The 70938-nt window shown below is 45.2% G+C and overlaps 1 protein-coding gene across 1 annotated transcript; it reads left to right on the forward strand.

The window, feature by feature from the left end:
- The first annotated feature begins 2952 nt into the window (after nt 1-2952).
- CLIP2 (CAP-Gly domain containing linker protein 2) lies at nt 2953-58767 on the forward strand. Its single transcript, XM_062506941.1, has 16 exons — nt 2953-3081; nt 22869-23407; nt 33359-33483; nt 37855-38068; nt 38962-39159; nt 40292-40395; nt 41932-41992; nt 46285-46389; nt 47924-48868; nt 51406-51463; nt 52789-52872; nt 53269-53425; nt 53908-54067; nt 54976-55161; nt 58127-58189; nt 58679-58767. The coding sequence occupies exons 1-16, from the start codon at nt 2970-2972 to the stop codon at nt 58688-58690; spliced, it is 3123 nt and encodes a 1040-aa protein (XP_062362925.1). The 5' UTR covers nt 2953-2969; the 3' UTR covers nt 58691-58767.
- Nucleotides 58768-70938: the final 12171 nt, after the last annotated feature.

Consider the following 70938-nt stretch of genomic DNA (forward strand, 5'->3'; position numbering starts at 1 on the left):
GGAAGAGCACCATGCTTACTGTTCAGAGCTTCCTAAAAATCTGCTCATACGTATTTGTGTTGAAGTGGGAGAGAAACTGGTGACAGAGAAGGAGTATCTGTCCCTAGCAGCAGTACAGACTTCTTTAAAAGCATCCCAGACATTTATTTTTATCTGTGCAGTACTGACAAACTGCATATATAGTAAAATTGACTCCAGTTCATCCTTCTTTCCCTGTGTGGTGATGAATGTGCAGGGGTGTGCTGAGGCAGCTGTCCCTGGCTGGGGTCAGCCTGCAGCTTATGACTGTGACACTTCAGCTGGGTGAGTTTGCCCCTGTCAGACCCTCCCCATGCAATGGGCACAGCCAGGCAGGGGATCTGCTATGATTCCCAGTGGCACTTGAGAAGTTTTTGAATCTGTTTTATGTGACCCTGGTGAGTGTGGCCATGAACTGGTTGTGGTGGTTAAAAAGCATAAAAGTGTCTATCTGTTCCCCTTAGCAGCCTGTGGAGTTCATTTGGTTTTAGCATTAGTGTGTTGAAGGCAAATGTGTTTGTGTAAAGATTTCTGGCAGAATTATTTACGTGGTGGGAATATGCTTCCTCTTGTTTCTCTCCCCAGTGTAAAAATATCCAGTTGTCCTGAGAAGAAGCAGAAAATCACAATATCCTGTGATGGGAGTGGACAGCTGATCTTTAGGGATAATGAGATGTGGAGAGAGAACAAACTGAAGTTCCTGTCTCCTCAAAGATGGGCAGCAAAATAGAGGAACACACTAAATTCACTGTTCCCTGAAGTTTATGTGGTTCTGGCTGCAAGGTTAGACATTCTCTTTAACAGAAGATTGAAAAACTATAAAATCCTTTTATTCTTCTGGCACCCTTTCTTACTTAAATTCTTTTCTACTACTTTTTTTTATTTCCCTGTATCTTTTTATCTTCTTATCCACATTCCTGGTTAATTCAACCAGCTGTGTGGAAGGACCAGCAGTCCCAGGTTGCTTAATCCTGAGTATAACATCAAACCTTGTAACCAAAATGTAGGACCAAATACTGAGTAAATTCAGAAGTGAGGTGATGTTGTGAAGAAGGCAGACTTTGAGGCTGAAGGTGATGGATTGAGGTCTCTAGGTAGAGCACATCACCTTCTAGCAGAAGAGCTAGAAATCAAGTTGGTCTGTAAAACCAAAGCCAGCCCTGGGCAAAATGTGCCCTATGAGATGGAGTGGGTGGGAAATGCCACATCTGATGGCTTGACAGATAAAACGAACCTGGCTGATCAAAGTTTCTCACCTCCAGATTCAGTTCCTTTTCTCCCTATTTTATGCTAAACAGAGCTGGAAGCTGCAGCCTCCCGTCCAGCTCTGACAGCTGTTCCTTGCAGCTCTGCTGCAGGAACAGTGTTTCTTCTCTTCTTTAACAAGAATTTCTTGCTCTTGTCTGTTATTTCTGCTGTGGGTGATGTGATTGGAGCATCCTGCCTCTCATAGCCAGCCCTGACTTCTATGTGAGGTGAATATCTGCAGGTGTCTGAATCCACTTCAGGTACTGGACACCTTTGTGGGCAAAAGGCCTTGATCCCTCAGTTTTTTGCTCAGGCTTCCTCCCCAGGATGTCTCTGCTGATCCCTCCTTTCTTTGTGTCTTTGAGCTGATGTAGGATGACTGATTCCTATTGCACTTTTAGGTATTTGTGACTCCTCAGGAATACAGTTTTGGAATTCTCCTTGTGGTTTTCCCTCCTCTGTGTCTGCTCGCAGCTTTTCCTGGAGCCCTGCCAGCCCTCTGCTCGCTCTGACCCAGCCTGTGCTGAAGTCCTTACTCATGCCTTAATCATTTCCCATGCCATTATTGCAATTCCCTCCTCGTACCATCTGTGAATCTTTGCTGCACTGATTCTCAGGGGTGCTGCCTCCCTCCTTTGCCTAGGAAGCAGTGTGTCCAGTTTCTGGCTGGTCCTTGGATTGCTCTCCTTGCTGTTAAGTTTGCATTGTGCCTGGTTTTCTCTGCTGCAGCTTTTTTCCCTCCACATGCTAGCCTGCTGACTCCCAGCCTCAGCTTCCTTCTGGCTGTTAGGCTTAGGGGTTTTTTGTTATTTTTCTTTATCCATTAGGAATGTTACTGCCTTTTTTTTAACAACTTAGTAATTTCCTTTATTTTTCCTTTCTTGTCATAAAATTGTGCTTGTTGATGCAACATCCTTGCAAGGATTTTGGAGGTTTTATTCCATTTGCTTACTGGGAAGGGAGTGACATAAGGAAGAGTTGTGACTTCACTAATGATTAGTTGGTAGAGTCATGCTTAAATTTCAGGAAGTTTTGAGGTTACTTTTCAAATTTTCTTGTCATTCCATAGGGTCAAATACCCTTCATTTCTGTGATAAGTTTTTGGATATGTCTGTAAGGAAAGGAGTTGAAAATCCCATCTCAGACGCTGGCTTCATCCTTCCTTCCCCTGCCACTTTGGAGAAGCTGCCCTGAAAGCTGGTGAGACTCAGGGGTGTGCATGAAAGGTGCTGCCTTTTGTCAGGGTTCTGACAGCACAACAGAGGCTTGGCAGGTGCTGAACTGAGGCTTTAGAATTTAAAACCAGTCAAAACCATTTCAGTTACTCATATCCCAAACTGTATTTAAGTTCTTGTTTAATGGCTCTGGGAAGTTTCAGCTCTGGCCCAGGAGTTAGAGATTGATGAAAAAAAAATTAACATGAGGGAGATGAGGGGGAATGATCACCCTTGTTTTATAAAACAGCAGGAGAAGAAATGAAAGGTTCTGACTCTTCTAGGGCTGTGAGGACAGAGCTGGGCACTGCTTTCTGGGAGCCTGGTCCATGCTGTCCCACTCATTCTCGATCTGATTTCTTTGTGCTCTTCTCTCCCAGGTGTGTGACAATGGAAGAAGAGGTACACCATCAAGAAGCCTGAACAGTGACACGAGGACAGCTCTTGAGACACTGGCAGTAGGAGCCTGAGATACAGGAAACAGGAATCATGCTGAAACCAAGTGGACTTAAAATCCCAGGCAGGGCTGGGAAGCACTCCAGCCCAGTGGGACGGGCATCAGGGACCACCACAGCTGCTGTCACCACTGGCTCAAAGGAAGGTAAGGGCTCCATGCAGGGCCATGAGCTGACCCAGGTGGTTGCCTGGCTTGGAGGCAGTGGGGCTAGTGGAGCCAGTGTTCCATGGGATGTGAAATTCCCCATCTGGATGAGTGTAGATGGATCAAAGCAAGTGTAACAGGGTGAATAAATGGGCTCCCTCTCTCAAGTAATGGACAAAATAGACAAGTTGTGGAGTGGCTGGGATACAGATGGATCTGCTGGTGTTTAGGGCTGACAGAGGTACCTGTACAGACATGGGAAGGGCTGTTAGTTAGGCAGATGGGAACCTCCCCCATGACCTTAAATACTGCCCTGTAGCCATTGCTATTGGCCTGTGAGGATACTGGAGTAATAACTGAGCACTTAAGGTGATTTGGCCTGCACTGTTTATGTCAAATTAGTGCCTTTGTTTAAACAGAAACATTTGAAACCCTAGGATTTGAATAATGACTTACCTTCACCTACCTACACATGCCTTGCTGTTGTTGATCTGTATCCAGTGTATACATAAGATATGCAGACTGCCATTATCAGTATAATTAACACTTCAGAGGCAGTTGAGGGTGTGTTTTGCTTAGGATTAATTTTTCTGGCTTATTGGCTGGTGGGTTATTTCTTTTATTATATATAATTTAGTAAATATTCAGGATGGGAGTTTTATCTGTCATGTTTTTCATTTCACTTTGTTAAAAAAAGCTTTCTTCTTGCTTCTTGGGGAGCACATCAGGATGATGTCTATCCTATCAAAACTTGTACTTTCACTGTATTACACTTTCATTTGAGGAGGTCAGTGGTTGCTTCTTTAGATCTGTCAGCCTCTTGTCTTATAATTCAGGCCCCTTCCTACATGCCTGGTTACTTTGCTGTGTGTTTCAGTCTCCAAAATATACAACATTTAGCAGAATCAGGAAAGCCTTTTACCTCTCAGTGTTTTTAATCAAGGGGATAATATTGGTCAAAACTTGCTTTAGAATGCTTGGACGAATTAGTCTGGGATAATGATGCTGAAAAACGAGGGTCACAAGACAATGCTTTCTCTTATCAGAGAAATGCTGAGGTGTTAATTATTTAATCAAAACAAAATAATATCCATAACTGAGGTTCCTGTTTTGCTTGGGCACACGGAGATGGTGATTCAGAACAGCCTCTGCACAGGATGTTCACCCCCAGACCCTACTTATTGCTGAGCCACTGGCTCTGCTCCCTTATTACACATCAGGGACTGTGCTTTGCTCATGGGTTCTTTCAGCTGAGCTCTTTCTTCTTGCAGTGACCAATAGTGTATGTATAACCTCTGCCACTGTAAATTGTTTCCCCAAACAGTATTGCAAAAGCTACAGGTCTAATTTGGCTTTTTGCACATCTGCAAGGCCTTGTTTGAGGGGCCAATCACTTTTTGAGATCATGTGCAGAGTTCCAGACCCTTTGGTGTGATACAGCACTGTAGGGATTGGAAAGGTGCTGCTCCTCCTTTACTGAGCACTTGGCCCTATGTGTGTATATTAACAAGTGTTTGGATTGCAATTTTCTGTGAATGGGTTTTACTATTTATTTTGTACCCAAATCTAAGATGTTGAAGTATCCTTTTATTTGTTTGCTAGAGGGAAGCATAAATTGACAAAGAAAAGTTGGATAGGTTTGGCTGTGTATTTTGAAGTTATTCTTCTGACCCTGTATTTCTGAATTTCCCCCTTGTTTCTCCATGCCCTCAGCTGTGATTGAGAAATGAACCTGAACTCCAGTGATGTGCCAGTACAACTCCCCATTGTGACTCTCTCAGGGTGCTTCAATCTGGATTTATAATTGCTGTGTGTCATGGAGTTGCTTTCAGTTGATTTTAATCACATGAAAAACACCAAAATGAGGGAAATTATCTGAGGCCTGTCTTCCCCCCAGAGACTTTGTAGTGGCATCTCAGCAGGCACAGTTGGTGCATGTCTTGTGGTATGAAAGGGTCAGTCAGTGGCAGGGTCAAGGCAACCTCTGGGCTGAATGCAGTGCCTGTTCACTGGAGTTCCTTTGTGCCTTGTTCAGCTCCAGCCATCTGTCACCAAGGGATGTGCAGCCAAGTACCCTGTGTGGCTCCAAATGGAGTCTGACCTTTGCTTGAGAAGTTCTGTGTTTTACTCCTGGAAAAATAGTGGGCCTGGAGAAGGGGAGAAGTCTTGTGATGGTGGATTGGTGCTGTGTGACAGATGTACTGCTGCTCCTCTGCCTCTCAGGATAGTGCAGGTGGCTTTTGGAAATTGTGGAGCTGCTGGAGCAATCACAGCACTGGGCCATTCCTACCTGGAAGGTGAGAACTGAGCATAGTGGGGTTACTTAAATGGTGTGGGCTGGGTGTATAACAGTAGATGGGCTTGTAGTGTTATCTCTGACACCTTCTCACTCAGTGTCCTGCTCAAGAGCTAGTGCTGTGTCCCTGCATGGTCTGTACCTGCTCTTCTTCCTGCAAATCTCTCCAAAAGTCTGGCCAGCTGCCTCTTGCTCCTCTCCTTTCCAAAGATGAGTAAAATCTGCATCCCAAAATCCTGCTGGCTTGCTTATGTGCCCTTCTCTGAGTGTGGCAGCATCTGTGTTGGCTGTGGGGCCCAGCCACAGCAGAGTCATGGGATTCAGCCTCTGGTAGGGGAAAACTTCAAGAGAAAATTCTCCTCTCTCTCTCTCTTTTTTTTTTTTTTTTTTTTATTTGGTGTTAAAGTGGTTTAATTCTATTCCAGAGCCAAGTGTCCACATCACTGAAGCCCTAACCATAGCAGGCACTGATGTGAATTTTGGGGATGCCTGCAGCCAAAGAATCTGGTGATAGATGGCTGTGGAAATTGGAATTCATTAAATTTCTTGGGATTAATCACATCTGGGTCACTAGACTTTATATGAGGTCTTAAAGCTGTACGAAGGAGTCTCTGTATGAGGTGTTTGAGAAGCCCTGCAGAAACCATGAGCTCTATGACCTGTGTCTGTGCACTGTAAGTGGTTCCTGGGAGGCTGGCAACGTTCTCCTGACTCCACAAAAACTCGTTGCATGCCCTTAAACTCCTGCCTTACTCCTTGCCTCTGCACTTACCTTCCTCTTGCCAGAGAACCCAAAGGAGATGTCTGTATTTTCAGGAGCTTGATGAAGAAAACCAAGGTGGTTCAGGTTACAAAATACAGAGCTGCAACGCTGATCTATATGAATTTGCTACCTTGGTGGAGGATAGAAATCTCAAAATCCTGAAACATAGTAGCAGAAGAGAACCATAAATCTAACAAAGCACAGAATTAATCTGTAGCAGTGCCCAGTCTGTTGCCTCTGAAGTGTTCCTTGGCTCTGGGAGTTTGGGTTTAGACAGACCCCAAATGAGGATTATATCTTTCAGATTGTATGTTAAGAGTTCTTAAGCCTGTTCTCCAGTTGTACCTAAGAGATGTCAGAGCCATTAGATGCAAATGAATTTTTAAAAGCTTCACCCTTTGGTCCTCTTCCCCTCCCATAACTTTATCAATCTTGTCTGCACAAGTGCAAGTGGAGGTACTTCCCCTTATTCTTACCCTAGAATGCACAAAGTTGCTCTGATTTCTCCTTTTTCTTTTCTCCAGTGTTCTGTTCATATTCTTTTGTAGAAAGTCAAATGTCTCTTATCTGTCCCATTTCTCTCTTCCTTTCCCAGGCACTGAGATTCCTGTTCAACATTTCCATTTCCATGTAATTTTGACAATTCACATCTTATGTAGCAGAAAGAGGGCTGATGCAGATGGGAGATGCTGTGTATGCATGTCTACAGAGTTTCACAATTCATGGCTGTAGGTTTCTGTGGAGACCAAATGTGCTGTACTCACTCTGAGCCAGCTTGCCACACATGCTGTATTAGAGTTATTTTTCCTGAAAACATATTCAGAGTCAGTTCTGCTCATGGAATATCCTATGCCCTCTTTGAACTTTCCTTGAGTGGAGAGTTGTGTCTCCTTACCTGAGCTGGTGCTTTCACAGAGCCATTAGAGTTAAGGGCTTTTGTGGTGGTGGTCTGGGTTAGGTACTTTGGTTTGCTGTGGTTGTGGGCTTTAAAAACAAACAAAAAAAAGAAATGGAGATTGCCCTTTCCACTGAAAGTCAGTGGGGAACTAGCAGCTGACATGGACTCCTGGAAGAAATTAGCCTTGAGGGGTGTCCATGCTGGCTGCCCCCCTCCCTTCTCTCCTGTAAAGCTGGAACAATGGAAGAAATAAGTTCTGCTGCTTTGCAGTACTTTATTTTCCTTAAACTGAACAGACTGAAAATTCATCTCTAGCTGCCTTAGAAGAGGATTTCCCACAAATGTGTTGGCTTATTTCCCATGTTTCAAGTAAGAAAGTCTCTGCTCTTTACCCCACATTCAGGAGAGGTTTCTGTGTTAAAGGTGTGGGTCATGGATAAAGGGCTCAATATAATATTTGGATTTCTTGTTACTAAGCTCATATGTCTCAGTTACTTTCCCACCCTCCTCCTGGAAAAGCCTGTTTTTGCAAGATGGAAAGAGAATGGAAGTTGTGATGAATGGGCCCACAGAGCCCTTCCAGCTGGTGGAACAGGTGAAAGCTGCTGGGAAGAGAAGCATTCACATTTCAGGGTGGGTTTTGTCTGCTCAGAGCAGTGTGAGAGTAACATGGTTGGAGGAGAAATTTACCTCTCGTACTTCATTTGGCTGTCAGCTGGCTCTAATGTTTGTTTATAGTTCTTAAATCTCTTGTTCAATTAAAAACTTCTAGCAAAGACAGAGTATAAAAGAAATATTTGTATTTGGAGATGGAGCTGGGCAACACTGAGACTTCAGTGCTGGAGGCAAAAAAGCCCAAATTTATTAAGTTTTCTGTGAGACTTATGTGCATCCAGTAAGAATCCAGCATAGACCTTGGATTTTACAGATGGATCCTGTCTTTCTGAACGGGCAAGTGCAAGTATCTGTCACACGAATTTTATATTTAGGCATGACTAACAATATCAAAACTGTTTTTCAGCAGTTAGCTAGTTTTATTGCCAAAAACTGCTTTGATAGCTAAACTATGCAGCACATTGCTGAGAGCCTGGCAATGCCTTCTTGTTTTCATAGAAGTGTACCTGCATTATTTTTGATGAAGAATAAATGCACAAGGCTAATTAATGTTGGCATAATGTCTGCTTCTGCAAATACTGTGTGTTGCTTTTGTTCACTAAAAAGAAGAGTGAAGCAGACTGGAACATTCCCAGGGCCATTAAAGAGAATGGGATGACCAGCTCCATAGGGTAATTTAACTAAAATATGCTGTAATGAGGCTTTGATAAGGCTGAGCTGGGTATTAGGTCCTACTTAGTTGCATTTGGGTTTTGAGTACTGATGGGCTGATTTTTTTTGGTACTGGGCCCCTTTTTGGGGGACAGTTACTGCTCTGCCCCAGGGCTGGGTTTGCGTGAGGGGGCTAACTTTTTTTAAAAAAGCTTATTTTCTAGAAATGTGATTATATTCTGGGAGCTGCTTCTAGTTTGAGATTCAGCAGTTCTGTGGCCACGTCTCTTACAATCTGTACCTGCCTCAGTTCTGCTGTAGGACCCTAAATCTTACCACCACCTTGGCTCTCTTGTGCATTTACTGCCTTACTCTTGCCTTTCCCAGTGGAAAATCTTCATTCCATTTTATTTATCTGCCACAACGTTAACAGCAACATCTTGGTAAGTTAACTTGGAAATCAGTTGTTTGCCCCTCGAGTTTCTCAGGTTGTTTTTTAAGTTAGGTTAGTTGGATGCATAGCACTAAGAAGCAATTTCTGTTGCTTCTGGAATTTTCTGTGGTAAAAAACAGAGAGGGGGGGATGGTGTCATTCCTGGGGAATTTATGCCTCAGTAATAATAGAGAACTTGGGGAGCTTGCTCTCAGGTAAATATTGACAGTTTGGTGGTGTCTTAACATAGGAGTTTTTTTAATAAAGCTGCAAAAAACTGCTGAGGCTCTCTGATTTTGTATCAATCTATTAATTCTAATTCCCAAATAATTATTAAAGACACTAAACCACTGTTTTGCCTGTAACAAAAGAAATAGGATTTTATGGAGCAGCGGATTGACTGGCACAGACAGAGACACCTAATTCTTGTCTGTTCAAAGGCTTTGTGCCTCTTGATTAATATTAACTTGGGGTGTTGTGTGCTGGTGAATTGAGAGAGAAGACCCCACATCACAGGGCCAGAGGCTGCTATTATTTCTAGCAAACATTGGTTTTTGCTGTTTTGCATAAGGCCTCATGAAGTGGTCAGTATTGTCAGCTCCCATCTGAGTGCTGTCCTCAATTAAATCCATGCTGCAACCCTGGGGTCAGATTAGTGATCCTGCTGGAAACATGTCATTGGTGTCAGTGAAGTTTGATTAGCTCTTGCTTTATGTTCATGGCTCTGTATACGCAGTGTCTTGGGTTCCTTGGGGAATTAGGTGGTTGAGGTGCCAGCGAGGTGTTTGAGGATCAAATGCCTCTATTACAGTGTCAGCAGATTAGCATTCCCATTAGTAGGCAGAGCTGCAGGATCCAGCTCTGCACAGGCAGTCAGTTGGTCAAGGAGTTAACAGGTATCTGAAAGAAAACAAGGTTGTTTTCAAGGGCTGAACAGGAAAAACTGCAAAGGAGAGTAGTTTTGGTGATCCAGTGCTGAGGTACAGCTGAGGAGTGGGAACTGCAACAACCATGGGAAGAGCTCTGCTAAGGGATCATTAGAGCCTGGATGCATCCCTTCATCACTGCTGAGGGTTTGGCTGAAGTGCCCTGTGTGGAGGTTGTGTCCCTCCATACAAATCCTGTCACTCATGGACACAGATGCTGTCATGAGACCCTGCATATTTGTTCTCATCTTCATGGCATATCCTATGCCAGAGTTTCCTGGCTTGGTTGTGGGCTTGTATTCAGCTCACACGTGCCTTTCATGAGCTGTCTGCCTGCCATCCTACACTCTGAAATACCTTTTGTACTGGGGTTTTTGAAGGTGGTGGTTCCTCCATCCTTTCTGGTTCCTCTCCTGAAGGAAAGAAGTACTTTTGGTGGTATTCCTCTCCCAGGAAGTGATTCAGTGCATTCCAAGCAATATAAAAGGGCATTAAATTAATCTTAGTTTAATCAGCTTTGCAGGTAACATACAGAGATAACTGTGAGTCTGATTTTAATTGTCTTAATGATTAGATACTCTTAGAAGGATTTGATGTAGTTAATCCTTAATATTCAGCTCATTCATTGTGGATGAGGCATGAGCACACACCAAAGACATATGGAGGTCAGACTCACTCCTGCTCTCTCTGTAGCTCTTCACAGAATAGCAGGGAAAGAAAATCTGCATCCCACAGATGTTCAGCTTATGGAGGCTGGAATATAATGAACTGAATGCTATTCAGCTGGACTGGTGTGAATCTGCAGTAGCATCACTGTGGTTGTGGTTATGCCCATCAAAGTAGGGATGCAGCTTTTGGGGCGGGATCTGGTCCTGCATGTTCTGCCTCCAACAATTACACTAATCCAGCAAGAGCAGATTAATCATTAGAGGCCTGAGCCAATATTCATTGAAATTAAAGGAAAGATTCCCTTTGGCATAGCTGGATTTGGGATGAGAGTCTGCAGGATTAAAGTGGCATCAGACTGTTGGTATATATTTGCCATAGGTTGGAATTAACCATCACACACTGACCCTGCATATAAGCATCTTCCTTGCAAGCAGTCAAGTAGATGACTTGATCTGCACAAAAGCCTTAACATTTAGAATACAAATATTATTCTCTATTTGTTTTAAGTTCAGTAGAATATTTACTTTTTAATGAAGATGCTAGTAAGTAAATTAATATCCTGTTCCCATAAAAGTGAGAAATGTTTTTTTATGCAGGAGTGAGATCTGTAAGAAAACACTGTTTATCACAACATTCACTCTAAAATAATAGGAGTTGTTAGAATTGAGCTGTCTGTGACTTCAGCAGCTCTATTCAAAATACAGTTGATAGTCTCTCTGCTACAAAATGTCTTTGGCAATGCCACTTTCCAGCACAGAGTATGTGTGTCTTGTGTGCTGCATCTGGATTGTGGTCTGGAGGATTCAGCAGAGCACTTCACTCCATGGATGTGTTTGCAGAACTCTTTGTGAGAACGGAAATGTTTGTGAATGGGGATTTTTAAATGCTGTCAGAGGAAGGCAGTGATGAACTTAGCCATGAGTACCTCTTAAAAGGTGAACCTGCACCAAGGTTCAGGAGTAAATCTGTGTGATGTAGTGCACTGCCAGTGCTCCAGTTGTAGGGCAGTGCTATGCAGGAGTTAACACTGCTACAGGAGTGCTCCCAGTCTGCTTAAGGAATTCCTACCAAGCGGGAGCTGCAAGTCATTCTCACTTTCTGCAACTAAAAGCCTCCTATGCACACATGAAACTTCTCTGTTCAAGACTCTGAATGCCTCACCACCTCCTGTAAAGCCTGAAGGCTTTGATGAAGGTCAGTATTACCCACATTTTACACAAAAGACAGCTTAAAGTAGGTCTTGCCTATGCCATCCTCCCAGTCCTGGCACAGGAGCAGCAGTTGCCATCTCTGATGCTGCTTCCCCTCATCCTTTCCATTGACTGAAGTGTTGTGTCTGTAAACACTAGTGCCTTTGGAATTTGGCTGAGGGTGTGCAGTGTTTGAGCTGTAGGGTAAGTTTCTGTCCTGCACATGCTTGTCTTATTTCACGCTTAAATCTGCAGTTATTTAGGATTCACGTCCCTGAAGGATTACAGGAGCCTTTATAAGTTGCTGTATAACTTATTTCACAGAAATACTTTCTGTAGAATATTTTATTTGGAGGTATTTGTTCAGAAAAACAAAAATGCTCCCAGAAATTAGAAAGGTTTGATGGAGATTTGAAGAGAAGGATTTCAAGATGGTATATTGAGAAAATTCTGAACCCTAAAATGGGCTTGGGGGTATCATCCTCAGTGACTGACTCTATCCTGGCTGGGTGTTCAGAAGATAAGTCTAAAACTGATCATCTGATAAAGTGCTGAAGAAGTGGCATGAGAGAGTCATAGTCCACACGTGAGTCTTTCATACCAGTAAGGTGTACTGGGAATGGGAGCATGGTCTGTGCTCAGTGTGTCTGGTGGGGCCCTGAGCTCAGTCTTCAATGCAGCTCAACTTGTCAGCTCCCAAGCTTTATCTGTGATCTCTCACTTCACACCATCAGTTTCCCCACCATCACTCCTGGAATGGTGTAAGATGTCATTTCTGGTGGTCACTGAGACTTAGATCTACTGGGTTTGAGAACACTTGCTGTGAGGAGTCAGTGTTTGTATCATAGCTCATGTGTTTTAGGATCAGATCTGTATCATGATCATGTTTACTTTCAAAAAAAAAAAAAACAAGAAAGACATCCAGTGCAAATAGGTGACTTGGCTTTTCTGCAAATGATACTGTTTATGTGCAGCTCATTGCCTTTTGAATTGGATACTTAGCTGTTTATACCAGGTATTGGGAATAAAGTAGATGACTCAGTGTTAACCTGCTCTCAAATATCCTTTTTATTAGATTAGGCAAAGCAAAGCCAGCCCAACAAACTGCATTCTGCATAGCATGGGGCTGTGTACAATCAGTCCATTGTGTGCTGTGTAGCCTGCTCTGTGTATGGATGTATGGTAGGAATAAATGGCTGATGGAGTGATGAATCAAAGCTGTGTTTAGTACAGTGCAGCCCCAGGATTGTGCCCAGGTTAGTTTGGCAGTAATGAGGTGGTTGTCTTTACCTCTGCTGTAGTTCCTCTGGGATCCTGGGGTGCTGCAGATGGCCCCTGGAATCTCCCTCTTTCAGCTGGATGACTCAAAGAGATGGTGCAATTGCTTTAATGTCTTGTTTGTACCGAGGAAGGGGAAAACCTGCATACAAGGGAGAAAGCCTAGTGCTTGTCTGTCTGCTGGTACCATCCCAGTGCTTTAAACTCTGTTGTTTGTCAGCATAGCTGGTCACACTGAAAACCAGCCTCTGAGCATGCAGAGAAGGAGCTAACAAAGCATACTCCTTCATTTTTCTATGTCAGGTGTTAATTTTTTCTACTTCTCTTAAGAGCAGCTGCAGACAGAGCATGAGGAAATACCTTTTGCAGGCTGGCACTCTTGTAAAGAACAATTGCTGTGAAGATTATCCCAACTCCTGCCAGAGGGAAGCAGAGCAAAGTAAAATTAGAAAGTCAGAGAAAAGCTTGTGGCTGTACCAAAGAAATATTTCTGAGGTTCAGCAGGTAGAAATGAGAAGTGGTTATCTGTCAAGAGAGTAGGGATGAGAAAGATCTTACTGCTGTGCTGTATTGCTACATGTCTAGCCCTTATCATGGGGAGATTGCATAGTGCCAGCAGAACACTTGCTGCCTGAGCTTGCAGCTTCCAGTTGTACAAATGTACCAAATAAAGGATGCTTTAAGCCTGAGCTGGGGGAGTGTGGGCCTCTGCAGTGCTCCAAGTGCAGTGGGAGCACAGGTATGAGTGGCACAGCTCATCATCTGTCACACCAGGGAAAATACTGCACTGCATTTGGGCTAATCTGACTTGACTGGGGTAACCAGATCACTGAGCACTCTGAGGATGTATGAGAGGTTTTCATGCTTTTTACATAGCTGGAGTAAATACTGTGCCCACAGGCAGTCCGTGCCAAAGCTGGAGGCAAACTAGACTGTCTCCTGTCATTTAACTTTCCTTTCCCATGGATTGTTAGAGGTACAGTCAATCTGCTTTTGCATGGCAGCTCAGGTTTTGCCCTATCAGTAAACCTCTGTGAGTTAAGCACACACAGCAACTTCTCCTGCATCTTGTTCCCAGTTCAGGGAGGTGCTGGGATCCCCTAACCTGGCTCCAGTCTGATCAGAAAGTAATAATTGCCCTCTGGACAAAGGCAGGCTCCTCTCCTTTTTTTGGTGCCTTCTATTCTACATTTGATTGGGACGGACTTAATGCTATCATTTCTGAATGAATAAGTCAGTGGCCTTTCTGCATGCACCTGCTTGAGCAATGTACTGCTTGGCTGCTCATCGCAGCTGGTGCTGTAGGAATGGTCCCAGAGTCCATCCAAGTGGGTTTTGTGTGGGAATGATGTCTGAGCAAAATTCCAATATGTAAGAAGGCTGTGAAATTTCAAAACCGTGCTGCTCAATTATTTCTTTTGGTGGAGGGAAGGCACTTGACTGCTCTTTACTGTGTTTGGTGCTCAAGATAAATTTCTCCAGTTCAGAACAGTCCCTAGGCTGTTCTGCTCTCTGTGCTAGTGCCAGTGTTCTGCCTGGGAAATCGTTTATAAATGTCTTATTAAAGACCTGTGTCTGCCTCCTTTTCTTTCTTTTTGTCATTGGATCAGCTCACTGAGAGCAGCTGTCTTCACTTCCATCACAGCAGCTCCCAAACCACACTTGTGCCTTAGAGATTCCCACGGCAGACAACTGTGCACGTGTGTGTGTGCTGGGGTTTGTGGGCATGGCAGATTTAGGCTGAGCTCCTTCTCGAGCTTCTCCATGCTTCTCTGAAAAGAAGAGGCTCCAAGAAATCAGCTGTGTGCTGCTTTTATAGAGAACTGAGCATACAGTGTGGCTGCAGCTCTGCAGCTGAGGTCATTCACAGGGGGTGTGTGACTCGAGCTGCTGGAGGGGAGCTCCCCGTGCCAGGCAGGACCCTCTCCTGTAAGTATCTCCCCCTCCCCAGTTGGTGTTTTTGCTCTAGGGGCCATCTCACAGGTTACCCTGGATTGCTTTCTAATGCTCCTTTCTGCCCTTAAGTCTTTCATTACTTGCAATGGTCTGTGCAAGGTAACCCAGTTTGGTTATGGGGCTAGTGGGACAAAACTTGGAGAGTCTTTAGAACTAAGGGCTTGCTTGAATGGAAAACTATGTTTTCTTATCAGAATAAATTATGGTGAATAAAGTGACTAATGCTTTCTTTAGTTGAAGTGATTTTATTGTTTATTTAAGGAAGAATGGGGACTGTTACTTTGTAATATACCCTGTGTTACTTTACTATACTAACCTGGCATTTAATAAGTTCTAGTTTTGCAAATTTGTCTGTATGTTTTTTCTAGAGATGAAGGGTAGCACATGTTGAGGAAGAAGATATGGGTGTTCCAGTCTTTGTTAAACTTGCGAAGCTGTTAAAATGGTGGGATTTTTGTTTTCATTGTTTTTGGTGAAAACAGGGTGTTTCTCCAGAAGTGTGATGTATAGGCCCTGTTGTAAGGCTCAAAAATGTTAAATAGAGTATTGAAAAGTGAATGTTGAAAGAATGTGGTTTTAAAAAATAATAATTACTTAAGAATTAAAACTGCAATCTTGAGATGAATAGATCCTCCATATGCTGCAAGGTAATTATCCCTCAGTGAAAGAAATCTTGTGCATTTTCTACTAGTCACTCGCCTCCCTTGTACTGCCAAAACCAATCTGCTTTGCATATTTCGTTGAATACTGTTGTTTATTAAAAAAAAAAAAACAACTTTAAATCCTCACTCATAATTACATACTTTTGCTGCTTGTTTCTTTTCAGAATTATACTGGATTTGATCTAGCATAGATGGTAACCACCCCCCCCCCCCCCCCCCCCCCAGCTCCTCCATCCCTCCTATCTCTAGCAGGCACCAAGAATGTGTGTCTTGCCTGTGGCAGAGCAGATTTTGTACCAGTCAGCATCTTGAATGAGACCTTTATAAGAAAGCCTTTGTTTGGGATGTCTGTTTGAGGTTCACTGCCCTTCCCAGCTGCCTCTCTGGAGGCAAATATTTGTCTCAATGGGCATCTCCTTCCATTCAGTGTAAGACATCTTTGCAATGGTCCTTACTTGGTTTTGCTTTTCATTCATAATTCTCATTCTTATTATCTTCCTCCTCATTGCAATTTTATTTCTGGATCTGCCTCCTCTCTTCAAAGGAGCTAAACGCAGGGATGCTGAAGTTGTATCAGATTTTAATATCCCCACCATTTGGGTTATTCCTGGGAGCAGCAGGGGCAATAGATTTTCAGGGTACCAGATGCAGAGCTTGCCTCTGTGCCAGATCACGGCCCCTACTTTTCAGCTTTGAACTCGCAGAGCTTTCAGTCGTTGTTTCCAAGTCAGCCATAAATCTGGGGCTTCTTCCTCCCACAGTGTGCTGCCAGGCCGTTGGCTATTGTCTGCAAAGTATTGCTTTTTCTCTCAGGCACCTCTTCCCTCTCTGTTTCTGCCTCATCCTGCAGTTTGAAAGGGCCGTGATAAATCTTGTAGAAAACACTTACTTCATTGCTGTGCTCGATAATTTGAATTTCGATGTGGCAATGGGCTGGCTTTCACTTCATTGCTGACAGTGTCATATTCATGTAATCCAGGTTGCTTTGAGAAGCTCAAATGCCCATGTGGGAACCTATAAATTCCACAAGGCAAGGCCTCACCATCAGTGAGTGCTGTGGAGGCAATGGACACCAGCCCTTCTCCCTCAGGAGGTGCTTTGTCTGTGCCTGTGTGGCTGCTGCTGATGCTGCCAGGGGAAGAATCCCTGTCTCCCTGCACAGGTGGCAGATCCTGGAGGTGCAGCAGGTTGTGCGTTCTTCTCTCTTGGCAGGCAGACTAGCTGCTGTAGGTGGTAGGGAGCAGATGCTCTGGACTGTCTTCCCCTGAGGGGAAGCTCTGGTGAGCTCTCTTCTCCATCAGTGAAGTTCAGCAGTGTTGTGTTTGGAGATGAAATGGCACTACAGACCCAGAGAGGCTTACAGTCACTACAGTGTAAGTAGATGAGTAAAAACCACTGCACCAGGAGGTGACAAGTTATGTGGCTGTAAGGACAAGACCATATTGTCCTCCAGCTCACAGTGGAGGGTGGTGGATGGGATAGTATTATTCACCACAGATGTTTGGTGCCCTGAGCAGGGATAGTGTCTGACTGTCATTCCCACCTCATCACTGAGCACTGAACCAAACAGTGAGCCAGGCTGCTCTAACGCCTCCAAGGCTCTTGCATCATCTCTGTGGCAGTAAAACCAGACATTATTCCTTTTAGCTGGCACCCCTGTGGCCAGCACCAGGGTTTTCCAACTGACAAAATCTTGGCTTCAAATGGGCATTACAGTCCCCTGGTGTCAGGACTGTCCTGAAGCCCTGCCCGGGCTGGGAGGAGCAGAGCTTATACCAAAAGTTTTTTTGACCAGTCTGGTTGCAAGGCTGCACTTTGAGATGCTCACAGACTGCAGAACTTGCTGCCCTGTCACAGGTTAGTGGTATCTACAGCAGGGGCCATGAGGGTGAAGTGTCTTCAGTCTTGTGACACTGGCAGTTCTGCCAGGCTGGTGCACCTTTTGGTGCTAGGTAGTGGATGAGAAGATTATTGATTACCACGGAGAGGGAATGCAGCTGGGAGTGGGTGGGCAACTCTGCTGCATGTCAGGATGTCTTGTGATGTGGTGATGTTTGAGGGTAAAAACCTCTGAAAATTAAAATAGAAAGGGAAAAATACCTCTTTTAGGGGCACTGTAGAGCTCTTCTGTAAATATGTTTGTGTTTATTTTTCCCTTCTTCCTAGCACAAGATGCTACTGTGGAATCTCTCCTTTTAATTTGGTTGTGGTTTTGGGTTTTTTTTGTTGTTGGTTGGGATTTTTTTGTGTGTGTGTGGTTTTGTGGGGGTTTTTTGTTTTTTCTTTCCTCTTTCTTTTAAATCTAGTGTGCCTCCATTTTATCAATTAACTGCTTGTCTCCTGATTTCCATGGCAACACAACAGGCTGTTGCATTTGAGTCCTTTGGCAGTTGTGGTGCCTGGCATGTGTCTTGGGAGCAGTCAGACTACAAAAGGGTTCTGCAGGGAGTAGGAAATACATGGGCAACACTCACTGTGCACTGCTTCTCACACTGAACTGCTCTTCCCTTCCTCTCCCTCCTCCCCTTTACATACAAGTTTCCTTTCCCCTTTGTTTCAGTTGCCTGGTGTTAAGAAATGACCAACTGGAGTGCTGTGGGAGGTCAAAAGATGTGGAGGGAGTGAGGGGATGGATGGGTTCAGTGTATTTGACTTAAACATAGCACAAGGCTGAGCATGCTGTCAGGGATCCTGCAGAGAAAGCCATTCCTGCTGATGCTGCAGAGCAAGTGCTCTCTTACTCCCACTTCAGTTTCCAAAGCTTTCTTGGGGGGGTTCTTGCTTGCTTCTGTACTATACAAAGCTTCTGTTCACTCCCCCCTACAGCAGTTTCCAAGAGCTGGAAGAATCCATGCCCTTTTTGCAGAAGCCCTTGTGCTTCAAGGGATTTTGGACACATGGCTTTCATTGACACGGTAACAAGAGCCCTGTGAACAGGCTGAAACTTCAGTTAAACTTTTTACCTCTCCAGCTTTTGGCTCGTAGGAGTTTATCAGTGTGGGTCCCTAAAACTGGTGGGATGAGTTTGCAGAAAGAACTCTAAGCAGCAGGTTTGCCATAGTGGGGGTTAATGTGTAGCTTTGTGAAGGCCAAAGGGAAAGCAGAGATTTGCAGCTGGATAAGATGTGCTAGATGCTCTGTGTGACTTTGATTTGCAAGTTGTTGTTCAGCCCTGGAAGCTGTGACCTACAGGAAACCCATTTAATCCAAAAAGAATGAGCCAGCTAATGAACACAATAGGATTGCAAAGTTGGAAACGCTGAGTGCAAGAGATCCTGCTCACTTCTTGCTGTGTCTTGGAGCCTGGTCCCAGTGAGAGGGGGAAGGCAGTCGCTGCTGCTGAAGTCCTGACCAGCAAGTGAGGTCTGTGCTGGACAGAGCAGCACGGGTAGATCCTCTTGGATCAAGCAGGAAGAGCCTTCCTCATCACTGGCTTCCAGGTGAGCTGCTGAATTAGAGGTCTAGTAGTGACATTCAGAGTGTTCCTGTGGCTTCTTGATTGGCATCAGCAAGTACTGGCAGGGTTGGAGTAGAATGTACCCAGTTTGTTCTGTTAGGTGTGTTTCTCTTGCATAACACTTCTCAGTTTCATACCTGAGATCTTGTTTTGCTTTGTTTTGCTGTTTCTTGGAACATTTTTTATAGTCAGTCTTTTGCAACTTGTTGGCATTTATCTGGGGAGTCTGACTAGAACAGGAAGACTTTTCTTCTTCAAAAGAGCAAATCCAAGTGATACAGACAATAGACCAACTCCTTAGTGCCCGTAGGCTAGAAAAGTTTGGAAATATTTCATGGTAATCCTCTTGGAAGGCTTTCCCTTCAGCTGTAAGAAGTACTTGAAGAGTGGCCTGTGTCAGGTCTCTGAGAGCAGTGCCATCAGCTGCTCTCACTTTTTGGGCTGTCCCAAGATACTTGTGGGTTTAAAGTCAAGTTACTCATTGCTACCATTTGCCTTCTGAAAGGCTGGTGACCAGATGCCTGGGAGGATCAGAGCTTGGTCTACTTGGACTACTCTGGATGCTGTCTGACCATCTGGTTAATGGGTTAGTAAAAGCCAAGATAAATGAGTTCAGCTTGATCATGGTTACTCTTGGCTTCTCTGAAAACCTGCTGCACAAAAGCCCATTAGCTGCTCTGTGGTTATTATTTCATATGTGGGTAATGAAAGCCATGTAAAACACAAGTTTCTACATTGTGGCCATAATAAATAAGGTGAACCTTCAGGTAGTTCCTTATTTATATCCTGTACTTTTGAATAATTCACCTGATGCTCAAGAATAATGATGCTTCTGCCTGCACTGCTCATGAGCCTGGAATAATTGTTTCCCTGAGATGTAATTCCTGTAGTTCAGCATACCTGCCTATCAGACAGGCACCCAAAATGAACAAGAGTGTGTAAAGTTGCACTAAAATTTTGGCTGTGGGGGAAAGACAGTGTTGTTCCAGGAATCTAATGAATTGTTCTTTATTTTTTTTTTCTGGTCTAAGTCAGTTTTGAAGTTGTTTGCTCTTGCAGTGAGATGCAGTGAGTCTAAGTGCAATTTTAAATCCTGCTGTAATGTTTGCTCAGCCTTGGGCAGCCTTCCTGCTTTTCTTTGCTTGAGCTTTGCTGCTGAAGGGTTTGCTTATCCCAGCCACATTGCAGAGGTGCTTGTGAGAGTTAATGTGGCCTGTATCTTGACCATTAACTAACACCCAAAATCAAGAACTGTGTTGAAACTGAGGCTCCGGTAAAACTGGAAAAATAGTTTTGATCTCTTCTCAATATAGTAGCAGAGCCCCCTAAATTTTATGTGCTTGTAGTTCCCTGAACAGGGGGTTGAGTTTGGCTGTTCTTGACATGCTGCATATGTGCGCACAGACATGTCAGTGGCATGATCTTTGTGTATTAGGGTGCTCTGCCAAGTGTGAAACCAAGGTGTAAGTTGTGTTTCTAATTTAATTTGTTCTCCTACCTATCACACACCTTGTTGGTGATAAATCCCTGTAGCCAGCTTTGGTTATTTAACTTAGAGTCTTCTTAAAATGTAACTTCCTAATCTGACTGCTTTACTGTCTTGTTATTAAGCTATTAAGCATTGACATGACAACAGTGGCCTTATTTTCTGCCTATGATTATTTTTATAGTTCAGATGGATGGAACCTTTCCATCTTCACGCTTCTTTTTATTTCAAGTCTTTTGTAAAGATTAAAAGCTCTAAGCATCCTTATAGTCTTTGGGTTTAATTTTTTTAAAGTGAAACTGCTTCTTGGATATAATGCTGTCTAATGGAGTTCATCTTGGTATACTGTCCTACAAAACTGAGAGTGACACAAGCTTGAATGTCAAAAATTTGCCCAAAAGTCCCCAAAACTTCTTGATGAACACATGAGGTTGAGAAAACTTCCAAGGCAGGTTCCAGAAGCCAGGAGAAGATTTTCCCTGGGAGCTGACTGAGCTCTGCTGGCAGCTCCATGGTCTCCATTGCCACTAACATTTTCAGCTGGGAGCAGTACTCACACAGCTGGGGACAGTATTTACTGGCCTTCCTGTGCCCATCATGGGATTTTCTTGAACGTTCCCCATGTGTTATGCTGTGCATGTCCCCTCTGGCTGATCTCAAGAGTTGTTCAGTTCCAGCCCAGTGAGCTGGTTCGAGGTACTTCTGTTCATGAGGAGTTTGTACAATCACACCTTAATTGCAGTTCCCTTCCTGTTCAGATAAAGGTTCAGACCAGACAGAGTTACTGCTTCCAGGGGCCCCAAACTCATGGACCTAGAAATTTGTCAGGTGTTGACTCTGGAGTCTAATAAGAACCAGTGTCAAAACTGATCCTCGTAACACAAATGATTTAGCAGAAAATAAGTTCTTTATGCTATTGCCCTGGTGCTTTTTTTTTCTCTTTCCTAGACCTCTAGCAAAGCCTTGAAGTATCTTGCTTTGAGAGCTTTTATGTTTTACGTTCTTTCTAGGAGCTGAGCCTGAGCTGTCAGACCCATTACTTGTGAAATAGCTGCAGAAGTGTTTCAGACTGAGCCTCAGTGATGGCTGAGGCTGAACAAGTCTCACAGTTCATTGCACATAAGCACTCAAGTTTGGCTTGTCTCTGCAGCTGCTCAGGGTGTCCTCTGTCAGCCTTCTCTGGTAGCAAATAAAATTTTTTTCCTGAGTTTGCTTTAGCCTTTTCTGGCAGCCAGAAAGTTCAGTTGAAGAGTCCAAGGATGTTTCATTGAGCACAGGATATGTGGGACCAAGTCTCCTGCAAACACCCCACACCAGCTGTGTGGGAGAACCACACTTGGGACCTCAGGGCTAATGAGAGCTGAGGATGGCTGAAGGTCCATGGTATGTGACTTGCTGGATCTTACTTTGCAAGCTCATTTCCTCAGTTTCTATTGTGGTTTCTTTTAAGGCTTTTCTCAACCTCCTGCTTTAACCCTCAGAGAGTTTTAATGAAGTTCATGTGTCCTTGTCATTTGTTGCCTGGGACTCAGGCTGAAAGCCCAAAGTTTGTAACAGGAGGATTTGACAGTGGGGTCAGCAAGGGTTGGGTCACTCCTGTCTCATTTGCTTGGCTTGACTCTGTTCCCATTCAGGCACCTGTCATGTGTTTAAGGGTCCCCTTTTGTGTTTTGGAGAGTGTGGCAGATCAAGGCTCTGCCTGGAAAGTGCGAGCAGAACAGTGGATATCAGCATCACCTGCAGTGTTCCTTCCCCAGACAGCAGGGAATTGCTGAAAGGCTGATGCTGGGAGAAGGGCACTCTTTATTGCCAGTTATATTGAGTTCCATGCACATTGTGTGGCCCTGGAAGGTTGTGCATGAAGGTTTGTAAGGTGCTTCCTGTTTAAAGAAATGCTCTTCATATTGAGCACAGCCCAGGTGTCTACTTGCTGCAGCATTTGCTCAGCAAGGGGCACAGCAGCAGCTGGGAAAAATGGGGAATTTGTGGGGGCTGCTGTGTGGTCCTACAGGAGCTGTTAGTGCCATTGGTGGGACACTCAATGGGGTTCTCATGGTGCCAAGTACTAAAACATCACTTTTTAAAATATATATAATGTATATTGATTTATTTTTTTTTCCTTCTTTCTGCAAAGCAGCAGTTCATTGGGCTCTCTTTGGTCCTTAAGCACTCCTGTGCTTTTGATCTTATCTATACTAGTGTAGCCCCCTCTGGGGCTTTGAAGGAGGCTGAGATATTGTAAAGGGGATGAAGATATAGGGTCATTTCTTTATGTTCTGCATGAGACCTGCAGAAACTGGGCAGCAGATGGAGATTCTGTGCAGGCTGCTTTCCTGCTGGGGAAGGTAAGTAATGGCATCACTCAGGTTTAATCTTCACAGGGTGTACACCTGCAATCTAAGTTGTTGTCCCAGATGTTTCTTTTCTGTAAACACCTTTTCCTGGTGTTTTGGCTTCCTTCTAGGATTGCTCCTTATACCAAAAACCTCTTTTTCCTTGATTCACAGGCTCACCTTTACACAAACAGGGTACCACGTCCACCACCAGCACCGAGAAGTCGGGTTCAAAGGTTGCCGAGGTGGGCGATGATTTCCTGGGAGACTTTGTGGTGGGCGAACGCGTCTGGGTGAATGGAGTGAAACCAGGTGTGATCCAGTACCTTGGGGAAACACAGTTTGCTCCGGGCCAGTGGGCAGGGGTTGTTCTGGATGACCCGGTGGGTAAGAATGACGGCTCTGTCGGAGGAGTGCGCTATTTCGAGTGCCAGCCGCTGCAGGGGATTTTTACGCGACCGTCCAAGCTGACGCGGCAGCCGGTGGCTGAGGGCTCGGGGAGCGACGCCCCCTCCGTGGACTCCCTGACTGCTCAGAACTTGTCACTGCACTCGGGAACGGCCACGCCGCCTCTGTCCAGCCGCGTGATCCCGCTGCGGGAAAGCGTCCTGAACAGCGCCATGAAGACGGGCAACGAGTCCGGATCGAACCTCTCGGACAGCGGGTCTGTGAAAAAAGGGGAGAAGGACTTACGGCTTGGAGATCGTGTGCTGGTGAGTTGATTGTGGGGTCCCCCTGGAATGGAAAAGGACACGGATTTATCCCCCTGCTGAGCGTTCCTGGTCAGCTTCAGGACCAGACCAAAGGAGGACAGGCTTGGTGGTGAGGTATGGGATGGAGCGTGGTCTTGGGAGAGGCCTGGGCCAAGTAGGCATCAAACTGTTGATGTTATTTGGGATGCTGTTATTTGGGATGCTGCGTCATCTGGACATGTCTCTCTTTCACATTGGTGCATGTGTTCCAAAGTACTTCTTGTATTGGACAAGTCATGAACTGTAGAAAGATGTCAGAGAGAGAACAACTGAAATATGAGGGAAATGGAAGCACACTCATTTATTATGTTCTAATCTCATGGTATTCCATAATGGAATGTATTACTTGGGCTTTCAAGGAATTTGCAGCAGTGTCTTGTTGCATGTGGCTGTACATAGCCTAAAAGGACTTACAAGAATCTCTCCTACTGGTCACTCTTTCTGGTGGTTCAGTTTTCTTATGTGAGACGTGACACAAACTCCTTTCCTGTACAGAAAGGAACTTCCATTGATTTTTAGAAGATGGCAGGACTTTGGGAGAGGTCACTGCTGCAATGGATGAGTTATCCACATCTGATTTCTGTTGTTATTTTCATTATTTGAAGTAGACTACCTGATGACTAAGCCAAAATGCCACACTTTTACTAGGAATGGCTTACTGGAAGTTTGCCACCTAGTTTGTTATCATTTTTGTCCTAGCAAAGGAGGTGGAGAAGGCAAAGAATTATATCAATGATAGGAAGACTGAGTTCTGTCCTGCAGCTCTGTAAGAGAGTTTAGTTTTGTTAGTGTGTGTGATACAAAGCATTTGAGCACAGATGTGTTGTGACTGTATCCCCAGTAACATCTCTGGATCTATAAGGTAAAGGTGGTTCTGACCAACAACTGTGACAAGTTGCAGAGGGGTCAGTCTTTGCACATCCTGGATAATCTGAATCCCATTTAAAGTTACCCATGTAGTGTTGCACCTGGTTCCAGTACCAGCAGTGGTTGTGGGGAGGGCAGACAGACTGGACATCTGTTTGATGACAGGTGTTTGGTAGAGCTGGCTCCATAGTCAGTGTGAATCAGGAATGTGTGCAGGGACCGTCAGAGCCAGTCTCAAATGTCCTTTTGGGTCTAGTGTTGAGCTGTCCAATAGCTTTTATTTCAGTTATATAAAATATAAATGTAAAGTTGGCTATTTTCAGAGGACAGAAAATGAAGATTGGTTCTGCTTATGCTCACTGGTTGATGCTTAGTAAACCTAGTGCAAATATGTTGGTTTATAGAGTTGAGAGAGTTTAATTTTCTCAGATTTTCCCCAAAATGTGCACAGTAGTTGACACTTGCTCATGGGTCTGTTTGCTTCCTGATTTCAGCAGAGTTGGCCTCTCATCCTTCCCCATCCCTACTGGTAGCAAAGCTGCTGCTGTCCCTGCAGTCCCAGGACAGGGTGGGCAGGGAGAGGTGGCAGCCCTGTTCTCTGTTTGCACAAGCCTTGGTGCTTCATGTTGGTGTGTTACAGCAGCACACATGGGGAAAAATGAACCTGAGGATCTGTCCTCTTTTGATGAGTTTATTTGCTCCCATTTTATCTTTTACCTCCTGCAGAGAGTGCAGGGAGTGTTCAGGTGAGAATTTATGATTTTAGAAGCAGCAGTCATTAGAAGGCAAACTGCAAAATATGAAATCTATGGTAAACCTGGCTCTGTTCTTTCTGAACCATGCGAGCAGTGGAATGATGTTCCCCAGACTTGTTTTACCTTTTTCTTCTTCTGACCATAAGTTCTCTGAGACAGGACCTGTTCCCTGACCAGTCTGCTCACCCCAGTGGGGGCCCAAGAGTGAATTTTGGCACAGCCACAGTGTACAGCCTGGGAGCATCTCTCCCCAGGCTTCTGTTGAGTTGTTTTGGGAATGGTTTGGATTTAGAATTTGCTACTAATGAGGGTGCATCCTTAAAAGTCTGCCTTCCCTGCCTGCTATTCTATCCACCTCAGATGTTATTAGGTAAAGTTTGTGCTGTGACTTGTTAGTGTAATAAATAGCTCCAAAAGAGTGAGCCTGGATTAAGTTTAGTCTCTCCCTGGTTCTAGCAGGAGTGTTCATCTTACAGAAACATCAGGAATTGTTTGCACACAGTCATCAAGATCCAGGAAAAGAACAGATAATAACATGAAGAAATAATTTGCTGTTATGGTTCATTCACATGTGCTTGGCAGCTTTTATTTTACTTATGGGAGGTGTCAGTTAATCATGTTGGGTATTAGGTTAATTCAGAATTATTGTTCATGTATTCTGAGTTCCCTCAGAGCAAACCTTTATTCATCCTCTATGGATTGGTACAGTTTTAGTTGTCTTTATTGCTCTTAGTGTTTGCTTTTCTGAAAGAGTATATTTTTGAGAGTGGCTTTTAGATGTACAGAATCCACCAAAGGCTTTTCAAATGAGGGAATGTTTTTAGTGATTTCTTGTGATGGAGCACAAGGTTGCAGGGGGCCCTTCCAGGGTGGCCAGATGGACACCTGGCTCTCGGGCCATTTCCTGATGGTGCCTTTCTTTAACTTCATTAAAGTCCATTATAGCTTGAAGATATTTTTGCTTTTCAGTTACTTTGTTGCAAGACCCTCTCTGACTCTCCAGCAGTTGCAGAAAGTGACTTTCAGCTTTCCATTAGAAGCTTTCCATTAGAAGAGTTAGATAATATTTGCCTTTGGCACTTGGGCTTTTTCCCAGAGATGTAAAAATTGCATTAAAGAGATGAAAAATCCACTAATATTGTAGAGGTCTATCTCTTGAAGTCTGGCAAATAAATATGGGACAATTAACCTTTGCTTTAGTGACAGTGGAGCTCCCAAAATGGGATAATTGCTGAAGTTCTGTGAATGTGAGGCTGGCTTATTGCATTTCTGCAGGGGAAGAAGGGATGGAAACAGCAGCGGAGCATTTTCTGCCTGGGAGGAACTTCTGCTTGGTTTTTCACCTAAGAAAATGTATTTTGCATTCTTTGTGGAGAGGCCTCCTTATCAGCTGAACTCATTCCCCCTTAGATGCCATTGCTTTCTGAAGAGGTTGGGGAAGTAGGTGGTTTTATTATATGTCAGCCTAAATTAAAAATATTTGAAACAAAAAAATTCCTCTTAGAATAGGTATTCTGCCCTTTAGCCATGCTTGTATTTCCTAACTGGAATTGTGCACTTCAGCAATGAAATGGAGTAATAAATAAGACTGTTTAAGGGCCAGGTTACATCCCAGTAGCTGGTTCAGTTGCTGAGGGGTATTGCCCCAGATACCTTACGGATGGATTCTAGGTATGTGATTTTGCTGAAACTTGCAGATCTTCAAAGCCAGTGAAAATGCTGAAGCATCAGCACTTGCAGGGAGCATCAATGAAGCAGCATTCCAGCTGGGCAGGACTGTGTGGAGCCTGCCTAGGCTGCTGAAAATGGATCCTGGTCTTCCCCCTGAGCGTGTGGTTTTAATCATCTTGTCTGTCTGCTGCAAACTGGTTTTTTGCCTGCAGTGTGTTGCAGCTCCTGGCAAATGACAGAAAGCACTCATGAATAAACTAATCAAGTTCTTTTTTTCAGTTTTCCCCCAGATGTCCCTGCCACAGCCCTGCTCGGCCAGCCCTGAGCAGCAGAAAGCATTGAACCTCCTGAGTGACAAAGAATTTCCTGAGCCCTTCTCCTTGGGCAGAGAAAACTCACTGCTCTGCTGCCAAAGTCCCTGAGCTATTTCAGTGCCTGAGACTGAAGCCTCACTGCTGGAAAGGCATGCAAGGTGTTACAAAGGAAGGATTCCTGCTCTTTATTTTCCTGGTTGGCCATTGGAGCTCTCCCAGTCTGTGGAGTCCTAGAAGTGCAGCAATGCTCCTATGTGGCCTTTTTCAGGCAAACAATCACCAGGCATATTCCCTTATTGCTAATCGGGCAGAAAAGAAGGAAGGATCCCATTCTGTAATTCTACCAACGCTGGATTCTTTGTATTCCACTGCCTGCTTAGAGCTCCATCCTTTAGACCACCAGTTGCTGTGTTGTGACTAGAGAATGTAGCAGAATGACAGTGTGGGAATGATGGATCTCTTCCCTAGGGAAATTTGTGGCAGGTACTGGGAAGTGCAGTGTTCCAGCTGTTTGCAGGATTCAAGAGACAAGAAGACATCTGGGACTCCTAGTCAGAGCTTTTTCCTCACTATATAGGGAGTGTGTAGTGTCAGGATGAGGGGGAGTGACTGCAGACTGACAGAGTAGATAACTGACAGATTAAATATTAGGAAATAATCTTCCTGGTGAGGGTGGTGAGGCCCTGGCACAGGCTGTCCAGAGAAGTTGTGGCTGCCCCATCCCTGGAAGTGTTTAGGACAAGGTTACATGGGGCTTGGAGCAGCCTGGTGTAGTGGAAGGTGTCCCTGCCCATGGCAGGGGATGGAACAAGATGAATTTTAAGGTGCTTTCTAACCTAAACCATCCTGTTTCTATGCAGTGAAATAAAGAGGGAAATAAATAGCCCAAAGCAACTGTCCTGCCCTGGTGCCACATTAACCTTTAGAGGCTCTTTGTGCACATCCTCCTAACCATTCATTTGGGCTGAGACACTGCCTGGCCCTTATCTGCTGGGTATCTGTATCTGTAGTAGGAAATAGGAATTGTAAGTGGAGCAAACTGTGTTACTAACATGGGCAGACTTGGTATTGGAGACAGCCCCAGGAGGGGATGCTGTAATTCCAGGCTTTGCTCTTACACCACCTCCCTAGGATATTATTTTCTTACTGGTGCCTGATAGATAAATGCCCAGAAATGTGTTGCATCAACAGTGCTGTCAGACTCATTGCTGTGCAATGCTGACTTGTGCTGTGGGGATGTGTAGGTACAAAGGTAAGTGGTTAGATGGAAAGAAACTATAAAAATTCCAGTAGCTTCACATACAGAGGGCTGGCCTCTGTAATTACTGGCTGGCTGCTTCTCCCCTTACCCTAAAAGCCAGTTCTGGTGTTCTCAGATGACATGGTATTTATCTGATCAGATAAAGCTGCTGGTGGCCAGATGGCACATGGAAGTAAGTTGTATTTACAGAATAAACCTGACCACAAGCCAGTTCTCCACCTTTCACCAGCTGCTGTACACTGGCCCTAGCTGTAGCTGGGACAGGGCCCCAGTATGTGATGGCCACATCTCCCATAGGTTCATACATTCATCCCCTTGCTTGCAGGTCATTATATCAGGTGATCTGTAGTGGCTGGACCACAGCCCATGCCTTTGCCAAAATCGAAGGCATGAAGTATTATTGTACAGTGATTTTCAATGCTTGGAAGTGCTAAACTGTATATGATGGAAAGACACAGCTCCTGCCTCTCTCAGCTTGGGTGGAAATAGAATCCTTGAGTGGGTGGATGAGTATGGATAGGGGGAAATATACCCAGCTGTTTATCCCCAGGGGAAAGGATAGTTGCTCCAATTTACAGGCTGGATAGAGCCTGCAGGTACAGCTCAAACCAGAACAAGCTGCACTTATCCTGTAAAGGTGATTATCAAATTCTTGTTGGCATCATCCAGTAACAGAGTGGGATGAGCTGATGTGCTGCACACAAAAAGTACTTGAAGGTCCTCAGAGTGTGAAGCAAGTGTCCTGGGTGTGCTCTTTTCCCCTGCCCCCTTCCTTCTTCCTTCCACAGTTGAGCAGAAGGAGAGTCTCGGGGCTCTGCTGGGATCCAGCATGGAACACAGAAGCTCTGCAGAGGAGGCATACTAGAGTGTGCTGAGCAGTTTATGTTCCCACCTTCACCCTCTGGTCAGCAGCCCTGCCTTGTGGAAACATTTTGAAAATCAATTTAAATGAATAAATTAGAATATTAAACAGAAGGACAGTATTATCTCTGGATTTCTGCATGGGAATATGATCAAGCAGGTGCCTCAGCCATTGCTGATCCCTGAATGTGCATGACATGGTCAGAGATAGTCCCTGTTGGCCTGAAAGGCACAGAGAATTTTATTTTTCTCTTCTTCCTTAGCAGTATTGGAGTGTATTGTAAGCAGAGCAAAGCCTACAGGCCATAGGGTGAGGGCAGCTCTCAAGAGGTTCTTGCTTGGAGAAACTGCTCTGGGATGAGCAGGGCCATGAGGAGCCAAGAGCAAACATAGGCTGGAGGGGTGTTACTCACAGCAGTCAGATTGAGATCTGTCCTGCTGCTAATTTGGTAAATAGTTTAAATGATATGTTAGCTCTGTTGAAGACAGTGTCAGGAAGGGTTAGCATCATTGTCTTTTCAGCCCTGGGACAGTGGTCTGGATCCCATTTTGTCGTTTTGTTGGGAAAAGCGTGGTAAAATGTGATGTCAGTGATAGTACAATTAGCAGGGAAGGTGTGTAGGTGTCCTTTCATGGCTGTATGTTGCTGCTCTGACTCAACAGTAGATAACACACCTGCTAATACCCTTGGCTTCTTTTTGTTGTGAAGGTAAAGCCCAAGACTGTCCCTTGAAACTACTGGGGGTGTTTCATTGGGGAAGGGACCATTTAGCAAGATAGCCTTTGATTAAAGGCATGAAAACGGGGGCAGAGACCTTCAGTCTGGAGCTGAATGTTCCAGGAGCTCCAAGGTGTGTGGGTCAGAGGCTGCTCAACTCCAGCTGAAGAGGAAGGGCTACACAAGCTTGTTTAAGCTTAACCATAAGTGGTTTTACCTGAAGTGGAGAAACTTGGAGTGTTGACAGTGGTCAAGAATAATCTCCAAAACAAAAAATCTAGTATCACTGCGTCAATATTGTTTCTATTCTTTGGAACGTCCTGAAAGAGCTCTTTTTAGCTTCTTTATGCTTGGCTTTTGTGGTTGTTGTTTTTCCCAAAACAACTGTAGAAGCAATAACTCTTTATATTTGATAAATTCCCATTCTCTTGGGCACGAATAATCTCAGCAATAGTTTTGGTCAGGTAACTATTAAAGGCTTCTCAGAAAAGCTTTGGGAGTTTTGTTCATTTTTGAGTGAAACTTGTCAACTCTAAAAGCTGTGACACGTCTGAGCTGAGGTTGGTGGCAGCCTTGTTACTTCTGTGCTCAGGTTCTGAGCCTCGTTAATTCTGTCTCAGGCTTTAGCAAAGAGAGGGGTTGCCCTCTCCACTTTGTCCTTGCCTCACTTCAGACATCAGGCATGTTGAAGATGTGGCTGTGGCTGCCCAGTGGGCCAGGCTGAGAGATGCAGACAAGTTCCCCATAGAGGAGTTTGTGATTTGGAGTGGCACTGATGCCAACATCAAGCTGGGATGTTCTGGGTTGAAATCCTCTGGTCTCCATGCCATAGGAGCCATCCATGCTCAGCTTCTGTTCACACCTGGATTATAGATAGTGAAATCCAAGCCAGGCAGGGGCAGAAGGGATGGCTGTGAGCTCCCATGAGTTATGCCATGCCATTACTAACTTCCCTGGCTGCCTTGTGTCCTCTCCCAAGGTGATACCTCTGATTTATTGAAGGGTCTGATAGAATCAAACATTCTGTTCTGATGAGACCATTTCATACACAGGTACGATCTGTTGAATGGCTTCTTCAAAGCATTATTTATTTTAGCAGCATTAGCTGAACAAATCTGCATGTCTGAGATGGGTGAATTTTCTGGACTCTCCATCCATCAGAGTTTTTGCATGGCTGCCAAAAAATGGGAAGTTCAGTAAGAGGCTCAAGCACTGGCATGCAAAGTGTGACAGCCTGATCTTGGCTTCTGACTGCACTGGCAGTTGGACCTGGGGAGCCCAGGCTCTTGGAGAGCAGATGTGTCCACCTTGGCTTGGGGGAGAACATGATGCTGTATGGCAGGGTGTGTTTTACAGAGGGGATGGCAGAATAAATAAGGCTGGAAAGTGAAAATGGAATGCACTGCTCTGGAAGGAGTAGTGGCTGTTTAGGGGAGTTTGGGACCTGCTCTGTGCTTAGAGTCTTCTCTGACATGGGGCTTTTAGGTGTACTCTTACTGCCCAGTTTTAGTGTTGGCATAAATAATGTTTGTATCAGTTGAGTAGGGCTAGTTTTTTACTCTCTCGGTTGGAAACAGCTTTCTCAAATAGATAATAGTGATGGGTTCATAACTGAGTGGTCTTTTGTGTGGCTGGAAGAGTGGGACCCTGCAGCAGATGCCATGGTCTCACTGATGGATGGAGCTCATTGATTTTTTTAAGGTTTGCATGAGAGTCTGTCAGGGTTATATGGCTTGGTAAAAAAAAAATATCTGACTCAACATCTGGAATTAAAACACAATAAAAATAAAATTTGGGGGGCACATTAGCAATGGTAAGTTCCTGTGAATGACATTAAGATTAATTACACTTACATTGAGTTCAACTTGCAGCTAAAGAAATGTATTAGAGTAGCATTAAATCATTGCATTAATATTAAGAGGCCAAATTTGTATAAACTCAAATCAATCAAAATAGGGGCTGACTTTTAACTGTGAGTGGTAGGTAAAGAATTCACTGCAACTGTTCAAATCAGTAACTTGCCTAATACTGAAATTAAATTGTCTTTTTACTCCTGGACACAGTGCAGAAACAGAAAGTTTCCTTATGATCCTTTACCTGCTGGCAAATATTTTACTCTATCCTGTAGCAAAGAGAACATCCCCAAAGATTTTCTTCCATAAGCAGAAGTGCTTTGAATCCCTAGAGACAGAAATTCCAGAGGAATAACTCAAGCTGTATGCTGCAGCCCCCCAGGACTGGAGGTAGGACCCAGACTTCAGAACTGTGCTATTTAGTCCATAAAGGTGCAGTTATTTTTAGTCTAGGAAAACTCTTTTTTCCTTTGCATAAACAATTTTTTTAGGGATTTAGAACTGGTAAATGTAACATTCCCACCCTGGAACACAGAAACCCAGAGACTTCTGCATTCAGCTCTCACTGTTTTTTGTAGGAAAATAATACTCTGTTGATACCTTTTTGTGTTCAATTTAATATTAAGAAAATGAATAACTGCAAGTGATTCAGGACGAAGTTGCAAATTTAATTTTGAACTTATTTCAAGCTTTCTTCCTTGAATTTAGATGTTAGCGGAGATAGGCTAAAACAGCTTGGATCATATGCTGATTTGCTTGAAGTACGAGCCTTTAGAATCACCTTCCTTCTCTTCTATCTTCCTTTTCTTATCCCAAGTGTCTAAGTGGGAGTGTTTAGTGCAGAGGCAGCTGCTGCTCAGTGCCACACGCTCTTGGAGCAATGATCAAAACACAGCTCCCAAGGTTCCTGACTTCCCTCCTTGAGTCTCCTCAGTAAGCTGCAAACTTTAAGAACTGTAAGTGTAAATTCAGGAGAAAAAGGTGTGATTTATTCTTATTTCTCCACGGTGGGGGAAGAAACCTTTGCTGGAGGATGCCTGGCAGTGAGCTGAGCCCCACTCCCATGCAGTTTGTCAGCAATGTGAATTGCTGTAGGAAGTGTAGGTAAAAGTGGAACAACTCTTATTTTGAGCAGTTTCTACATCCTGGGAGCAAGCTGAGGAGCAATGCTTTTCTGGCTCAGCTGTCCTCTTGCTGTCAGGTCCCAGTATTGCTCAAAACTGTTGGCTGAATGAGCACAGGGCTGAAAACCAGTCAGTGCAGGTCATGGTTCTTCAGGCAAGGCAGGTATGAGCTGTGCCTGCAGGGCTTGGACTCCTGTGTGGCCTCACAAGTAACCTGGTACAATTAGTTGACACCTTGAAATATGTTTTCATTATATTTACTCTGATCTCTCCCAGGCAGGCAGTCCCAAAATCACTTTGTAGTTACTGGAAAGACAACTTTAGTGCTGGGAGAACTTGGTGTGAGAACTATCTGCTGATTTCATCAGATCTGAAACAGAAAATAGAGATGTCATGTCCCCCTCTCTAACTAGCTGTCCCAGCTTCAGTCCCCTTGTGTCAGTGCTAGTGCTGCCATCTCCTAATGCCCAACATCTTATCTCTGACAGGTCGGTGGGACAAAGACAGGAGTCGTGCGCTACGTGGGAGAGACGGATTTTGCCAAAGGAGAGTGGTGTGGAGTGGAGCTGGATGAACCCCTGGGGAAGAATGATGGGGCAGTTGCTGGTACAAGGTACTGTGAGCTCTGGACCCTAGCCCAGGTCCTACACACCTCCTGGGGTGGCAGGGGGCAAATGCCATCAGACCTGGGAGGAGAGTTAGGGCTGTGTTTGGTTGGACATTGTGGGCTGGGAGGAAGAGTCTAATTTTGAGTCTCTTAGGCTTTTGGATAGCCTTGCAGGGAGATCAATACAAACCTCCTCACTGGGCCATTTTACAGCAGGGTCAGATAACTGCTGTGAAGGAGGAACCTGAATGGCTCCAGGAAACAGGAGAAAGTATAGAGAGAAGATAACTTACAGTAGGATTTAATTTTTGCTAGAAATTGATTCTGTTAATTATATTAGCTCTAATTTCTACCACCCATTCCTATAATAAACTTTCTTCTTGTGCTATAAGTCACCCTGTCAGAACTTCAGAAGACAAAGATTTTACTTTCTTTTCTTCTCAGCTTAATGTTTTATTCTGTTCTTTCTGGGAACAAATTTCCAGAGAACTGAAAGAACAATTGGTGATTGTTTTCTTTCCTTGTACTAATTCTGCAGTGTCATAGGTGTCTGCTGATTGATCTTACCACCTCTGACTCCTTAGGCACTTCCACCATTTTCTTTTCCAGAAAAAGACAATATTAGTCCCTATGAAACTACGCAGGGAGATCTCACAGGCTTGCTGGAAAGCTCTTTCTGTTCATGGGGAATTTAGTTAACAGAATGACCCAGGCCTTGGATCTTGAGCTTGGTGCTGTTCAAATCTGAATTACACAGCAGCTCTTTGGTCATGCTTCAAATACAGGTGCAACTGATTCTGTGTCCTACACAAGTTCCTTAACTGGGAAATACTGTTGGTTTCTTGGAGCTTCTGAAGGCAATCTGGCTTTAGAGGTGAGATTTATCTTTCACAGAATTAACTAGGTTGGAAAAGACCTTTGATATTATCAAGTCCACCCTATAACTTTGAAACTGAGGAGCTGAGAGTTCCTGCCTTGTTAGATCTCAGGTTCTCTAATAATGGTTTCTTATGTTGGGTCAGCCTTGTTTTGTCCAGCAGCTTTCATTTAAATTTAGAGAAAAGCTGTCTTGTTCAATGTCAGGGCAAGAAAGCAGTAAATGATTGGCAGCAGATGGCTGAATGTCAGCCTGTTCTCAAAATAAAAGAACCAGGATGGAAGAGAATAAATCATGGAGCGAATGCAAGTTCCTGCTTTCTTTATCATACAATTAAAACTATCTAGAAGATTAAACTTTCAGGGTGCTCAGAAATCATTTATTGTCTCTGTGCATGTGGAAGGTGGGAAAGGGAGATGTGAGTGTAGTGCTGTCTGCCTCTCATCCTCGTAACACTTTTGCTGTGTTTTGAAAATCCAACTTTTGGATGTCTTCTGAAACTGCTGTATCTTGGCTGAGGTTCTGGTGTGTGCCTTGTCTGCAAAGGCTTCTCCTCTGTTCACACTTTTTAGAGCAAGGCTGCAGCATTGTCCATGTGTGTCCTTCATCCAGCCTTTTGATTCTCTTGTATTTTCTTGTGCTCATTTCAGCAGCAGTTTGGAGAAGCTAACATAGTAAAACAACTCCCTTGGTGCATGCAGGCATCCCTCAGTCATCTTCCCTGTTTGCTGTGGCAGCATGGAATTCTTGAGGCTGGCCTGATCTTGTCCTGCCAGGATCAGCCTGGGCAGAGGCTGTCCAGGACTCTAGAGTCTGTGTTTTGGTGATGGTTGCCATCTAGTGAGCATCCCTGGTCTGGCCAGCAAGCCCAGCACTGCCTGCTGCAGAAGGAGAGGGAAGCCAAAACTGCAGCTCAAGACACTGAGGCTGGTGGAGGCAGCAGAGGTAGCATGGAGCCTTGGTGACATTGTGCACCTTTGCTGTCATAGGCAACTCCACTTGAGTTGGTGGTGTATTGGCTGAAATTTGTGGTGGGTCACTGATTTTCCTGCAGGTTCAGGTGTGGATGTGCATCAAGGGAAGGCTCTAGGGCTGGGATTTCCCAGCAGCTGTGGCTCTTCAGTGGAAGCTGCCTGCAGGCTGTGGATCAGTAGCAGTGGCCCAGGGGACAGGGTATCACTGTGGGTGGCCCCTCTGTACATCAGGAGATGCTGATTTGCACTGAGGTTTGCTGCATCTGCTTTCCTGTCTGCCCAGGAGGCTACAGAGGTGCTGGTGTGGTTTGGTTTGGTGTCAATTCCACAAAGCCAAGCAAGCTCCATGTACTCATCTCCAGTAATTTAAACGTTACCTGCTTATTTTACCATTCTCCCTTCTCTCTCTGCTCCAGAGTCCTTGCTCACTTAACTGCCCAGACCTTTTATTTGTGCATTGTTTGTCAGCCTTGGACATTGAAGATTTTTCCATCTATTTCAACATTTCCTGTGCTGTTTTTCACCTGCAGTTTGCACTGCCATCACACCACCACTTTTCTACCCTGTTTCCTCTCTGTAATATGAGTACAGAACTCCTCCACACTCAGTGAGAGCAGCTCTTGGTTTTCATGTAGATTTTTTTTTTTCTGCCAAGTGGTTTGGACCCAATTCCCGCTTCTGAATTATAAAAGTTAATTGCAACCACTTTCAATCTGGACTGAAAGAAAATGGGCAGACACAGTGATGCAAGTTTGAACTTGCTAAGAGCCGTCAGAGGCTTTTAAGGGAATTAACATTTGGGATTGTTGTGCAGCCAGAGTACCAGTCTGTGCTTACACCAGAGCTGTGGAAGGTGCTGTTTGCCTGCCTGTGCCTGCTGGAATTTGGGAAAATAATGCTGAGCAGGGCTTTGGCAGGTTTGCAAGAGGTCAACCTGTGGTGTGGCTGGTTTTCCAAACCCAAGGGCCTGTGTTGGCAGGACGTCAAGGAGGCTGAGAGATTTGGGGTTGTAGAGGGGTTGTTTAAAGTTTGTGATAGAAAAAAAAAGGATCTGAGGTGATGTTTAAAAATTAATTTTATTCTCATCTGGCTAGAGATCAGGCTGTTCCCTGGCCTCCCAAGCACACAGGGGTCTGCCTGTGACACAGCTGTATGGCTGCCAGCACTTAAAAATAAAAGGGAGTTGGGGAAACAGCTGCTCACATCTGGAAAGAGAAAACTTGTGCTAGTAAAACTGGATTTGCGTAATTTAGTCATTAAAACCTGGTTTTTTTATATTAACATAGGACAGATTGTTTTATGACCCAGTATTTAGTCCTGTTCTTGCTGGGAAGCCTATGAAAAAGCTCTTACAGGGGCTTTTAGTGTTGGCTGCTCCCCTGAAAGTAGGGGACACAATACTGGAGGTGATCTTTCTGCAGTGCAGCTGGCCAGCAACAAATGAACCTTGGTTTATGCTAGTCTGCCAAGGCCCTGAAGGAGTTTCCAGGGTTTGACACTGAGTTGTAGCTCATTTTTATTTTGGAAGAGGGCTCTGGAGAGACAGAATCACTGGGCTCACTGCAATTGTGGAAGAGACCATGCACTCTAATTATCTGATCCTCCCTTTTCCTTGCTTTCATCTTTCCAAGTTTCTTTGCATAGGAAACAGTTTCTTTGCCACCCAAAGGAGGTGGCACATGAGTTTGGGTTTTGGAGTTTGCTGTAATGGTATTTTTAGCTTCGAAGGTTTGAGCTGTCGTTTTCTCCTGTTTTGGTAGGAAAGATTTTTACAGTGTGGAACATTTACAGAATTGTGTGATTCAGATCTTTTTATTTGACAGAGTCACAGGGTGGATCAGGCTGGAAGGGACCACAGTTGGTCATCTAGTCCAACCTTCCTGCTCAGGAAGGGTTATCCCTGAGCACACGGCAAACTATTGTGTCCAGAAGGTTCTGGAATATCCCCAGTGAGGGAGACTCTGCACCTTCTCTGGGCAACCTGTTGAGGGCTTGGCCACTGTACAGGGAAGAAGTTCTTCCTCATGTTTAGTTGGATCTTCCTGCTCATGGCCTCTTGTCTCATTGCTGAGCTCCACAGAGTAGAGCCTTGTCCATCTTCTGACATCTCCCTGCCGACACACTTTACTGCATCACTATGTTCAAAGCAGGGTAAGTTTTGGGAAGTTTGGCTGGTAAGGAAGGAGTGCTTGTGCTGTGGCTGTGTTTATGTTCTGGGATATGTGCTCTCCAGGCTACCAGCTCTGTCTTTCCTGGCATCTTATCAAAGTGCACAGCAACTAGTGCTTGGCGATTACCTCAGGTCTCCCTGCTAAAACAACATAAATGCAAACATGGAGATTGCCAGTACTCTAAATTAGAAATGAGAATAATCCAACTACTTGTACATAGGAAACAATGCCACAGCAAAGCACCTAGAGATGGCTGTGGGCTGGGGTCTTGTACTGCTTGGCAGCGCCATTCTGCAAGGCTTGGGTGAGGTGGCTGCTCTGCCACTTCTCACTTGGTGCATCTCCTGTATTCCAGGTATTTTCAGTGCCCACCCAAGTTTGGCCTCTTTGCTCCCATCCACAAGGTGATCCGGATCGGGTTCCCATCAACCAGCCCTGCCAAGGCCAAGAAGAGCAAGCGGATGGCCATGGGAGTGTCAGCCCTGACCCACAGCCCCAGCAGCTCCTCCATCAGCTCTGTCAGCTCCGTGGCCTCGTCAGTGGGGGGCAGGCCCAGCCGCAGTGGGCTGGTGAGTAGCTCCTGTATGGCCTCTGCAGCCTCAATCTACCTTTGTGACCCAGCTTCACAAAGCAGGAGGGTTGGGGTTTTCTTCCAGTGCAGCTGCTCCTTCACCGTTCATGAGGTGAGGGGAATGGAGTATGGGATGGTGCTACCCACCTTACAAATAATCTCCCTCCATGGACATGGCTCCAAGTAACGGGCACCAAGCATCTGAGACCACTGAAGAACCTGAAGTGCAGTTTCCAGTGGGATGAATCTCAGTTCTCCTGTCAAGAGCAGGTTTATAAGGGATCCCTGCAGAAAAAGGACATTGTTTCCAGTCTCACCTGCTCATGCTGCTCCACTGACCAGCTGTGCAAAGCTCCTACTGTGACTGTCTTACTGTGCAGGGTGACAATGTCCTGGTTCACATGCCTGGGGTTTTGGCAGGTATTCAAGCAGGCAGAAAGCAGGCCAGTGATATTATTGAAAGTTCTTGCTCTGCAGTAGTGTTGCTGCAGAACACCTGCAGTCCTCTTGGCTGGGGACAAGGGTGCAGTGTCATTCCTGGGAGTGGATCAAATAACCCTGTACTGGTCTCCACTTGAGATGAGTCTACCCAGCTGAGCTCACTTTTTGGGATTTCATCGGTGCAGGCCATCAATAAAATATAACTAAGAAGGCAGATGATACAGTGCATGATAATTTTTCCTGACCCAGTTCCCATCCTGTTCTGTCCTTTGGGAAATGGTGCTTTCACTGCAGTGCAGAAGAGCAACTGTGCTTGTGAGCATTATCCAGATGTTTCTCAGACTTAACTTCCCCTGTAGGGCCCAGAGCTGGAACTGCAGCTCTGGATTTAACTATTCTAGACTGGGAAGGACACAGCTTTACCCCATCTGTTTTTAACTCTTTTCCCAGCTGACAGAGACCTCTTCTCGATATGCCCGGAAGATCTCTGGCACCACAGCCCTGCAGGAGGCACTGAAGGAGAAGCAGCAGCACATTGAACAGCTGCTGGCAGAGCGTGACCTGGAGCGGGCAGAGGTTGCCAAAGCCACCAGCCACATCTGTGAGGTGGAGAAGGAGATTGCTATCATGAAGGCCCAGCACGAGCAGGTAGGAGGTGATATGGCTTTTTATTACTAGCTCTCAAATACCTGAATATTTGATGTCCCCTGAAAGTGTCAGATCATAACATTACCACTGTGTCTGAAACTTGGGCTCTGAATTTCTGCCTTTTATGTGCTGAGTTAAGTCGAGGCTCTTTCTCTGCCCTCCTAGTGTCACACGTGTTATCTCTGAGCTGAGCCAGGAGGAGGAAAAGGGCTGTGCCAGATAAGAGGCAGTAGATAGTTTGTGCCTGGTGGATCAATATATTTCAATGATGAAATGCAAGTGGAAGGCAAATTTGTTCCCTTCAGCCACTGAATTTGGCTGTGGCTGTGACTGCATTGCAGTGATTTTATGGTGCTGAGAAGATCAGCTCAGTTCATATGCCACTGCTTTCCCACCAGAGAGGATGTTTTTATAACATTAATAAAGGCAGGAAATCTAGAAGGAAAACAGGCTGATCATATTAGGCTAGTGTTTGTTTATTTTTGCACAAGCACTTGTACAGAGGATATTTTATGCATTAAAATGCTTGAAGAGAGTTGTGTTTGTGCTCTTTGTCAGTATGTGGTTCTTCAACATCTGCTGCTGTCCTAAATTCTTTACTTGTGCTTATAAATCCAAGCGAGCTGCCTGGGAGTAGGGATGGCACTGTATATTTGTGTAGTAGGTCACACCTGCCTGTCAGAAATGCAGAAGAAATTGGGAAATCAACTGCAAGCTGACATTTTTCTTGTGTATTGTGTTTCCCAGTAATTATCAGTAACAAATGAATTAACAGATGTCTGAAATACCTCTTGCTTCATGACTGGGGCTGAATTGCACTGGTAACTTCTGACCAGATTTTCAGAACTTTTCAGGCTTCAAGTTCTTAACTCTAATCAGATCTGGATTCTCCAAAAAGGTCAGGTCAGAGAGGCACTGAAGCATGGTTCATTTACAGCTGCTGGAGATGGAGCAGTTTTTGTTGTCTTGATCCCTGAATCCTGAATTCTTTGGAAGATGTGCTCTTACCACACCATCCTCTGAAAACGACCATCAAAACTTTCTGTTCCCTAGTTCTGACCCTTTCTTAAACAGCTTTGTACTACTTCAGACATGGCTGACTTTTGTGTCTTGGGCTTGTTTTTTGCTCCAGTATGTCACAGAGGCAGAAGGAAACCTCCAGCGAGCACGAGCCTTGGTGGATGGGATGCAGAAGGAGAAAATTGAGCTGTTGAACCAGCTTGAAGAGGAGAAGAGGTGAAGCAGGAGTGGATGGGTATGAGGGAGGTGAAGTTATCATGTGTGGACAGTGATAAAGCCTTCAGGTGGTTTTGGCTTAAGGATATGGTATGGAATAAAAATTGGATCATAAACAGGCACGTGCACTTTGGGTTATCACAGCTCCTTCTGTACAACCTGCATTTGCTGAAGAACCCTTCTTCCCCTCCATTTGTGATGGGCTGATCTTAAGGATGTTCTTTGTGAGGAAGGGAAGCCAAACTGGAGTACAACCTTACTGTGGTGTGATTCACCATCTCCCCACGCCCTAGAGGCCCCCATCTGTGCAGATATCATGGTGCATATATTTCCTCTCTGGATAAGAGTGAAGATCTGCATGTCATTCTTGGAGTCCAGATTATACACTTCATGTATATAATTAAACTCTTCAGTGGGAATAGAAAAACATTTCAGTGTATTAAATAACTGAAAACAGTGTTGATTTCAATTGACTGATGGCCCTTCTGTGCATGAAATGTTCTTTCATGCATAAGTCTCCCCATACTCCTCGTAGGCAGCTGACTTTCCCAGCTCCAGCAGGCCCTTTAACCCAAGACAGCTGAGTTTTCCTCTAAATATCAACAGAGGCCTCCCTCCTCTAATTAAGAGGTTTAGAGAAGGAAGCTTGTTTATGAAGTTTGTTATGTACACTCACAGCTATTTTTATCTGTAACAGAATCATAGTCCTTACATCTGGCTACTGGCTAAACATCCTCAGCCTTTCTTTTTTTTTTTTTTCATTCAGTAAAGAGAAAAAGAGGGATAAGTATAGCAAAAAAAATTAATTATTTTCTACTGTTACTGGCTTCTCTCTCCCAAAAGAGAAGAGTTTCCTTGGCATGTCTGTGTTAATGTGTGTGGTTTTATGTGCATTTATGCATGACTGGCCTGTGCAATCTTTGGGGAAGGCTCTTCTGTTTGCCAGGGTAGCTCATAGTTCCCACGTTGTGGAAACATTAAACACTGCCCACCCTCTGCCAATTCCCTTGGAATATTTTGCATGGACCCCGTGCATTTGGCACAGGAATTGCCCAGTTTTCAGCTGCAGGATAACGAGGTTTAAATAATCCAGTGAAACCTTGTTGTGGTTTCCTTGTTTTCAGGATCCTGTGTCAGAGAACAGTAGTTGTGTGTCTGAGAGGATGTACCTTGCAAAAAGTTCATGTTTGTATGTGGAAAACTGCTTATAACTGTCTTGCTCCATGGGTCTTGCTGCTCAGTTTCTGCTGAACTGTTTGTATCCAAAGGTGGTTGGTATCCCTCTCCTCTCAGACTTTCATTCTGCAGGCCATGACAGGATTTTTTAATATTGGGTGGGTGGTTTTAGAACACAAAAATCTTATCAATAGTTTTTGGGCAGCTTTTCCATTTGTTGATAATGACCTTTCCATTCATGGTTGCAGTAATCCATAGAACTTGATTAATATTGAAAAGGTTCATGTGCAAAGGCTGCTTAGACAGAGGGTGCTGAGCTGAGTATTCCTGATTGCTCTTTGTGTCCCTTCCCTTCCCCAGGAAAGTGGAGGACTTGCAGTTCCGTGTGGAGGAAGAATCCATTACCAAAGGGGATCTGGAGGTAATTCCTGATGATTTTGCCAAAATGCGGGGTCCAGAGTTGCATGTGGGGCATCACTTGAGTAACTTCTGCCACTTTTTGCCCCCCTCTTACAATACTTCACTGCTGGTTTTGGACCTGCTGTGAACACCATGGTATAAACTCTGAGGATTGTTCTTTGGTGTGGTGCCCAATGACTATTCAAACTTGGAACTGCCTGGAGTTAATCTGTCACTCTGGGTTGCCAAGCCATGTTCAAATTCAAATTCACATCTGAATGTGTTGGAACATACATTTTTCCACTCTAGAAATTAATTGACAGTTCAGTTCTTGTCCCTGTGGTGTCCTGCTCTTAGAAGCTAATGGGCACACAGAGTCTCCTGATTGGATGCTATTTAATTCCAGCCAAAATGCTGTGTATCCTGAGGTATCCTCATGTGGAGCTCACTGCCCCAAGTGTGGGTTTGACACTAGGATTGACACCCTGTCACTGGGAAGGGCTGTTGCTCAGAGTGATGCTGTTGCAGTGAGCGTTGTGCAAACTGGAAGTGATGTTTGGGTGAAGTGATGTTGGCCTTTCCGTGGGGAAAAAGGAAAAGAAAATCTTTCTGTGAAAGCAAAGCTCTGCTCTCCAAATGTAAATCAAGGGAGTTTTCCATCTCTTTAGCTGGAATGCCAGGTTAATAACAGCCAGAAAATGTCAAGGGCCCTGTTCCTGTGCTTCACTGTCACTCATAGCAACAAAAGCCCAGGAAAATGGGAAAACTAGGAAATGGATATGTTGCTGTGGCTGTGATCCTGTTGGCATAAACCTGTCTTCTTCATCCAGGAGCTGAAGGACATGTTTGACAGGGTATAAATTAGCAGTGCACTGATAGCAGACCTTTGCAGAAGCACAGCAAGTGCAGTTTCTGCCTGTTGTGTGAGAGCAAAATCAGATTCCTGTTCATCCCTGAGCTGACAGCTTTCCCACAGTGCTTTAGAGTGCATCATTCCCTTTGAGAGCAGTGAATTGTCCCTTTGTAAGCTCCAAGTGCTTAAGCCTGGCTGTGTAATTATGGCAGTGGGACCAGGGCTGGCCAGATGGTGTGTTTGGATATATATTTTTTTTTAAAGCCACCATGCTTAGCAAGATAAGATGCTATGGATAAGGGCTCCCATTCTCACTTTGGGACTCAGTCTTGGATTAAATTTTCCTTTGCGCTGGGAAAGAATTTTTTTGTAATGGGGACGTGGCCAAGCTTTCAGCAGGACATTCTGGTCCTGTCCTCACTTCCATGCTTGTCTGTACAAAAGAACAAATCATTTAGGAATGCTTGATTTCCCCTGGTCCAGGGAACTGGCATGCTCTCCATGAGTCCAACATCCGTCCCCAGCACCTGCATTGGCAGAGGGCTTGGCTGGGACCAGTTTTTGCATCTTGTCTGCCTAATTTGCATGCTCAGGCTGAATGATTGACCCACTAGAGTTAATTCTCACCTTCCTGCTTTTTTGTAGAGACAGTTAAGCTTTCCAGAAGCAAGTGATTAACTAAGAGAAAAAAAAAAAAACAACTCCAAAATCTCCTATTGGAAATCAGGAGAATAAGTGCTTCTTCATGTTGCAGTGTGTTCCTGGGAGATGGTTGTTCTTGATATTTGTTGAGTAAAATCACAAAAGTCATGCAGTAGTTGCAAGCACAGCCCTTGGCATCTCTCTCTGGAGCTGAACTAGCCAAAAGCAAAGTCCAGTGACAGTTGTCTGCTTTCCTCTGGTCTTATTAGTTCTCTTATACCAGCAGCCCTTCCAAGGATTCAGAGGGGAGTGTTTATTTTGACTTGACAGCCAGTTACAGACATGATGACATTGGTAAGAATAGATTCTCTGCTCTGTGGTCCCTGGCTCTGGGGTTTCTGCTGAAGGATTGGCTAAATCCCCTGAAAGCATGCATGCTTTGAACAAATCTAGGGCTCTTGGGTGTTGAGCACAGAAGACAGCATCCTTGGAAGTAAGTTGACCAAAGATGTCCATGTGTTGGTGGCCTGTAGTTTGGACCTCTGATAGAAGGGGCTGTGGATTTAGCCTTGAAATGTAATTATGAATTCAACCCACTTTTGGTCCTGGTTGGCAGCTGATGCTGCAGTGATTTGGAAGGTGAAAAACAAATGTAGGAAAAGCTTTCAGGAAAGACTTTTTGTGGTGGAAGACCATGTTTACAGGAAATATTATCCTCATCAAGGAGCTCTCTCATGCTCATCTCCTGGATCCTGCAGCACGCCTTGAATGGCAGTGGGAAGTCAGTTTATAATTTGTGAACAGTAATTTAAGGCTAATAGCTACAAATAAATCTGAAATTCATATCTGGGCTTCTTCAAAGTGCAGGAAAACTTTGGATTTGAAGTTCTGACTCATACTGGCTACTACTAGCAAAACAATTTACATAAATTAATACAGGATTGAATGTAAATCTAAGATTTAAGGACTGTGAAACAGTTAATCTAACTTTTTTCCCCATGGTTTTTTGTCTGTTTGGTTGGGTTTTTCCTCTGTTTTCATGTGTTTTCCAAAGCTGGAAAATAGCAGGGTTAATAGATAATGAGCAAGAATATCAGGTGGGACTGAGAGCTTGAGTGGGCACTCGTGTTAACCTCAGGAGCCTGGAGAGAATCTCTTTGAGAAGTCCAGAGGTGAGTTTTTTAATAGGTCAGCATCTTTAGGTAGCAAATATCTGATGAGCTGCCACCAGTTAATTAATTGGTATCGATGCAGTATTTATTCCTCTTAGTAAAATCAATCTTGGAGCTCTCTCTAGAGATAAGAATCTTTGGGCTTTACAGGGAGAAGAATTAATTGCATTTAATTAATTAAATGCCTTTTTTTTTTAAATTAGGATACAATAAGGCAACTTTTACAATTAAGTTATATAATTTGGAGTTTTGATTATATTTAGCCTCTTGAATCCAAATCGTTTTTCCCCTCCTCCAAGGGTTAAATAAGGCACATAAAATACAGAGCTATCTGAATATAAATGGTAGTTATATCACCATCTATGAATACATGTACAATGATATTTTGCAAACATAAAGCATATTTTTTTAATCTTCCATTTCTATCATTTGTACACAACTAGCCAAGCCTTGCTGTATTGTAGGGAAGGACAGAAAATCCTTAAAACTGGCTCCAGTAGAAAGAGGGGGAAGCAAATAATTTTATGGAAATTGAGGGGCTAAAAAAAGGGGGTAAAAATGGTTCTGACCAGATTTGTTTGCTTTTTGCTAGATTAACTTTTTAATTTGATAGATTAATTAAGTTTAATTCTGAGGAAAATGTGGTTTTTGTAAGCTAAAAAAAATGTGTAGGCCAGAGTGTGAATGCACCTTCTGTGTCTCCTCTCCTCTTTTATTTATAGGGAATTGTACATGGTATTATAGTGGTGGTTGTGGAGTGCTGAGCTTTGCCACCAAGTGCAGCTTTGTGGTGCTTCATCTTTAAAAGTGAAGGGCACTGAAGCAATGCCCAGAGCCAGTGCTCCTGGATTTGGGTAGATTTCATGAACTTCTTGTGCTTAGTTGAATCATTTGTCAAAAAAAACAAAAAAACACCTTGAAAACAAACTGCCAACCAACCAACCAAAAATGCCAAAACCAACCAACCAAAAAAGTTCTGTTTCCTTGTGCCAAAACGAGTAGAGTCTTACTGTACAAAAATCACTTTGAAATTCATGCCAGGGCTATTCAAACTCAAAGCACTGATTTATAGAGCAGTTTGGTATCTCAATTCCCTGATCTCTTCATTACAGTGTATTTTTTGTTTTACAACATGCTATGTACAGTATGACCTGTTTTTTTTTCCCCACATAGTGTAAGATTCACACTGTCACCAGAGCAAAAAAAGGATGGAAACTTCCAACTCTTTTCAGTCTACCTTGTGATTCTTGAGGAAAGATGTGGAGAATCATTGCAATACCTTTACAATCTCTGTGTGTACAAAGGCCTTGTACTGGTGGGAGTTTTGCTTTTTAGGAAGTATCTTCAGTTGATGCAGGAAAACACTGAAGCAGGTTTCTAATGCAGAAGGATGTTTTCCCATCCCAGATTCCATTTTCTTGTGAAGAGCCACTATGAGTACCATGTGATATCCCAAAGGGACCGTTCTCTGTTTGGCTGGATTTTTCCTCCTTGGCTGGGTTTTTATTCTCTTCCTGTTGTGAACTGCCTTTCCTTGTCTTGTACACTGGAGATGATGTTGCAGCCTTCTCTTTCCCTCTCTTTCTCTCTCTCCCTCCCTTCCCCTACTCCCATCTCCACTGTTCTTTTTTCCCTCTGTGTGAGCAGACTCAGACGCAGTTGGAGCATGCCCGAATACGGGAGCTCGAGCAGAGCCTGCTGTTTGAGAAGGCACAGGCTGAAAAACTCCTCAGAGAATTAGAGGACACCAGGGTAATGGAGCCTCACTTGCCCTGCCTGCAGACAGCGCTTGCACTGCCCTGGTGCTCATGATGCCTTGCTTTGGGTTTCTTTCTTTTGGTTTTCGTGGGGTTGATTGATTTTGGCTTGAACTTAAGCTTTCTTGACTTTTTTTGCTTTTTGTTTTTGGGGTTTTTTGTTTGTTTTTTTTTTTTTTGTTCTCTTTCCCAGAAATAGTAGTATGATATGATTTCTAGCTTTGCTTCTCTTGTGGGGAACTTGTTTCTCAGACTGAGTTTGCTTCTCTGCCCCACACCACCATCTGACACATGAGCTTTTACAATTCATTTTTCAATTAACATATCCCAATAATACCCCCACCCTGCACAATTCATTCTGCTTCGAGGCCTCCCCAGGCTGTGAGAGGAAATAACATTGCAGTCAACATTCCAGTCTCCCCTGCCAGTTGTGGGAGCTGCCATCTGAAGTGGAAGGTGCTGCTGAATGCAGGTGGGCCCACTCTGATCCTTGGCCATGCCTGCAGCAGGACAGGTTGCCCAGAGGAATCCTAAAAGCAGCCCGATGTGGAAAGGGCTGGTGTGGTGTGGTGTGGGAAGCAGCAAACTTGCTGCAGTGAGCAGCAATGGGTTTGAGAGTTGTAGAAAACAGAAATGTGAGGGTCTCCAGAAGGTCTGGATGGTTTGAAGCCCCCTGTGCCCATCCAAAACAATGAGCACTGGCCTCCTGGGCTGCTGGCTGCTGGGGAAATGGCAACTGAAATGGAGTGAAATTGCTCTCTTGGAGTTTGGCTCAGTTTCCTTCTTTCTTTTGCCTTTTTCATCCTCTTCTCCACCCATAGTGGAAGCACCCTGATCTCCCTGTGACTTGCAGGGAGTTCAGCCCTGCCAGGTTACATTCAGATGGCAAAACATGGATCCATAGCCCTTATGTTCAATGTGTGCCATGGCCAGATTTATTGTCTTGCATCCTCCAGCCTCCTTTGTTATTTTGACTTTGCTAATAAATTCTAACAAGCACTCATATGTAAAAATCCCTTCTCCTTTTTACACCAGGGTAAACAAATTCCATTACAGAAGAGAGGTCTGCAGGCTGAGGATTGCTGAGCAATAAAGGAAACATGATATGCTTAATGCTGGTTTTGATGCTTGTGAAATTCCTGCATGTGCAGTCACATCTCCTCTGTGCCTCATCTGGCAAGATGCCTGGTCTGGAAACATAATGCCCTTCCAGGACATTATTTTTCATAAACCACTGTTGCTCCCTAGTGAATTTCAGGGGTTATTTCCGAGGTGTTTTTCTGTGGAAAGCAAGAGGTTTGTATTAGGAAAAAATAAATTGCAATTGGCACAGACATAACTGTGAGTTGTCGGTGCTGGTTACCCTGGTGCAAAACTGCTCAGATTGGAGGGTACTGGGTGTTCTTTACCTCTTTATCTGAACTTTAACTGAGGTACTTTGGATTTATTTCCACTGCAGAATGCTTACTAAAGGGGAGTGATGCAGCGATGAGAGCTGCACTGACTTTGTGTTGTCTGTCATGTTGCAGTTAACCACGGTGGCAGAGAAGTCCAGAATCCTGCAGCTGGAGGAGGAGCTGAGCCTCAGGCGCAGCGAGGTGGACGAGCTCCGGCAGTGCCTCCAGAGCTCCCACCAAGCAGAGACCCCTGAGCACAACCTGGGCTTGCAGTCAGAGGCTCTTCGGTTGAGGGATCAGTTACTGTCTGTCAACAAGGAGCATCAGAAAGAGAGCAGCCAGCTGAAGGAGAAGTATGAGAAGACACTGAAGAAGTACCAGCAGGAGATGGAGAAGCTGAAATCTGTCAATGAGAAGTACTCGCAGGAGATTGTTGACCTAAAGCATAAAGTTCAACAAGCCACCAATGAGAACATGGGGCTCATGGACAACTGGAAGTCCAAGTTGGACACGTTAGCTTCTGACCACCAGAAGTCTCTGGAGGACCTGAAAGCCACACTCAACTCAGGCCCTGACACCCAGCAGAAGGAGATTGTGGAGCTGAAGGCAGTGGTGGAGAGTATAAAGTTGGAGCACCAGCTTGAGTTGGAGAACCTGAAAGCAAAGCATGACATTGAGACAGCTGTCCATATAAAGGAGAAAGAGAGTCTCAAACTGAAGCTACAGGAGGCTTTAGATGAAGTGGAAAAAAGCAACAGCAACTGGAAAATGCAACTGGAAACCAAAAGCAGTCAGCACCTTCTTGAGCTCCAAGATGTGAAGGACAAGTGTCGAGATGCTGAGCTGAGGGTGCATGAACTGGAGAAACTTCATGGTGAATATACAGATCAGACACAAGCAATAGCTTTCTTGAAAGAGCAGATATCTTTGGCTGAAAAGAAGATGTTGGACTATGAAACATTACAGAAAACGGAAGCCCACAGCAAACAGGAAATCCAAAGATTGCAGGAAAAAGTGCTTGTCTTAGAGAACAAGCTGCAGTCCATGGAGGCCCTGCATCCTTCTCAGCATGCAAATGTATGACTTCAGGGTCCTTTTGTTTGTTTATGGTCACTGTTGGTAACTTTTCAGCTGCTGCCTTGTGCAGTTTTCTGAGGCCTCAAATGTCTGGATGTTTTTTGTTTGTTGTTTATTCCTTCCACTGACAGCGCTCTCTTTGCACTGCATCTCCATGCTGAAGGTGTCTTGCCACTCTAGAAAGCCAGTACAGTGGGACAATTGGGAAAAAGGAGCAAGCAGGGCCACATGTGGGTTTGGAGGCTGCTGTGGCAGCAGCCTAAGGCTGTCATGGTTTGTCAGGGTGGGCTCTCATCCTGAGCAAGCAGTGTCCTGAGCTGGAAAAGCCATCATTCCAGTTGTGTTTCGCCAAGGAGCTGCAGCAGTCTTGCTATTGGGCAAGACCCTTTAGGGGTGCTAGGAGGATAGGGTCAACCTTGCTCAGCACCTGGAGCAAGAGAGGTGCAGTGAATGGCTGAACTGTGGGGTGGGGTGGGGTGGGGTGGGGTGGGGGTGTGTCAAGCAGGGCAGGGGCTTCGCAGCACTTATGGGAGACTGGGAAATGCTGATGTTGAGGATTATAGTGGAAAAGCTGTCAGCAAGGGTCAGAATTGCACCAGGCTGGGGAAATAAAATGCCTGATTGAATATGAGACCAGGGAGGGCTGAAATAAGAACAGTTAATATGAAGGGGTCAATTTACTGTGGCCTTTCTGTGTCTTTAAGTCATCCTTTGTTTTTTTGGTTTTTTTGTTGTTGTTGTTGTTTTTTCTTTTTTCTTTTTTTTTTTTTTTTTTGTTTGTTTGGTTTTTTTTTTTTTGACTGTTTGCCCCAGGATGCATCATCCTGCCCTTGTGCATAGCACAGGGAATCATGGCTGCTTCTGCACTGTAGTGAGCAGGGAGATTGCTACTTATGGCTCTGGGCATGGCCATATTGCCATATTTGTTTTTGGATTTTGCATGAGAAATTAAGAAAACCCAACTAACATCCTGTGGGGATGCAGAAAATTAAAATAAGCTGTGAAATGTGCACATTTTAAGACTACTGTGTAGAGATTTCACTGGTGATATAGTCTCTGTTCCAAACAGAGTTGCCAATGAAATTAATTTGATCCTGTGTTTAATTTCCCAGCATGAATGGCCCCATTGCATCTCCAGGGAGCAAAGTCAAACCCATGAATTCCATGTTGTTTAAGTTAGAACATCACACCTTGGAAATAGGCACACTGAGGACAATAGAGGCAAAGGTTAAGGAGGAATCTCCAGCATTAGTAGTGTTTGAAGGGGTGCTCCAGGATGTTTCATCTAGTAAGGACAGTTGGGAACAGTAAGTACAGCCAGGACCCTGGGAAAAAGGAGTTGTTATTACAACATGTAACACATTTTAGCCAATATTCAAACAGGAATGAATAGAAAAGAAGAAGCTGGAGGCTTGTTCCAGAGCCCTTTAGATAAATGAAAGCTTTCTGGGGGATATTGATAGTGGATTAGAACCAGAGAAGTCTTGAAGTAATTATTTCACCTATGTGTCAATTAAAATCATGAGAATATGGGAAGAAATGCATGGGTGAAAGCCTTTGAGTATCATGGGGAAAGTTCTATTTAAAATTGTCTTAGTTAATTTAAAGTGACTGCAGTATTCACTGTCCAAGTATTTTAAACAAGAAAAGGTGTCTTGTGACCATCTTTCCTAGATTTTCAAGGGATAACCACAGCTGTGCTTCCCAGGAGTAGTTAAATAGCTTTTTCCTTACCAAAAGTACATCAGGAAACATGTTTCTCCTCTGGAGGTGCTCGTGCTTCTGTCTGACTTTGTCCATAGCTCAGACTTCAGAGAACTGGCCTTGGGGCTCTTGACTGTGGTGCTGGGTCTGGGCATGTGCTGAGGTCCCACCAAAGGCTGCTGGATGGGAAAAGATGTGAAGGGCTCAGTTGTGGTCTCTGCCACAGAAAGCTTGGCACTGAAAGCTCTGAAGTCTCTGGCTTTTTATTGCAATGTAGAAAATAGGGTGGGGTAAAAAACAGAATCCTCTGTATGGACCTGGCATTTGCTTGTTATTATTTTTATGAACGTGTTAGTTCTCTAATAAATTATTATTTTATCAACGTTTTTATAACTTTGGGCACAGCTAGGTTTTACAGAAGTTGAGAATCTTAATGACTGCTAGGTCTCAAGCTGCATGCTGGAGAGCATTTGCAGTTGGATATTTGCTGTGATTGACCAGAGGTGTCTGGTCTGAGGGACAGCAGCTCTTCTACCCTTCTGCATGTGCAGAGCTGGAACCAGAACTTGTGGGGAAAAACTTGAGCTCTGCTCCCTCCTGAGTGAATCCTGCTGCTGTGCTCAGCTGTGAGTTGTGTGTCAGCCTCAGTAGTACCCAACTGGACAAGTGGCTCCTCAAAAAAGCCTTTATTTTCCTCTTGGGAAGGATGTAAAACATCCTAACTTGGACATGGGATACCTTCTGCTTTCGATGGGGCTTTGTGGTTGTTAGCTTCTGCTTTGAATCTTTGGGTAAAGGGTTGGTTTATATCTTATATTTTACATTTATTCCAGATGATTGAAACTAATGATATTTCAGAAGAAAAGATAAAGATGAAGCAGACTATGGAAGGTATGAAGCTATAATTTTTACCCTGTTCTAGTGACTTGTACACGTTCTCTTCTAATTTTCTGCTCTTGCAGAGATGGCTGTATGGCAGGGGTTCAGGAAGTCATTTCATCTGTCAGAATTTGCTGGATGACATTTGTTGTCTGGATTTGTTTTTTCCTTCTAATCAAGCTGAGCGTATGCAGAGGTAGATGTTTTTACCTGTCTTAGATACTCTCCAGTATCTGCATATGGTGCAGGTTGGAGACAGATCAGGGGAAATAGGTGCATTTCCATCCCATCAGGCATTAAGTGTTTTTTGCTCACAGGAAAGGAGGCGATAATGGTAGATATTAATGTGACTGGCTTCAAATAATGGTAGTTACTTTTTATTAAGCTTACTATAAATCAAACCATCCATTTAACAAAATGTGAAACTTATACACTCAGGAAACTTGTATAAAGTGTGTTTCACCTTGAATTGCACTCAGGCCCCTCCCAGAGGGTGAGCTGTAACACTCTGAGCAATAGCAGAGCTGGATTCAGAGGTATTTTGTCCTATTTCCATTGCCCTCAGTGCAAGCCAGGCATTGTCCATAAGCCTTGTCTGTCTTTGCAGATATGAGATTCTGTAGGACACATTCATGTTATACCCCATCCATGGAAGTGTCCAAGGTTGGGCAGGGCTTGGAGCAGCCTGGTCTGGTGGAAGATGTCCCTGCCCAAAGCAGGGATGTGGAACAAGATGATCTCTGAGTTCCTTTCCAAACCAAACTATTCTGTTTCTACACCAAATTGTTTGCTGATTGACAGGTAATTCCTGCTTAGTGATGGCAGAGCTTAACTAGATCCAGCAGCCACTGCTCTCAATGGGCACTCAGTCCACATGTGGGTTGTTTCCACACTGAATAAACCCTGGAAAGATGTACTGAAAACAGCCAGGTCAGATTTCATCCACAGAAGCATCAGACTTCAGATCTACAGCTCTGAACATGGAAATACATCAGTTCCAGAAGACATATCTTTTGAAACAGCCTCTGCCTTCCACTATAGGAGGTGACACAAAGAAATGTGCTAAAAACTCCTTTGGGGTTTTTTAATTAATGTTTTATTGCCTTTCACCACTCCTTCTCTGTGGTTGCTTTCTTAACCCTGTCTGATACAACTTCCCAGTGTTCATCCTCCTCCAAGTGTGCTGAGATGGAGTGTTTCCTGCTGCTTCTCTGCCAACAGGGGTGTACCACCTTGGTGCCCACTGCACCCTGACCCGTGCTGTGCACCTGACACCTTCCCAATTTGCACAAAGCATTTTCCAGCCCTCTAATCCTTGTCTTTTCATTCCCCCACAGACCTTCAAGACAAGCTGAGTAAAAGAGACAAAGAGGTGTCATCCCTGGTGACCCAGACTGAAACTCTAAGGGCCCAAGTAAGTGGTAAGTTTCCCTAATCCAGTATTGGTGAGAATGAAATGTTTCCCTGCTTGTCCTATGCACTGGTGTTGAACAAGAGCCCAGAGCTGAAAAAGGCTGATGTAAAACATGATGGTTTTTGAATGGCTATTGCTGGTAAAAATTAATTTAGGAATTGAACACAAACTCCACAAGATATTTGTGCCCTGTGAGGGAGGATTTGGGTTTGTGTGTAAAGCTAATGAGGCATAAGTCAGTCGAGCTGGGTGTGTTGTTTCCAAGATCTCCCCTTAACTACAGCCAGTCAAGAGCTAATCAGATCTGTGCTTTTAGGAGTAGGGGTTGGGAAAAGGCAAAAAGCAGGAATATAAGTAAAGGACTAAGTGACCTTTCTTCCCCTGAATCCTCTGTTTCTCATAGCTCTGGAAAATAAATGCAAAACAGCAGAAAAGAAGGCTGATTCAGTGTTCAAAGAGAAGAAGAGGTTGGAAGGAGAACTGGAAGCCTTGACCAAGAAAACACATGATGCCTCAGGGCAACTAGTCCTGATCAGCCAGGAGCTGCTCAAGAAGGAAAGGTCAGTGTGCAGGTCTGGAGGACAGAGCTGGAGACAGAGGGGCTCTGTGTATATTAGTGTTCCTTCCAGGTACTGTAATAGACCTCCAGAAGAAATGTAGGGTTGCACTGTTGAAATCCAGCTCACAGCTTTCCCATTCTTTAGAGATGCTAATGAGTGAATTTGTTTAGAATTAGTGGCTGTGAATTCTCAAAAGGCACTGCCCTTTCACTGCTTGCCAGGAGCTGCAAGACAGCTCAGTTCCCGTGTAGAAGCTGAATGAAGTCATGTACAAGGCAGCCAAGCTGGCTGCTGCCCTGCTCCCAGTGCCCTGTGCAGATCCCAACCTCAGAGCTGGCAAACTGGGACAAGAAAAGACTTGGGTGGGATTTGCTCACTGGCCTTTCTTTGGATCTGTAGCAAAGGTGGGAGGGAGCAGAGCAGGACTGCAGTGGTGTGTGGGCTCTGGGAATGTCTTCGTGTGTGCCTGCTGCTGCTTGCAGGAGCCTGAACGAGCTGAGAGCTCTGTTACTGGAGGCGAACCGGCACTCCCCGGGGCCCGAGCGCGACCTCAGCCGGGAAGTGCACAAAGCTGAGTGGCGGCTGAAGGAACAGAAGCTCAAAGATGACATCAAGGGGCTTCGAGAGAAGCTGGTTGTGCTGGTGAGGGCACTAAAAACCTTTTCTGGGCATGGCCTAGAGGCTGGAGGGGTTTGTACTGCTGAGGGGAGTGGTGGGGAGGGTCTGAGCCCTTCACTCTTGCTCCAGGCCTTGGTGTTTTCTTTGTGCTGCTGAGCATCTGATGGGAATTCTCTTGACAAGGACTGAGCTGTGGCCTGGCTTAGTAGCACCTCATCAGGCAGCAAAGATGTCCATATGTCCTATAGTCACAGAATATCCTGAGTTGGAAAGGCCACAGGGATCATCAAGTCCAACTCCTGGCCCTGCTCAGGACACCCCAACAATCCCACCCTGAGCATTGTCCAAGTGCTCCTGGAGCTCTGGCAGCCTTGGGGCTGTACCCACAGCCCTGGGGAGCCTGTTCAGCAGCCAGCCATCCTCTGGGGCAAGAACCTTTCCCTGATATCCAACCTAGACCTTCCCTGACACAGCTCCACCCATTCCCTGGGTCCTGTTCCTGGTCACAGAGAGCAGAGATCAGTGTGTGCCTCCTGCTTCCCCTTGTGAGGAAGCTGTAGACTCCTGTGTCCTTCTCCAGTGTTCTTCTCTTCCTGCAGGTTTTACATCCATGGGCTAACTGGATTTTAGATCCAAATAGGGATTTGTGGGAGAAACTGAAGGTTGTTCAGCTACCCCACACATATTACATATTCTCTGATCCAAGAATAAGCAGCGTCCTCAAATTCCCCTGTACTTCAGCGTCCTCCAGTGGCTGAACTGCTGGGAGCAAACTGGAGCTGCTTCCCATCACTGGATGCGAGCTGTGCTCTGCCCCTGTCTGCCGCTGAAATCACAGCGTGGTTCTAGGCACGATGTAGATCTCCACCGTGAGTTTCTGCAGCTGTTGGTGTTGATATGACATCCTCCTGTTCTCCCTTTGGTGCCTTAAGGACAAGGAGAAGGCAGTGACGGACCAGCGGCGCTACTCCCTGATTGACCCCTCCTCGGAGTCAGAGGTGATCCGGCTGCAGCACCGGCTCGTCAGCACCGAGGATGTGCTGCGCAACGCCCTGGAGCAGGGACACCAGATGGAGAAGCTTATGGAAGCAATGAGACTCTCCTCTGAGAAAACACAGGTAGAACACCAGCAAACAGGGCCTCATCAGTCCCCTGGGATCTTGCCTGTGCTCAGGGAGTGATGCCATCAGCTGTGTCCCCTCTTTGCTGGGAGCAACCTGACAGGGTCTTGTTCTGTCAGATGTACCTTAATGCTGTAAAATCCCTGCTGGCTGGTAATCACAGATCCCTTTGTGCTCCAGAGAATGGTGAACGTGTGATTCTGGGGAAGGTGCACTGTGAATAACTGTCCTTTATGTGTACAGTATTGTCTGGCTGCGCGTGTTCATAACATGGAGGTTGAGATTTTTCTGGCATCCCTCTTCCTCGAGAGGTGCATCCCCAAGCAGAAACTTTGCAGGTGACTCTGGGAAAATGCTTTCCATTTCTCTTACCAACTCTGTTACCACCTTGGTGTCTTGTGTGAGTTTGCTGATGGACTGTGAATGTTCTCACTCCAGTTTCTCTCTTCTCTCCCCAACTTCCTCTGATCTCCCTTTACTCTGATCTCCCTTTAGGCAGAAAATGCCTAAAGAAAAGCTGCTTCTGTTGCCTGTCTTCCATCCCTCTTTATGAAACTGAAGGGTACAAATAGCTTGATTCTCAACATTTGGCTTTTCCATCTCATGCCTGTGGAGTCTCAGCCCTGACTGATTCCTCCTGCAAAGTGACCTGCCCCTTGTGCCAAGCTTTGTGCTTCATGTCCTTGAATGTTCTTCTAGCTGTATTTTCTCTTGGGTCTGCAAATAGGCAGTGGCTTTTGGAGCTCAGATGCACCATTATTTCTCTTGTACTCACTCATTTAAATTTTCGGGTGAAAAATGTCTTTCTCTTGCAATAATGTGTTAAAACTGGCATTCAAGGAGATACCTTAGGGTAGTACAGAACATGCCATTAGACACAGAATGGCCAGAGAGCTTTTATTTACCAATGCAGGTGCAGATATGCTGTGTTAGGTAATCTGAGGGGTTTCAAGCCTTCTCCTTCCATGACAGTTTCTTTTGGACACACCAAACACTGTTTGCATTGCAGTGGTATGGGCATGGAGGGGGCCAGGAGGGTGCGAGGTAAAAACTGCAGCCCTGAAAGATCTGCTGGCTCACTGAACATCTGTGTGTTGCACACAAGTCTCTGTGAGACTGATGTGAGAGTCAGACTGATGGAGTCATGATGACATGTTTCTGCAGTCCAGGATGTAGCATAATGCTGTCAGTACCTCCAGAGTGACTTCTGCTGTAATTGCTATGTATCAAATGCAAATGCATCATGACAGCTTCATCTCTTGGCAGCTACAGGAGGGGAAAGTTATTCTGTGCTTTAATGCACAGTCTCTTGAGAAAGGGAAATCTTCCCTTTTGCATTCCCATCTCCAGAAGTTGTGCAGGTGGTAATTATTTCTTCCCCAGTTCTAGAAGATGACTAGTCTTACCGGAAGTGAACTGGAACAGACCTTATGAGGTCAGCTCAGATATCCCTGGTATTAGTTTGATATATTCATGCTTACGAAATTGTAGAGATATGACAGAATAGCATTATGTCTTCAACTACAATCAAAGGTGCAAAGAAGCAGAGGATTACTGTGGGAAGGCAGGCTTCAAATTTCTACTGATGTCAGGTTTTTAAAGTGCTATTTACAGGGAAGTCTGGATCAAAGCTTCCTAGTTTCGGTTTGAAATCTGTTCACCCTTCCCCTTGTGAAGGAGAGCTGTTACCCAGGGGCTTTCAGGCTGAGGACATTGCTGGTCCAAACAAATCCTGCTGCAATAGTTAGGGAATTGATGGTTCTTCCCCCGAAGCCACATGCCCACTGTAACTCCTTCTGCACTGCCTTCCAACCTTCTGTCTCCTCTCTGATGGAAGCAGCTGTTGCCCAGGTATCTGCCTTGGCAGAAAAAAAATCTTTGCCTTCTCCTTGTGTTGGGAGATGCCTGACCCACAGCTTTGCAGGAAATAACAGGGATTTGGCACTTGGATGTTTTCTTGAAGAGTTTTAGTGATTCCTCTGGGAGCCTTTTTATTTAATTTCAAGCAAAGCGCATCACTTTGTACATTATTGTGACCATGTTCCGAGACCAGACTTCAAGCCTGATTTTTAATATCAGCTGTCTGGTCAGTGCTCAGATTGGGTGAGCTGCAGGCAGGTAATCACCTGTGGTGGGGGGTGCTGAGCCCTGGCAGCAGCACTGTTCTTGACATCCAGGCAGGATCCACTGCCTGGCAAACAGCTCAGTCTCTTATCAGAGCTTAGTTTGAATTCTGCCTGGTTTTTGTGATCAAACTAAACCTCTGTCCTGTAGGGTTGATTCTGCACCTTTGTGGTCCCAGTGAGGGTGGAAACTGGGACTCTTAACCCTGCAGTCCTGTCTCCCCATAATGACATCAGCAGTTCACCAGCAAATGGGACTCTGATTGCCAAGGCTTGAGCACCCAGCATTGGGAATGCTGTGACTTCAAGCTGCAGCTTTCTTCTCTTGCTTGTGCTGGCTGTACTGTCATTGGGAAGCTGAAGGGCTCCATTCTACTCTGTTAGAGAAACATTATAAATGCTTAAAAGTTCTTTTGCTTTCTAAAGATAGAACAGCCTGTCCTGGTTGCCAGACTTGTCCCCAGAGGTGGGAAATGGCAAATGTCATTTTCAATGCTGGGTGTTCAGTATGCTGTGCTTTGCAGCTAACACTGCCCTTGGCTGGATTTGTTTTTTGGTATTTAGGAGTTGGGGTGAATAGTGGGTCTGTGTCCATAAGGAGCTTGGGGGATGTTTGGTAGCTGAGAGGGATGCAATATGGCATATGGAGATTGAGCCAGGGTGCAGAGGGCAGGCAGATTACTGCCAGAAGTGGGGTGAGGTTTTTGCATCCTCCTTTCCTTATGTGGAGTGGGCAGCTAAGGAAGGACAGGGCAATCTTGCCAAATTTCAGTGCTTGTAAGCAAAACCACCAGGATCTGTGTCCCTCTTCAATAAGTGTTGTCTGTTTTCCATTGCAGACTGTTGGAAATTCTGGCTCTGCTAACGGGATTCACCAGCAGGATAAATCCCACAAGCAAGAGGTAAGTTCTGAGCAGAATGTTGTTTAAAACAGTATCTACTTCATGTGGTTTCTTGCCTGCTGTGGTGGGGATTAGGCTAGGAGTAGTTCTGCCAGCACAGCTTGACTGTCATTCTCACAGCAAAAGCTAGATCCTTTGCACAACTCCAGTTCCCAGGTGTGATGGGAACCTCACTGGAAACCCCTTGAAGCCATAGGGAAGGTGGTGGTGAGGGGCACAGCGAGGTGCAGTGCAAAGGGAGTTTACCCACAGTCTCCTGGGTTAGTGCTGTGTGACACTTCTGGCAGCCCCTGCTAGAATCTGCTCAGCCTCACATCTTTGCTGTCCCCTTTACATGGGTGGCATTTGTGGAACGTGCTGTCCTGGCCTCCCACAGCAGACTTCAGCTACCCATACTGGGCAAAGCAGTGGGCATTCTACTCCATGCCTCTTCCAGAAAAGCCTCTGTGCTTGTCCTCATTTTGCTTAACAAGATCTCTTTTCTTCTAGGAGAAGCTCTGATTGATAGAGAAGAGGTGAAAAGGATCATTTCATGCCAGTATCAGCTCCTCTGCACAGTCAGGAAAAACAGCACCACATCTGGCTTTAGCACCTCCAAAAGACCACACACAGTATTTTCACTTTAAAGCAGGACAATGTTTATAATGTACTAACTGATGTAATCAGGACAATCCCAGAGTCCAGTTTTCCAAGACAGCCATTGTTCCAGGAGGGAACAGAAAGACCTCTCTGGGTTTGGTTTCTTACTTGTATTGGTTTTGACTGTGGAATTTGTATTGTTTGAGCTGCCCTTGTCCCACCAGCTGACGTGGTTTGGATGACAGCTGCCCTGACCTGTGGCTGAGGTGTCAGTGGGTCCCAGTAACTCCACAGGAGCTGCAAAGGGGTTTGCCTGTGGTGTTCAAGCATGTGCCCATAGGCTGCACCCTTCCCATGGGGTCTGTCCCTTCCCTCCCACACACCCTGGTGTCCTGAGGACCTGCACAAGTGAGTGAAACCTGCTAGGCTGATGATGTGAGGTTTGGGAACATGTTCCCCTCATCCCTTTGTGGAAGACATCACTGTTTTAGAGCAGAGGCTGTGCTTAATTCTTGTATTTTACAGCATGTTGTGGGAAATCATCCAGTTTCAGAGGGATATTTATTTTGTTTCTTCTCTCCTGCCATTTGGGGAAGTAGCTGTGGTGACTCTGAGTTTGGAGTCAGGCACACATTGCCTGGGTGTAGTTGGCCTTTCTTACTGCAGTGAGATCTCTGAGCAGGCTTGCTGGAGTCCTGTGCCATAGCCAGCTGTCCAGCTCTGTGCCCCTCACTCCTGGGGGTTTCATCAGGTCTGTTTTGAACTCAGGACCCCACAGATGCTGGATCTCAGCATTGCTGACCTTGGAGCTCCATGCAGGGGGCAGTCAGTGTGGGACAGATGCATTGAGCAAATGGTTTCCTCCTTGCCTGTTTAATTTAACAGCTAGCTGCAGGTTGCCTGGTGCTTCCCAGGGCTGTCCTTGACTCTTCAGTGGGATGCCCATCCCTGCTCCCCAGAGTGGATGAGGTGAAGGTGCTGCTGTAAGCACAACTTTGATGGCTTCAGCAATCCTCTGTGCATGACCTGAGTGTGAGTATTTGGAGCAGAGGCAATCCAAGACTGGAGCCCACACAGCTCTTGTGTCCATACCAGCAGAGGATCTTGTTCTTCCCAAGGCTTTACTCTAACTTTGCACCACAGCTCCCAAGCAATATTAGGGCAGAGGAAGGCAACAACATGCTCTTAAAGGTGTGAAAGAGCCCAGCTCAGGGTCACTGGTCAGTGGCACAGGGAACAGTCACAGCAATATTTTTCCAGACTTCTCCCAGTTAGTGCCCAACTTCTGCAGTCTTCATGAGCTCTTGTGCTATGATGGGGCATCTGTGAAAGGAAAAGATGGGAGAGGAGGTGTGAGCCAGACCCCCAGCAGGTGAACATGATGGTACATCAGCTCCATTGCTTTTTGCCCCAATTTCCTACAAAGTTTTGTCACTTTTTCTTAGTGTGTTGCCAGACTCCTGCTTCTTTGAAGAATGGGCAGCCAGAAGCAGCCTGGGAAAGACTTGAACTTCATGGCTGCAATTTTACCATGAGGAGAATGACACTGAATACTTGACCCTTCTTACCTGATGCAGGTTTAGTGATCTCCTGTCCTTCAGAGGAGGATGGAAGAGGAAGGGGACTTCAGGGAAGTAAAGAAGGTCAGAAATCACAGCAAAAATCTGCATGTGGTAGCAGGAAGGCAGAGTGTGGGATCAAACTGGCTGGAAATAATTCATGTAGGATTCTATCCTGCCTTGTAGAAGTATTTCTTCAGCTCTTACTCATCACTAGGAAAATTGCCATATCTCTGCCAAGCTCTGGGAGTTTCCCAGGGGATTGTAGGAGTGGTCTCCAAAACCCTCCTGGTTGAGTATTCGTGTCCTAAGTGATTTTGGAAAGTCCCAGAGGGAATTTTTGTTTGTTACAGCCCTCAACAGTGAATACCTCACTGCTATTTTTAAGAATTTAGAGCTGATGTTTCCCGAAAATGCTCCTGTTGGCTGGATGGTCCCTGAAGTCATGTGTGCAGAACCCATGGCCTTCCCTGGGTTTCCTGGGTACCTGTAAGAGAGAGGCCACATTCTGGTTTGTAACTTATTTTCCTTTATGGGTCTTCTAGTGACTTGTGACCAGCTGCCTTCACCTAGAGCAGAGGTAACTGTTTTCCACCTCCATCTGGCTCTGTACAGAGTGGGTTGCCCTGGGAGTGGTTAGATCTAATCAACAGAACCAAATACATGATTCCCATAAAGTTGTCAGACTGGAAGAATCTCTGGCTCCTGCCTCTTCCCAGGGACAATCCCCTGAGAACAGTTCAGACCTGTGGCTTTTCCCATTCAGTTTGGAAGACAATGCAGAACAGGAACAGATGGGTTCAGAGTTTGTGCTGATGGTCTTCTCTGGCTGTAAATGACAGTGCTGGTCCCTGAGGATCAGCCAGGAGCTGTTGGCACTGCTTGGCTCTCTGCAGGCTGTGTGGTCACTGTGTGGCAGGGTCACTGTGTGCAGGTCCATGGGAGCTGCTCCCAAATAGGACCATCCACAATGCCGACAGGATATGCTGTTGTGTGTTCATGTGGGCTTCAGCTCAACCCTGTGTAAGGGGCCAGGAGGGGTTGGACTCACTCACTTCCTCCCTCTCCAAAATTAGCACACGTTTCCCCAGGGCACCAGCCTCTGGCTGCCCTTCTGAGGTGGTAAGAGACCACACTAGGGACAAACTTTAAAAGGACAAAGGGGGAGATTCCCCAGCCCCTCTATTTATTTGTAAGTTTAAGTGCTATTTTTACCTGTGTGGTGGTGTATAAAGTACTTCATGACACTTGGTCTTTCTGGCTTGGTTCTTTGGGAGAGAGTTCAGGGTGTGGGAGCGGTGATGCACCCTTGTCCTGTCGTTGATCCAGGCTGGTTCCTGTTTGTGCCTTCACTCCCCCTTTGGCTTCAGCCTTGCTCTTACCTTGATCCCTGAGAGCTGGTAAGGGAGGGCCGTGCTTTCCCCAGCCTGAGAATGCCATGCTGGTTTTCCATCTGGAAATAGGTCCTGAGCATCCTCTGAGCCCCAGAGCAGTGATACAGGGTGGGAAGCAGGAGGTGACACACTGCTGGAGCCCTGGGCTCCAAGGGAAGGAGCAGCCCCCACAGCCAGTGGCATTACCCTGACAGTTAGTGATGCTTTTCTGCTGAGAGCTGAGCCTTTATCCAGTGAAAAAACAGCCTTTGGAATGGAGACTACTTAGTATTGAGCGATTTCTTCTCTAACTCTCAAGACCAAAGGGAATGCTTGGGAATGTCAGCTTTGTCCCTCCTGCAGCATCCAGAGAGCTGGAGCAAGGGGCAGCACCATGCTGGTGCCCTATGGAATGATGGTACTAAGCTGCCTGGGTGTTACAGCTCTTGGAATGACAGGTGCCAAGCTGCCAGCCAAGGCCTTACAGCTCCTGCCTCCCCCCAGCCACCAGCAGCTCCTCTTGCGGTAGAGATGCATAAGGGTTTCATTAAACAAAATGATGCAAATGACACTGTAAAAGTCTTAATGAAAATTCCAGTACTCCATTATTCAGCAGCTTTAGCAGCTCAGCACTATCTGTAGGGAGTTATTAATACACTAAGATCCTATAGGCCTCCTGTAAGTTACCAGAGAAAAGATGATACTAGATGTATAAATGGATAATAACCTTTTACCCATACAGTATGTATTACAATTTTGTAGCTTAGTCATTTTTTGGCTATCAGATTTTGTTAGTATGATAAAAAAAAAAGACCAAGTTTTGACTGCTAATGTCTATTTTGTTATTTGATTCATTTTCTTCCTCTGTACAAATCTGTCTGTGTAACTCTTCCACATCTGTACTCATGTACCATCCCCCTTGTCCTGGCTTGCTGGTGTGGTGAGCTCCTACTAAACAATAAACTCTGTGGCTGAAGTTGGACATCCTGGGGCTGCTGGGGCATGTTCAGGGTGTTCTGCAGTGCACAAACTGTCATGAGCTGGAAGGGGCTGGGGGCACGGAGCTGTGGCACCACTCCCCCTGCCCTGAGCCCCAGCAGTGACCTTGAGCTATCTGTGTTTGGGCTTTGCAAGTGGCTGGGAGGCTGCAGAGCTGCCCTGGAGATGAGCTGAGCTGGAGAACAATGGCATTTGCTCTTCTGCACCCATGCCAGGGGTGGGGACAGCCAAGCCCATCACCATCTCCTGGCTGGGCAGCTCCTGCCATCAAGTATCTCCCAAGCCTCAGAGTGGTTGTGCTATTTATTAATCCATTATTATTTTCCATCTAATTGTCTCCCCAGTCCCTTGCTGACATATCCACAATGCCCTGAGTGTTGCAGGGTGCTGTGCTAGACCCACCTCCCTGCACCTCAGCACTGATCCATACTTGTTTGAGCAGTGCCACCTTCATTTTGCATAGACTGTGCTTGAGTCATCCTCATTTCTTCCAGGTCATCTATCACAGAGCTTCAGAGCATATGGAAATTGGGAATGCAGTGAATCAGTCCAGGAGCTGCCAGCCCCCTGCCTCTCTTGTCCCTGTGTTCCCACCACCTGTTCATGTGGATGCTCCAAGCATCACAGAGTTATGCTATCAACCATGGGGCAGGACTGGACGGGTTTATGCCGGGGCTTGGTGCTTTTTTCATGGTACAACATCTCAGCTGGGAGTTTCCTTGACTGTCTGTGGCCTGTGCCCTGGCTCAGCACTGCCCATATAGCAAGGGAACATGTTTTCCTGCATCCAGGGACTGTAGTTCCTTTATAGGAAAGAATTGCCAACTGCTTAAGATATAGGGAAAAACTGGAATTATTTTCCCCTTGCTTCCTGACTCCTTCTTTTCCTGGATGTATAATTCTCCACTACCACAATTACCTGAAAGTTATAAATTCTTTCCAAGAGCAGCTGAGGTTTGCAGGTGCTGGTTTTGTTCCAAAGCAAGGCCCCAAGAAACTTACAGGTACATGATGACAACACCATGAAAACTGTCCATGCAGCCTTATCCCAGAGTTGTAAGAGTCTCTGCAGATATCTCCAGTATCCCCTTATTTTCTTTTTTTGAGGTGGATAGGACACTCTTGTCTCTCCAGCAGCTCCGTAGTGCTGTGCAGTGCTGGGTCTTGGAATTGAAAGGGTTAAAAGCACTGTGCCTGAGGCATACTTGGGCAAGAATAAGATGCATTGCAACCACTACAGAAGCCAGAATAAACTTGGCAAGAAATGGGGAAAAAATACTTGCAAAAATGAGGAGCAAAGCTTGCTGAAACCAGTGAGGAAATCACTGAAACAGCTCACACGAGACTGCACCTGCCTGGACGAGAAAGGTGAAAAGGACACAGAGATGAAGACGTCAGCCTTCAGCAGGGGAGCAGCGCCGTGCCTTCCTCAGTGGCAGCACCAGCGTCCTGCTCCTCATGGCAGCGAGTGCTGAGACAGCGATGGGCACTGCAGCCACGGTCACTGCAGCTGTCACTGCAGCCACGGTCACTCTGCAGGTGTCTGACAAAGCACGAGGTGACAAAAACAACACGGTCCAACAGCCTGAGCTGTTTGTACCCAATGCTTGCCAACTCTGTCCTGCAGAGCAGAAGCTAAGGTGAATGCAGAAAATGTTGAGGACCTTGCCAGGTGCTGTAGATGCCACAACACCTCCACTAGCAGAGAACTTCCTGAGCTTCAGCTGGGCTTGGGAAGGGATTTCATGAACCCTCTGCCCTTCCTGCTGCCCCAGCACACTGCAGTGCAGCTCTGCTGAGCAAACTAGCAGATGGAACACCAGCCCTGAGCAATCAGCACCAGAGTCCAAAGGATGAGTGAGGCTGTTTAAACTCCAGACAGAAACACACCACTGACTGCTGAGGCAGAGCAGGCAGCATGCTCTGTACTTGCCCACAATACTCTAGGCTGTGATTTTAACTATCAGAGAAAAAAAAAAAAAAATAAAAGATGCGATGGTATTTTTTATCATGCTGGGAAAGCAAAATGGATGGTTGTGACCTATTCTAAAAAGGGGAAGGTGAGTCCTCTTCTGTACTTACCAGAGAGGTACCTTCTGTACAGGAAGGATTCCCTTCAAAAATCTAGTAGTTCAGAACTGAAAGTTGCATGCTTTTATTTGATCTGAATTTCCTGACCTGTCTTTTGTAATAGATGTTCTCACAACAGTGTGGAAGAATTGCAAACTCCAGAACTCACTTTCTTGAGTGTTTATTTCCCTGTACCATTCTGACTCTTGGACAATGAGCTAGTCTGCTTAGCAGAGGTAAAAACCAAACAAACCAACAAAAAACTCCAAGAAAAACACCAAACACCCCCAAATGGAACTCTGAACTGGTCTTAATCCAGTGGTTTGTGATCTGGACCAGAAGGAATACGCTGTACCATGCATACTATTCCCAGAATGGGTAGAAACAGCTGCTTTGGATTTGCAGAGCTGCACTTGGCTCTATCTCCTGGGTGTTTGCCTGGAGCACTGTTTGAGCTCCTTCTCCATCAAACGGGCCCAGTGCAGGGGCCTCTCTTGGCAGGTGGATGTGGAATGTTCAGATGGTTCTTTTGAAAAGAGCTCTAGGGGTTCCATGGCTCCACGAGGTCACAGTGCAGTGGGTGGGTGCCCAGTGCTCAGTGCTCTGTCATCACTCGTGCAGCAGGTGCAGGTTTGTCCTGGATCCCCTCTGGCAGCACAGCGAGGCAGAGGGGCCTGAGTGCCCCCAGCCAGGCCAGCTCTGGGAGCCAGCGTGTGCCGAGGGAGCAGAGGCCAAGCTGTGACTGCGGGGCCATGTCAGGTGTCCACTACAAGTTCTCCTCCAAGCTGAGCTACGACGTGGTCACATTTCATGGCCGCAGCATCTCCCTGGGTGACCTGAAACGCCAGATCATGGCCCGTGAGAGGCTGAAGGTGGCCAACTGTGACCTGCAGATCCTCAAAGCTGAGACCAGTGAAGGTGAGTGGGGTAGGGGCCCGGGGCCACCCAGGGGCAGCAGTGCAGATCAGCCATGCAGTGCCACAGGCTGTGGGAGCCATGCTCTGCCCCAGGGACAAAAGCCAGGGCGAGAAAGCACAGTGGTACATATAAAACTGGCTTTCACAGCTCTAGAGGGATTCTATGATGTGCCATGTAATTCCAAGCCAATATCCATTCTTCCCAACTGGCTCATACTTTTTCTGCATTTGTGTTGTTTTCAGAATACTCTGATGATGCACAGATCCCAAAGAACGTCTCAGTGATTGTCAAGAGAGTCCCAGCTCGAGCTATGTGAGTATCCATGAAGTACTGGATTTCTTGTGAGGGACGTCAGGGTGTGAACTTCTTTTATGGATGTGGGCTTACAGAGGCACTTGGGCTGCATCTGGTCAAAGCTGCTGTTAATTTCTATTTTCATGGCCTAGATTTTAATATATCTACTCCAAAGCAGACTCACATTGTTAGGTTTTCAAGGACACGGGGTTCAAACTCCAACACTGGTAAATCCTGAGGTGATTCTCTTGGTTTTGTTCTTGGGATGATTGGGCTGAGAGACAAGCTGCAGATCCTGTTTCCTCCTCAAGAGGAGATTCCAGATTGTATGTGTTTGCTTTTATTGGCTTTACAGTAATGACAGGTACACACCGTAACGATTACATATTATTAGAATGAACTTTTAATGTGTTCCCATCTGAGAAGAGTCTGATTCTCAGTATTTGACTATTTCTTGCACTGGGGAAGGTGGCTTTGGGGACCGGGGGACATCTGGGGGGTATCTTGCACCCCAAATTTGGGGCTTTTACTCACTGTCTGTAGAGGAGAGACCAAGAATTCTGGACGCCTCAGTGTTGTGCTTCTAAGCATGGCTTTGGTTTGGGGTAAATGGAAATATGGATGCTTCATGCTGTCCTGTCACAGCATCCTCCCTTTTGGGCTGGATGGCACCTCAGCTGGTGGTGTGGTGCTGCCCTGCACTGAGAGGATGGATGCTGGTAGCATTCAGATCCCATCAGCTCCTGTGTGTGACCATCACGAGCCAATGGCTCTGCAGCTGCAGCAATGGCAATTACCCAGCAGAGGAGCTTTCTGTCCCTCCAGCTGGAAACATGGCACAAATATCTGCCAGAGCAGCTGATGTGTGGGAGGGATGAGGATCTGCTGTCACAGGGCTTGTGTGTCTGATTCCTGAGGACCCGAAACAGACACAGGTCACTGAGGATCTCAGTGGAATCTCAGCAAGTTTGCAGATGTAATAAATAGCTCCCAAAATATTGTTGCATTTCAAGATCACCTGAAAGGAAATTCTGACAATTAAGACTCTTTATTTTTCCCCCCTAGAGCTCTTCAATTGTGCCAACCCCTAGGAAAGGCTTCCAGGTGACCTTTCTACCACTATTTGTAGTCACTGTAGCATCTGTAACCCACTGGGCACTTTGGCCCTGCTGTGGTTTGAGGATGGTAGAGATCTGAACACAGGGCTTGGGCTCCCACAGAGATACACCATTCTGGAGATGGAGTTGCTGACAGTTGTGGTATTGCTTTGGAAGAGGAGGGATTATTTTTCACTGAAAGAAACCTGCACTCCTGAGTGTCACCACTGTCACTGTTCTGGCTAAGAAACTACATTCCTGTGTAACTGGTGACACTATAGAAATGAGATTTTGGGGCCTTGTCTTAGTTGCATTGAAGGTACCAAGAGAGAAGAGTTTATGAAGACAAATGCATTTCCACATTCACTCAACTGTCAGAACATCATGGTTTGTTGTTCAGGTGTTCTTGTCGGTTGTCCCTGCTTCATGCTGGGTCCAAGTGCTTCATTTGAAGTTCTGATTGCCTCCATTTCTTCTGCCAGGAGCCAAAATGAGCCAGTGAGGGGAACATCCAAGGCAGTACGTAATACCCCAGCCTCACACTTCTCCCAACACACTGCACTTCATTCTAAATAGTGCAGCCTTGTATTAATTTTCTGGATACTGGACATGAATATGGTTTAATTCTTTTGTGAACAGATTGCTGACTCTTCTGCCTCTCTTTCTTTGGCCCAGCTCATTAAGGTATAGAGATATTCTCCATCAAATACTTAAAAAAATATAACTTCCTTTGTCTTTTAAAACCTTACACTCTGATCTACAGTTGGGTAATTGTGGTAATGTGATCAAAACTGTATTTTTAGTAATTTAAAGTGTTTAATGTAAGTTTAAAATGCATGTATGTTGTGATGCTATCCTGGAAAGAGAAGTTCCCAGGTTGGAAAGAGGGAAGGGGAGCACCTTATCAGCCCCAGCATAATGTTGCAGCATTCTAGAACTCCTCTTCAAGACCCAAAGCAGCAGCACTTCAGCACCTTTTCCCCATTTTGTATCATCAGTTTTGCACTGGAAATGAAGAGTTTGTGCTGTACAAATGTGTACAGAAGAATTGAACTGGCTGTAAGTTATGGACATTTCAGGGAGGCTTGCAGCAGCCAAAACAAACTTCGGGAACAAGAACACTTGTGAGGCTTGAATTTTGAATTTCTGGCCATGACATCTATAGATCCATTCCTTGGTTGCTGACGTTGTTCACAAACTGGGGTCTGGGAACAGCGGACAGCACAATCTCCTTTGTTTGATTGCAGACAGTGTAAATGTTTTTGATATCATTATTACTTTGTAAAATGTGCCATTTTTGAATTTGGGTCTACTCCTCATTGTGTTTTGGGTTTTGGTTGTGTTTTGTAAACCATTTGGGTTTAAGTACATTGGTCATGTGTCTGTAAATTTCTCTGTAAATGTTGCTGGAAATGATTCTAGAGTGGTGGATCTGGATCATATTCTTGTACAGAGAACCACTCTGCCAATGAAACACCCATTTATTAAATCTCTGAATCGGTTGCGTATGTGAAGGAATATCTCTGGAAGCAAATCCTCAAGAGGTTGATCTCTGCTGGGCTGCATGGAGGCTTGTTGTCTTTGGCTGTGGAATCTCAAACATGTTCTTCATGTGTATATCCAACCGTTCCCTGTCACACAGATCCCCAATCTGGCTGAGGCCAATGCTGCAGAAGAGGACAAGATCAAAGCCATGATGATCCAGTCCTGCCATTACTATGAGCCCCTCAAGTAAGTGTGGTAAGGTCATATCTGGTCTTGGAAAAACATGGAAAAATCATATTTATCTCTTGTTTTTACAAGGGACACACATTCCTACCATCCTCTTTTTTTACTCCCGAAAACTTGCAGTGACCTGAAGACACCCTTGGGTCCTGTTCCATCATCACCTACCAGCCCTGTTCCCAGGCTTAAAAGGAGCTCAGGAATTCCCATGAGTTTTATGGTGGAGGTGAAGGACCCCAACACAAAGGGAGCAATGCTTACACCCAGTGGGAAATATGCCATCCCAATTATAAATTTGTAAGTATGGAATTCGTTGCACTGACCAAAAGTGGCCAAGAGAAGCCATATGGAAACATCTGAGTGGCAAAGCCACCACATTGGCCACCACCTGCCCTTGCAGGGCAGGGAGCATTGCCACTGTAGCTGATCTATCCCAGAAAGTCATCTAAAAATCCCAGATTCCATAAGCAAGGAAATCACAACTGCAAGACAGGATAACAGGACAAATCTGTTGTCCTGAGGCAGCAATGCAGGGAGTCCAAAATCCATCTGTAGATATGAAAGTTCATTGGGCACAGGAGAATGGACAGAGATGGACCCTCCTGGATGCTTTTGCACTCACACAGTAACTGCTTTTCTGCCTTGGCAGCAGGAATTTTTCCACAGTACCAACTTCTTCAGTGGGCAGCAGAGTCATGACATCAGCTGAGAGATGCTTTGACAAGAGCATATGCACAGGAAAGAAAATACCCAAACCACATTCCAAAGGAAAACAACTGGGGAGAGGGACTATTTTGAATTAACTCCATCATGTCCTTCTTTCACCCATACAGAAGACAACATCCACAGCCATGGTGTCCATGGAATGGAGCCTCCAATGAAAAAAGTGAAGAAGGCACAGAAGGCAGTTTAATTCATGTTCATCATTCTTCATTCATGTTCTGTATTAATGTTCTTAATTATTTGTTCCTCTTTCTTGTTCTACCTTCCTATTCTTATTTTGTTGTTCTCTGTTCTTTGTTCTTAATTCATGTTCATAATTGTTCACTTATTGTCCTTAGTTCTTCTCCATTGTTCTTATTTCATCTTCATACAATCTCTTGCAAGACATACTTGGACAATAAACAACACAGCACTGAAAGGAACTTACTTTGCTATATTTTTCCCTAGATGTGCTGCTTACTACAAGCCTTGTCATGTCACTGGAAATTAACTTGATTGGTCACTACTACAGACAGCTGCCTTTGATGCTGGTTTTCTTTCTCATACTGTATGCAACAAAATGCTGAAGAAATTAGGGATAAGAAAAAATCTTGCAAGGTGAAAAAACCAAACTGAAGTAATAGTGATTAAAGACATTAAAGTTAAGAGGTGCCACAGAGGAGTTGCAGGAGTCTCCCATATTCACATCTGACAAAGAACAGCAGAAGGTGGCTGACATGGTCAGGATGAAGGAACTATAGTCCCTTTCCATTATGTCAGGTTTCCCAATCCTTGAAAGCAGATTTGAGAGTCCTCAGTGGTTTATTTCCTCCACTGGCTCATAAGTCAGCTCTGTATCCCCTCACCAAAACATCTCTGCCACAGAGCTTTGAGGCAGGAAGGACTAAGGGTGAACAGAGCATGTTTTGGAAAGGGGCAGGTGGGGGCGGACGGTGGGTGTTGAAGGGAAGAACTTTGTTTGTCTTTCCCCACAGCCTTGGGGACATTGGCAGGAGCAATTTCATTGTCTTCTTTATGGACTGTCCAGCTGACATAAAACCTGACTTGGAAGAAATGATACAAAGGCTTCACCCATGGAGACTCTTTGCCCTGAACTCCAGAGGAGAAAGGAATCTGCCTCAACAACCCTACAGATCAGTGAGGTGCTCACGGGGGACCTCCTGCACCTCCAGCATGAGGAGCAGCACCCCACTGCTTCCCTGGCAAAGGCTGATCCCAATGGATGCTCCAAAGCAGGCCTTGGGTTTGCAGCAGTGGAGGAACTGGCTTAGATGGAACGTACATCATGAGACACTTAAAAGAAAAGCAATGAGGCTGTACTCCCCTGGAAGACCCTGGAGCACTTTTCAGCAAATGAAAGGACTACAAAAGGGCTGGAGGTGGACTTCACCCTGAGAGCAGGGACAGATAGG

This window comes from Cinclus cinclus, chromosome 22 (genome assembly GCF_963662255.1).
Source record: "Cinclus cinclus chromosome 22, bCinCin1.1, whole genome shotgun sequence".
NCBI lineage: Eukaryota > Metazoa > Chordata > Aves > Passeriformes > Cinclidae > Cinclus > Cinclus cinclus.

Bases quoted from the DNA above. Each gene is read 5' to 3' on its own strand.
- CLIP2 (XM_062506941.1), top strand. From the start codon at position 2,970: ATGCTGAAACCAAGTGGACTTAAAATCCCAGGCAGGGCTGGGAAGCAC. The intron at 41,993-46,284 runs GTAATTCCTGAT...CTGTGTGAGCAG, and splicing joins TTACCAAAGGGGATCTGGAG to ACTCAGACGCAGTTGGAGCA. The intron at 52,873-53,268 runs GTAAGTTTCCCT...TGTTTCTCATAG, and splicing joins TCTAAGGGCCCAAGTAAGTG to CTCTGGAAAATAAATGCAAA.